Source organism: Melanotaenia boesemani, chromosome 8, assembly GCF_017639745.1.
Source record: "Melanotaenia boesemani isolate fMelBoe1 chromosome 8, fMelBoe1.pri, whole genome shotgun sequence".
Lineage (NCBI taxonomy): Eukaryota > Metazoa > Chordata > Actinopteri > Atheriniformes > Melanotaeniidae > Melanotaenia > Melanotaenia boesemani.
The window spans coordinates 10,002,760-10,074,081 of record NC_055689.1 but is presented as its reverse complement, the minus strand read 5'-3'; the positions used below and the strand labels follow the sequence as shown (position 1 = coordinate 10,074,081).

Below are 71,322 nucleotides of genomic sequence, written 5' to 3'. Positions count from 1 at the left end.
GTACATGATCAAGTTCCTCTTTCAAATGATGGATGGCCTGAATGAGAAAAAAAATATGACTTTCAAATAGCTTAAAGATAATCAGGCAGATAACACTAGACAATACATATTGTGCAAACTAAACAAGAGGTGTTTTATTCCAATGACTTTTTTGTGGCTCCATGGATGCCATGATGAAACAAAACCCTTCTTATGAATTTTTTTGTCAGGATTTATGGGCACGCTCATCAACCATTAAAGGAAACAGTAACACACTTTCAAACAGACTGATATTACTTTTGGTTCCCCTGCTGTGAACATGATTTTACTCTCAGGTCTTCACTTCAGCTTAATAAGTTTGATGCATCTTTGTAATTACTGCCCTTGGAGAAGTATCTCAGGCGTTGACTGACAGCTAGCAGGTCGACTCAGCCTGTATCAGCCTCTGAAAGAGCTGCTTGTGAGGAGGCAGAGGCTTATTTCAGCATGTGTTGAGGCAACCATTACAGCAATCGTGTTTAAGATCTTATTTGATTGCATAATAGTGTGAAACTGTAAGATGTCCCATACTTAACAGCGAGGAGAGGAAATCCTTTATGATAAGAGGTTTATGAGAAGCATGTGTCTAATTATGAAACAGAAGAGAAATAAAATACCACTGACAACTGGTGTAAGAGCGGTGAACATTAGTGGTGTTGATTGGTTGCAGCTTCATCATCATCAAGGGTTAAAATAAAATAAAAAAATCTCATCTCTAAGAAATCAAACAACTCTGAAGAACTTTGTAGTGAATCAGAAACCTCCATAAAAAGGATGAACACAAGAAACCCAATACGAAAAGAAACTGTCCCACAAGATTTCTCTTGCAGAAACCAAAATCCCAGACTTTTAACATTTTATCCTGTCATCCATCAAAGCTCTCATGAGCCACTGAGATTTCCACTGATATTAACCAGACCACGGTGAAGCATGTGCCAAAGCACATGGTTTGAGTGAAGGATTCATTGAATACAAGGCCTTGGTTTGTGTATTGCTATCAGCTTCCTCATGGTTAGAAGCAAGTGACACAATTTCTACACTATGCTGCACCAGCAACAAACACACACACACATGCTGTGTGTTTTCACCAGCATTGTCTATTTGCAGTCCACCAAGGAATGCAAGAGAGCTGAAACAATCTTCAGTCTTCCCACACAGCTTTTGTTGAGTTATTTGATTTTGATTATCCACAGTGTGCTGAAAACACCTTCACAAACATATATATGTGCACACTTTGGATCATTCTTTTGTCTAAACACAGTAGCATTAGCTTACAGTGTGCCAGCTAAGATTCATGTCTGGGGAGTTCCTGTAACTTCGTTGTTCATTTGAGTGTTTACAAGTAATTTCTCAAAGTCTGAACCACGACATAAAAATGCATTCTGGTTCCAGTATGAAGTGAGCAGGTTATGGGATGTTTGGTCACAATCATCAAGCACCTTAATGCTGCAGACCAATAAACTGACAGATCTTCTATTTTTATAGAAAGCTGATTTTATAAATCAAGTGCATTTTATTACAAGCTGCTATCATCTTCATTTCTATGGAAGCTTTCAGAGTGTATTTACTGCACATTTTTCACACACTTCTGCATTTTGACTTAGCTTTCATGAAATAAATAAAGACCTTGAGTGATGTGTTTTGTTGTTGTTAATCCACGTTTGGGTTTGATTAGTATTGAGACCTGATAAAGACAAACTTATTCATTATTTATTATTATGTCCTGATATGAGAAACCCTAGAATAGAAATGTGTACACCACATAGACAGATGACAAATGAGAAGGAAACAGCAGCTGTTTTAAAAAGGCTGAGCGATGGTTCAAATCCTGCTTAAACTATTTCTTTATGTTTCATGTGGAGGCATTCAGGGATCTAAGTTAAACTAATAAGTCTGCAGAGGCTCTATATTACTTTTCTATAATGAAGAAATATATAGATAGTTCCCCTGCAGCAAGAGTGCTTAAATAGCACTGTTCCCTATTAAAAGTCCATTGCTGGAAGTCATATCAACATCTGTAGCATGATGATTGCTTTACAGCTAACATATCTGCCATGAATGGTCACACCTCACATAATCTGAAAGCCAGTGATTACATTCTCATTATTGCTCTATATTTCTAAATGACTATCATCTTAAATCAATATGCAATGTCTAAATGATCTAAAGCTGCCAGATAAATACAGAAAATGTTTGATATTTTCCTTTTAAACTGTAGTGTGCTGAATGGGACACTACCCACCCCCAGACAGGGATAATTGACCGCTCCTGTAATACGGTTGACTCACACAAACTATGCGCCTTTTTACTGAATCGACCCCGGCATGATGTGAGCAGTGGTTTTAAATAATTATTGTACCCTAGGGCAATGTTTTACCTCCATTTAATTTGGCATTTGCATGAACAACATCACCCGCAATAACATGGACTTCTCATGGACAAGCTCATACACTAGATGATGAAAGTCTCTTTGGAATTTAACATCTCAAAGAGTAAATATCTGGGATGTGGTTGGGAAATAAACATCTAATTCCCTTCATTGCCCTTTGGAATCTCTGTGCTGAACGGATGTGGAGTGGAACAGGTGGAGGTCTTTAAGTACTTGGATGTAGAGACTGACAGTTCTTTTCTCAACACTTTGACACTGTCTACAAATTGCATAACGTCTGTTTCTGCTGAGGAAACACAGGGTCTTTAATGTTAGAAAGGACATTTTAACAGTTATTGACAAATCACTCATTGAATCAATTCTCATGCTTAAGAGCCTATACCACCCTGGTTCAGTTTTACATGTAAGAACCAAGCAAAGTGTTCCCTGGTCATTAATCAAACAAGTAAAATAACTGGCAAGAACCAAGCTCAGTTATCTGTACATCAGACACAAGCCACAGAAAGCTAAACACATCATAGCAGACCCTACCCATCTCCTGCATAGGGTTTTCCAGTTACTATCGCCACCTTTACAAAATATCCCCTATAAGGAAAAATATTTACAGTATTCACATTGTTGCCAGAACCCTAAACAGGCAATAACAATTTTTTTTATTCTTCCTTTTTAATCCTTTATAATTCCGACTCTGTAAGGGTAGAGAAACAGCAAATAAAAATACCACAAAACTGTAGTAAATACATGTATTTTCTTTAAAACAGCCATATCAAATCAAATTAAATCAGTTTTTTATATTTTTGACGCGCGTGCTGCATGATAATAATGCTGTTTTTGAGCACGCTCATTTATTGATTACTGATGATCTTTCATTGCTTACTTATTGGCTTTTTAAAGGTAAATCTTTAGTGGGAGGAGGAGGAGGAGGAGGAGGTGTAGTATGAAAGGGAGGAGGTGGAGGAGGAGGAGGAAGAGGACGCTGTCCTCGGAGCTCTCCAAGAGCGCGAGACGCACAGAGTCAGCAAAGGACCCATTCAAACCTGTCTCGGATTCTCACAGCATTTGAAACCCGCTCTCACAGATTTTTTCTACAAGTTTTTTTGTTTTTTAAAGTATTATTATTTGACTAATCCAGAGGATATGTTGGCCCAATTTTTAAGGTTTATTTTCCTCCTTTACTCCTGCATATTACTGGAACCCGTGAGTATTCAACAACACTTGAGTTTTCTCATGACTTGAACTCGGGCTCGTTGTTAACAAAGCGTCACAGCTGATCTCCTAATTAGGCCACTTTTTAGGATGACCACGTAGATTTTTTTCTCCAGTTGTAGGTCTAAGTTGTATAAAAAAATGAAGTGCTAGGCTGCACATGCGGGCGCTCCCCTAAAAGCGCAACAATGTGGCCTCATGGGCATCTGGATTCATGTTTTGGTCAACGGGGTGTGAATGGGGGGACATGCATCTAATTTCTAAAGGTTTTTCCCATCATTTATGTTTTTAATTAGGAAAAATCATATTTAATCTTTAGACCTTCCACCCCAATCGTCCCCGTCCTCAGGTACCAGTAGCAGCTTGTTTTTTTACATGAATATTTGTGAGTTTTTTATGGTCCTATAATTTCTTTACGTGAGTATGGTTAAAATTAATTGCCATAGAGAACGTGTTGGTCTCCCACCTGGACACCATGGCAACCACCTTCTTTGTCTGTTTTTGTACTTCCACCTTACTCATTCACTTAACTGTCTCTTGTAAGCATGAATCATGCTGGAATCCAGTTGGAGGTTACTGTATGTGTGCACATCAGTGCACACTCATCTGTTTTGAAAACTGAGTAAAGGAGCCAAATATTCTTTAAAATGAAATCGTAATCATGACGATCCTCCTGGAAGTTTCTTCTTGCTTTTGCTAACTTGCAAAGCTGAAGGCAGCTCTGATCCATCACACTGTCAGCATGCGGTATTGCCCAATCATCACTATGGGGGCAGTAACACAAGAGTGGTGAGATAAATTATAACCTGTACAAGGGAGTCACCTTGTGTGTGCGGAGAAGCTGGAGTCGTATGGGCTCATTTTGTGGCTAACAATAGCTAAGTACCACAAGTCTGATTAATGCCCACAGAGAGGAGACTCATCCAGCTAAGTGAGAGTAATAAATCTTACAATCCTGCCAAGAGACTGTATAAATTCCATTGGTAAAACATGAGTGTGTTTACATTTGTGCTATATTTCTGGTTATGATTGGATTTTTGGATGTGTTGCACATGTGAACATCTTGTCCTGGATAATGTCCTATACAGGGTACAAGATCTCTTAATAAGTTGAATCAATTAATGCATTTGTTTCAAAACATGCACTAGGAAAATCTAAAAAGTACTAGATCCAGGATAAAATTCCATTCTTGTTTCTGCATTGCATATCGGTACATAAACGTAAAGTCAGTGCATGAGCAGCAACAACAGATGTGTATTTGACCTTTTACGGAATTCTGTAAAGTCTTGAGACACTCCTCATTTCTTTATACACCACCAGGAATATATGAAAATAATAGCAGGGATTTATTGAGCCATAAATATTATCACAGAATTAAGGAAAAAACAGAGCTTGTGCAATTCTATGAGCTGGAAAGTCAATATTTGGTAGTTTTATTCTTCAACACAGTCTGAACTCCCTTAGACAAGTAGCCTCCAGGAATAGTTCTCCTGGCATCACGAAGAACTTTCCAAAACTCTTCTTTGGATGTTGGCTGCCTTTTTATCTGTTCTCTGTCAAGATGATTCCACACTGCTTCAGTAATGTTGAGCTCCGTAGTCTGCAGAGAATGCATCTCTCCATAAAACCTCTTTCCACTGATTTTCAGTCCAATCCTTGTGTCATTTAGCATACTTTCGTTTTTTTTCTCCCCATTTTTTTTTCTTAAGAATGGCATCTTGACAGCCACCCATCCACGAAGACCATTTCTGATGAGGCTGGCTCAGATAAAGGACCAGATGCATCTCTCAGGTCCTGTTTCAGGTCTTTGCTGGATTTTTTCCTTATTCTTAAGGAAATCACATTAAAGTGCTATTTATGTGCTGTAGAAGGTTATTTTTTTTAAGCCTGTCATTTATTTTTTGTTTTTCTCTAATTAAGTTTCCTCAGATTTTTAGGGGCCCACTGCACACTATGCCTAGATAGTTTCATTTCAAGAACTGACTTTGAGACATGTTGCTTGTAAAAAGGTGCATAAAGAAAATTTCAAAGCATTAAATGGCTTAACAAAGAAGAAACGCACCTCTTTGAAAATGCTCAGGTTTGAGTACTGGACTGAAAACGACTGAAAAAGCAGGCAGTATACAAGAAAATGTTGAATGACCTTCAGAAAGTCTGGAAAATTATTGCTCAAAAATCCCTTAAATGATACATGAAAGTACCAGCAACTCAGAGGCAAAATATGAAGAAATGAGGGGGTGGCTCAAGATTTTACACGGCACTGTTTGTATAAACAAAGCATCATTTAACTCAGTTCAGTTCAGCAGACACAGTTTTACAACAGAAGAAAGTTTTTTTTCTAGCAGAAAAAAAACAAAGAACTCTTGTACCATATCTGCACTGGACGTTAACTTTGTCTTTTTTAGGCCATGTTTCTCTTCAAACAACTTTTTCATACAAATCCTGCTAAAATAAAGGCACTAACAACTCAACCTTTTTGTTTGAGTTGACACTGGGGTTATTTTTCTCTTTTAAAGTTTTTTTCAAGTAAAAAGAGTGCAACGTTTTTATAGAAAGAACATTTGTTGACTTCAAAGATTGTATTTCCCAGTTAAAGTTTAGCAAATATACCAAACTTTCCATGAACTACCTAAACTTTTCCAGCACAAAAACCACGCATCTGTAACTTTTACTCCAAAAAAGTAGATGGTTGTGAAGAAAACCCCATTTTCTTTCCGCAGGTGTTTTCAACACAGAGTCAGATGTGTGACCTGATTCTGGAAATAGACAAGGAGAAAAACATGTGTGAGGCTCAGATTGAAAACAAAACAACAGGTATGTATGTTTTGGGATTGCGTTTGTTTATTTATAACTAACTCATTTTAATGATTGCACTTATTCACTGTATATTTGCAAACCCCAGAAGTCCAGAAGTGCTTCTAACTGACAAAAAAGCTGTTCAAATCTTCCTTTTTGGAAATTTGCGTGGCTGAACTCCTAATTTTACACCTAATGTCAACCCAGAGTCAAATACTTAGCTTTAATGTGAGCTACAGCTATGTTTTTTTATTGAATTGTTAAAGAAGCTCTCAATGCAACTGAGGCCATCCTTGGTCTGCAAAAACCTCCAAAACTAATAAATCCCTCAGAAAGAGAGAAAGAGTTCATTTGCATACAGTGCATTTGTTTAAAAGAAAATACAGCAGCGAGTGTGTAATAATGAAAGTCACTTCACTGATTTGTTGTTTTAGGCAGGTTTTGAATTAGTTGTTCCCAAGTGGGATGCTGTATACCCTCAGCATGCAACATTTGATTATATTCTACTCAGTCATGATTGTGCTCCATGATCCTCTGTTGTCTGTGTGTGACTGAATCTACTGTTGATTCAAACTGGGGATGTTCTGAGGTGATCATTTCCACACAGCGCATAACTCATTAAACACCCATTAGCTTTTTAATTTAGTCATCATTTGCAAATGTATAGATTCCACTTGTTTTGAATGTTTTCCAATTCCTTGGGGTGCAGCTGCAAACAACAGCTTGCAAGGTGAGTTTTCATCGTGATAAATCGTCGAGCAGGTGCTGATTTAAAAGTGCTGTGACCTGATTCTGCGTCCCCAGTGCACACACACTGTGGAAAGTCACACTGATCTGTTGAATTCAAATTACAGTGTGTAACGAAGGACGAGGGACTGTTTTAATAGTCATGGTAGCAGCATGTTACCTCAGGTTATCTGCTGTTATGAACACAGGGCTGTAATGATGACTGACGTGAGCTTATGCGTTTAGGCTGCCATGGGAACTCCAGCTTTACTTTAATCAGGCTACTGTTTTTCTCTGGAGCGGATTGATGTCTCACCAGTGTGAAGCATTTTCCAAGCAAAAGTTTTTCTTAACCTTATTTTGATCTCTATGATTTCATAGTGTTTCCTTCCTTTTCTCCTTTCATCTTTGTTAGGTTGCAGTGGGACGTGGGACAAGATCACCTGCTGGCCCAGTGCTGACATCGGAGAGGTGGTCACCATCCCCTGCCCCAAATATCTTTTCTATTTCTCTGGGGACGTACCTCCACGTAAGTGTCATGATTAGAAAATAGGTTGTGTGTCTGCATACTGCAACTTTTTTTATTTCTGATAAATGATAAATGAGAGTTAGCGATCAAACATTTATACAGTTTCATTTATATAGTTTAATGGTGGAAAAGTTGAGTTGTAGGGTGGGGCCTCAGCATCAATGAACCACCCTCCCTGTCCCTGTATACATGCATCAGAAGGAAATTGAGTTATTGGTTGAAGTATGTCACAAATCCTGCAACACCATAGACTGTGGCGCTTTCCCTCTGAGAGATCATCACATGTTTATTTATAGAACAATTTACAGCATAAACTTTAAGTCTGCCTTTAAGCTACTTGAATGGGGATTCAAGTAACTTAAAGATTCAGTTATAAAATTAGGATTTTTTATAGAGTAAAGCTACAGTCAGGAATGCATTACACGTCTGCATGTTGATGTAGAGTTTTAATAGGCTTCTAGTCACAGTTTATGATGCATTAAGCTGTCTGACAGAAGAAACTACCAGCTGTGTAAATGAGAGCAGCCTTATTTGTAATTAGGCTATAAATATACACTTATATTTTACTGTTGGAAAAAGATGCACAAGTATGAGCTTGTGTGGCACACCTCAGTCCAGAGAGAGCTTTTTGCAAAATGACAACAAAACTAATATTCTATTCTATTCTTTGATATATATATATATATATATATATATATATATATATAATGAGAGAGAGAGGGAGCACAGCTGACGGCGGTAATTTGTGCAGGCTTTAATTACCTTGCGGCTTCTCCTTTGTTCATTTCGCTGTTTGTATTTGATTTATACGGCTTAACACTGCCCCCGCAATTTCTAATGGTACTGCTACTTTTTACTCCATTTAGTTATGCGTCTCCAAGCTCTCTGCAAACGGACTGAAATATGAAATGAATGCAGAGGAAGAGCTGAAGGCTCCATCCATGTAGGTATGCATATGCATATTTAATGTTGAGCATAAATGATCCCTTACTGTAACTTCCTGTAAAGTCCTAGAAGGATAATGTGAAGTGGTGATTTGGTTTTATACTGCAGCCTTGGAAATGGAAAGATGTCACTAAATTCCACATATGCCACCATCATTAACTGTTCTCTGGACACGAGCTCATCTGAGATGGACAGAGAAACTGCAGAGATGTGTTTTACTGACAGAGAAATTTATTTTTAGCTGCTTTCAATTTGATCAGTTGTTCAAGTTGCTCAATGAAGAAACTAAAATAATTGAAGTAGAAGTTAAACTGTAGTTTTTTGTACCATTTTTAAAAACTTATCAACATTTCTGGAAACAGGGTTCGTACACTCATCATGTGACCAAAGATGCTGCCTTAGGTGTGCTGGATTCAAACAACTGCTAATGCTTCCTTATATAAACTACATAATGTTATTTATAAGTGATTGTTATGTGTGGTGCTCCTCTACTAACCACCAAAAAGAAAGAAAAAAACAAACAAACAAGACAAAGGTGTAATTAATCTATTTATATTTATGTCTTCAACCAAAAAAATATTTTTAAGAGTAATAAATAAATAAATATTACTGCAGTTATTATGTTGCACATTTTTGTGTCAATCATGTACAACCATATCCCTGAGTCAGAGATTAACATGAAAATTAATGAGTATGTCTATTCACCATGCCAGGACTTAGTTACAATTCCCAATATTCCCCTCATCTTGAATCCTTGCCAATATCAACACAATCCACATCTTAGAGAATAAACAGGAATCATGAAGCACACTGTCACACAGACTCAGACTCATTACTAATGACTCATTTTTCCTGATACTTCTTCTTATTCATAGCAAAGGATATAATATAAAAATCAGAATACACGGCTCTGCTGAACGCTAAATAAACAACATCCAATTATAGCGCCGTCCACCCTCAAAGCAACAAGCTGTTTATTCGTCCGTCTTTAATCTGCGAAGGCCTCTCAGGGAAGCAAAGCTAATTATGCAGAAGGGAAAACAGTACTGAAAATGTACTAGATGATGTTTGCACTGTAGTTCCTTAGATAATTCCCCTCAGAGTTTCCTGCATTTCTCAATTTGTCGTTAATTACCACACCGAGTCGCTTCACTGTAATTACACTGTAAACGTTGAAGGAGCTGTGGATTTGTATTCAACGGGCAGAGAAGCCTTAATTTCAAATGAGAGCCATGAGAAATGTTACAGAAGTTGAAGTAGACTTAAATTTGTTCAAAACTTTGCAGCTTTAAAGTTTTTTCAAAGCTGCACCCAAGAATTCAAATGAATAAAGTTATTAATGTGTAATTATGTACATGTGGTAGTTAAAGCACAGTAGTCTGCAGGTACAGAATGAGTGACATGTGTCCCTACTTCCTCATTAACTTTACTACTGGAGAATTTTTAATGTGTTACTTATGTAGGTATTTTTACATACGTAACGTTTTATGTAAGTATATATGCTTAAAAATGGCTGCTCTGAAGTGGCCTTACAAATGCATTTGCTGTCTTATGGTTTAAATCATTCTATTTTTGGCAGGGTTCTTTGTTTGAAATTCCAGGGTTGACTGCTTCTAATATTTTATTTCATTCAGAAGTTTTTGTCCTGTGTTACTAAATAAAACCTCTTCTTTGCTTCTACTTTAACTCAAACTTTATTTATAAAGCACTTTTCATGCTGGGGCAATACAAAGTGCTTTACATGAAAAAATCAATTCATGCATATTAAAAATAAAACGAGCCTTTACACACACCAAAAGAGACTATACAACAACAACAACAAAAAAGCAAACAAACAAACAAAAAAAACACTCAAAGTCTTTCACAAAGCTTCACGCACACACATGCACACACATACACCAAAAGCAGCCCCCCTCCCCCGTTCTCCACAAACATGACTCCCCGATCTCTGTCTCCACACGAAATGCAGTATAAAACACTAAAAGTGATAAACATCTGGCTTCTACATTCATTTCTTTGGTTTCACATTTGGTGATGCCTTGTCTCTCCTTTGCTGCTGAATTTTTATTTTTTATTCTTATTTTTATTTATTTTTCTTATCCTTTCACTTTTTTTAATGCACATTAAGCACCTTCAAGGACTGGCATTATTTAATTTTGTTGTACCAGTACATTGACAATAAAGACATTGAATTGAATTGAATAACTTGCGGTGGAAGCATTGCTTTTATGTCCAAATTATTAATTGAGGTCATGTATGTTAGTTTATGGCTAATGTGGAAGTGGAAATAGGAGAGGTCCATCCAAATGCATGAATGCATGTGCTGCTTTCATACATACAGTAGATACAGATGTGCATCTATACTAAGCCTAATGCAACAGGTCCCTGGTCTTCCACACCATTGCTGTACTTAAATCAAGGTTAATATTTCAAACATCATCTGGATTGTATTGTTTATATAATCAACCTGTGTTTTTCAAACATGTTGAAGTGCTGCCTGTTGCTGAAATCCAGTCAGTTTTTTCCTTGTCATGAGAGACAGTTTAACCAAGGATTTATTATGAGCATATGAAGGCTCACTGCAGAGAGGAAAGGCTCTGTGGGAAGCTGCACTGTGACCCAGATGGGAAATAGTGTGACCTGAGAGCGGATAGCACTCCAGGGAAAATATGGGGAAGAGAGATGGAGGCAGACGAGGTATATTTCCCTGAAATGTCAAAGATTCAGAAGATCAGCAGGTCCCCATATGCTGAGTGGGATGAAGACCTAACCCTCGACAGAAAGAGAAGTTGTTCTAAGTGACCTTTGTGACTCTGATGCATACCAAATCAATTATGTTGTAAATCAACTAATCAGTGAAGGTCTCTGCTGGTTAAACCTGCTCTGCTCTCAGGTGTTGTAAGGAGAACTTAATTAAGGAATGATGAACGGTCTGGGGCTCTGTGCATTTTAAATTACAACTGGAGCAAAGTGGGGACCTTGTATTGTGCTGTTTTACACTTTATTGATTTAATTAAAAAGGAGCTTCAGAACAATGAGAGGTCAGCATTATATTTATTTGTTGATAAGATTCCCTTTTTTTTTTTTTAGTTAATATATAAAACAAAATATGTAAAAAGTCAGTTTTGTCTGGAGCAGTTGCGAAACACGAGTTATTGACACATCCTGAGCCATTCGTTTTAAAAGGCTCACGCACTAAAAACAAGCATTACGAAACATGGCGCCACTGAGATCAGGAGCCAAGCTGTAAATTTAGTTGAGATAGTTTGACATTCTCATGAACTCTTTACCTAGAAGGTCAAACAGAAACACTCATTTATTTATCTGTGTTAATAACATAGACTCACCCCTCCTACCAGTCTGATGGTGACAGAGTGCCTGGTTGTCAGTGATTCCTTCTACAGGCCATAACACTGTTAAAGCTAATATAACATTCATAGCATTTTTCTCCCACAATTAGACATGATAAAGTATTTGAATAGACTGTACCTTCTGAAAATGGAAACTGGAAATAAAAATGATTATGGACTGATAAACTAATTTCAGCTCTCCTCTTTATCATGCATGACTCTGAAAATCCTTGCAGTCATGTTTTGGGAAATGATGAAAGCATTCTTCTGGCAATCCCTCAAACAAGCCAAATCCAGTGGTGGCATGGGCTGAAACAGCAGGGGCTTATCTTTGTCTTTGTGTCTTGTCATGTTGTTTGAGGAAGCTAAGCCTCAGTCTTCTCTGCAGTACGCCGCTCAGGTATTTTGTGAGCTGACCAAATTTTAATGCCAAATAGATTCTAAGACTTTGGATTGTTGGCCATTTCCCAACTCCATCTTGATTCAATAGTGTCTGTGAAATGATACGAATGGGAAATTTGAGGAAAGTCCACTATTTAGATTTCCACGGCAGCCTTTAACCCACAGACTAATCTGTCATTAGCACTCGCAGCTTTTGTTCTTTAGTGTCCCAAAAAGAGATAAGTAAATGTGACAAAGAAACATTATACAATAGGAGATTAAACAAAATCACATACCTATCAGTCCGTCATACTACTGCAGGATTACATTACTCCTTATAAACAGATAAATATACTATACAGCAAAAATCCTTGAATAGAATCAGACAAGAGACCATTTATACTGGAAACTCAATTTTATTTCAGCTGGTTAGGTGATGTACATTCACTGTACAAACAGAGTAAAAGGATGAATAATCCGATTTAGATTTCATGTTGTTTAGCCATAGAAGTATTAAATCATATCTCTGTAGCTGAATGAGAAGCAATTTCAAGTAAAGGAAAAAAATCCATTCCCTCTTTTATTCCCTTTTTCTTTAGTTTTTCTCTGGTCCATCAGAGCTGAGCTCTGAAATTTTCTATGCTGCATTCAGAGGTTTACTGTAATCTGCCGAGCTCTCCTCCATTGTATTTTAGGTTTAATCTCTTACACGGTCTTCTTTTACTTTGCTAATCTAATGTCTACTTTACAGGTTCTACTAACGTGTAGTAGAGACAGAAGTGGCTGCCTCATTGCTGGTTTGCTGGATTTTAAAGCCTTATTACTTATTACACATCCCTTTTTTAATGCCACGAAAACTTAAATCTGTAGTTTGTGTATTTGTTTGAACCAGCTCAGTTGTATTTGGAAAATTTTGGACAAATATAGAATTTAATGGCAGCAACACACAAAAGAAAATTTGAATGGGAAGCAAAACCAAACATGAGTATCAGTATCACCGTTCTGTAAGAGTCTACAATGAGCAGATTACTTGATGACTGGTAAGGGTGTCAGGATTGGGTATAAAAGGGGCATCCACTAAATGCTTTGTGTTTCTAAGAGTTATGCTATTGAGGCACCATTTTTTTCTGAGAAGTCTGCTTAATTCATCAGGACATTCCTAGACCACATTCTGCATGACTGCATTAACAGAGTTTTTGTGCTGATTTTCTTTCTTCAGTTTAGATCTGTTTCCAATTGAAAATGTATCACAAATAGATGAAATAGATGAAACAGGTGACAACAATGACAAAAACCTTCTCTTTTCTTGTCAAATAATACATTCAGTTGCCACACCTAAGCACCAAAAGAAATGAGCTGTCCATAGTAATATTTACCTGTCCAAATGGTTTATTGACTCCAGCTACTTGTTTTTGGCATGGTGAACTCTACAGACAGCTAAGCTAATCTTTCCTAGTAGGCTTAAGGACTGTGGTCTGTGCAACTGGACTCATTGATTTGCTGCTTTTGTTTGTTATTTGTGCGCCACAGTCAGAGCAGTTGTCTCAGGCACTTCTCCGTAACTGTATGGGTAAGTCGTCAGCTTTCTGGTTACTTGACAGAGTCATCGGGCTTTCTGTTTAAAACACCCACCACAATCACAGGACTAGGGCTGAGTTTATTAAACTAGTTTTCTGGCTAGGCAGTTAGCTAGAAGAAATTGTGTTCCTGCTATGTGCATGGTCATAACCGTAATAGGACATAATCGTAGCCTATTGTATCTGTGTAGATTTTGTAGTTGTGGTGTTTAGTGGCTTCCTCACATGTAAGACATTTATTCAGGTCCAGTAAAATTGACATTAGTGTAAACATACCTACTGTGGATATTTCCCAAGAGAAGAAGTCCAAGAGAGGATATCTTGAGAGAAAAAGATTGCAGAGCATTTCAAGATTGATTGTAGAAAACAAGCAAATCCCTAGGAGTGAGTGTGAGCGTGAATGGCTGTCCAGGGTGTACCCTGCCTCTCACCTGCTAATTCCTGGCATTGGCTTCATATCCCCTGTGACCCTGAAATGGAATAAATTGTATAAAAATGGATGGTGTTTTAAAAAAGTAAATATTTCACTGTGTGAACTCTTTTCTTACAAACATGAGCCAAGTTGGTAATGCTGCTAACTGGCTGAAATCTGGACACAGGTTCTTCTTGTAAAACTGCAACAGTTATGTGATTTCACATAGTTTTATTTACCTGGCTTAGACTTCATATCAGTCCAAGCCAGGTCTCAATAAAATCAAGTGACTTATGAACATCTTTCCTGGTTTTAAATGTCAAATATTCACAGAAATTACAGTCATTTATGGACAATGGCGCTCTCCATTTTCCTCTTCTGTTGCTGATGATTGTTTTCCTCCTTGAAGTTTGGTTCTGGTTAGCACAGCTACTTTATCTACTGAATCACAACCGCTAGCAACATAACATATGCACCATCCTCTGGGGACACAACTCTCCGTAGTTATTTTCTTTTGAACCACTGAATGGAAACATGTCTTCACATTTCTTTGATTTGTGCCTCATGATTCTTGCTTCTTTTTGTGGCCTTTTAAAAAGCAACAGAAGTAACAGAAACCTAATTTCAGATTGACTCTGCAAGCCAATGAAAACTCAACTATGTGAACAAGTGTTAACTTCCTTATTCTGCTCAGTCAGCTGAAGGCAGATCTGTTAACTATATCTGGTAACTCTTGCAATGAAACTGTTTTGGGAATGTTGGATACTTTCAGAAACCTACTGATGCACTTCCTATTAAGTGTAGGAAGTGCATCAGTCCAATTTTTTTTCTGGCACAAACTGACAGCTTTCAACCCAATAAGGATTCTATTGTGACAGTGAACTCCTAATTTTTGCAAGAATCTTGTTGCCTCACAAGGTAAAGAATCAATAGCAGAGATGAATCTATGAAAACAGAAAGATTTGGGAGGAGAACAGTAGAAATGTATAAACTAATTAATTTGGAGTACTCTGGTGTAGTGCTACCTGCTGAGCTTTACTGTGTGGTAAACTATTCTGCAGAAACAGAGCTGGGTTGTACTTCCGTGTTTTTGCCCATCATAAGGCTTAAAGCTCTGCTCTGCTTAGCTCAAGTCTTCTTGCTTTTGCTTTACTGGACTAAGTTGGGATCCAGTGTGCAGAACTTTTTGGAGCTCCTCAGATCTCTGCTTCATACCCTTGAGCATCTGAAAGCTCTACTGATCTCTTTTCGACTACATTACACTTAAGTCTGGCAAGTTCTCAGCTACTGAATGATTCAGAGCTCTGCTCCGCTTGTATATGTTAGATAAGAGAGACCTTTCTTCCCTTAGCCATCAGTCTAATGCACTTGGACCTTTTACCTCTGGCCCATTGGGCTGGCCTGAGCAAAAACATCTCTGCTTGAATATAGGCCTCCTGGTGTGCATGAGTGTGTGTGTGCAGGCTGAGAGTAATTAGGAGACTGATGGAGGCAAGTGCACATGGGAAATGTTTTAGCATCTCTGGGCAAGTTGGACAACTGATGCCCTTCAGTCAGTCCTTTCTTGTGCTTTTAGTGTTTGGAAGTATTCCAGAGGGAAACACAGATGTATGAGTCTCACAGGAATACTTCAGTGACACAATTAAGTATGAGTAAATGTAGGGGTATTTAATTTACTGTGCTATTGCATGAAACACTCTGAAGTCTTGTTTTTGCCCCTCTGCTCTGTAGGAAATCTGTCAAAGACCTGCACTGCAGATGGCTGGACCCCGATCAGTATGGACTCCTACATAATGGACTGTGATTATAATCCCAACAACACTGTGGATGAAAATTCTGTTAGTATAGCAAACTACTGCTGTTGTGGCTTCCAATTAAATGTCAAACTCAGTCCAAATGATCTGTCTCCAATTAGACTAATGGAATATGTTGTTCTAGGGGGAATTCTTCGGCGCCATCAAAGTGGGTTACACTGTCGGTCACAGCGTGTCACTCATTTCTCTGACAGTCGCCATCGTCATACTGTGTCTCTTCCGGTAAGTAGATTCATCAAAATGCTGTTTTAATGTCACCGCATAAAGTCTTTTCCATCATTTAGAACAATAAAGCCCCTTCGCTCTCTTGTTTTACACTGTAAGACCTGCATTTTATAGAGGTTTTACAGCGTTTTAAAGACAGTAATTCAAGCAGATTTTGTGGGGGAAGTCGTCAAATTTACACATTATCTGCATCAACTCCTCGAGCTGTAAAGTAAAACCAATTAGATGGCCTGCTGTTGTTCACACCATGTTCTTTCCTGGCCATATGTCTTGGGGTTACAGAGAAAGACTTAAGTGATACCGATCTTTAGAAATCGCTATGTGCTGTTTCTAGTAAGAAGCCCGCTTTGCTCATTTTGCTTTTGGACTGTTTATGTATTATGAGCTAAACAACAAGGCATGTGTTTACTCCTTTGGGTTATGAAATGCCATTGGCTTGCATTTTGGAGCAGAAACACAGGATGTGAACATCCTTTGCTGTTTACTTTCGGCTTTATATGCAGTGTTCAGGCAGCTGGTTGATGCTGGGTGTCATTTCACCCGACCCGCTGCGATGACTTGCCTGATAGGTTTCCACTATTCAATCCAAGTCCTCAGCTCAGCGGGAAAGCATTTGTTTAAAAAGTTCCCAGAGGAGAGAACTTGCATCAGTGACATTTTATCTGCAAGTCTCTCAGATTTGTTGCTGTTTCCTTCTCTGCAGAACGTCAAAAAAATTGAACCAATATAAAGTGTGAAGTACATCCACAAAGCCCTTCTTAGCAATTGCAGGGTTTATGTGCTGTGACATTTAGATAACAGTCCAGTAGGAACACTTTAGAAAGCAACAGACATGTATCACAAACTACCCATAATTACTGCTCTCTCTGTAATTTGGCCCTTGCAAGCTGATGCATTAAAATTTCCGGTGAATATTACTGACCACTTTTAGTACTTTGCTAAATTATTTTCACAATGAGTCATGAATACAGATCTTGTCTTCTTTTTTTATATATAATAAAAAAAACCCTTCCGTTTTTTAACCAACCATGTCTCCTCCAGGAAGCTGCACTGCACAAGAAACTACATCCACATGCATCTGTTTGTGTCTCTCATACTGAAAGCTGTGACTGTCTTCATCAAGGATGTTGTTCTGTATGATGTCGGTGAGACAGACAATTGTCAGTCATCAGTGAGTAAAGTCCACTCTTATTGCTTTGTGCTACTAAAAGCTGTATTGGACTTGCCAATAGTCATGTGAAAAAGAAATGACACCCCCTTTCTATGCTAAAGTTATACATGTTATGATAAAATAAAAATAATCTGGTCTTTAATAGATGTTAATAGTAAGTAAATTCAACCTTTGATCATCCACAACATGTGACATATTACACCATGCCATTATTTGTTTTGCAAAAACTAAATAAAAAGTCAGAAGTAGTCCATGAACATCTAATTAAACCCTGCGATTCAATAGTTTGTGGAACCATCTTCACCAGCAGTGACTCAATATAATGATGTTATCTGTCTTGTACATCATCGTTGGGGAAATTTGCCTCACACTTCTCTAAAGTGTTGCTTCAGTCATTGCGGTTTGTGGGAATTCATTTATACACACAAACTGTTATATGTTGCTTTAAGGAATCTAAATAAACTCTTTAAAGAAGCGTGGGGCAAATTTCATTGAGGTTTGTGGGCATTCATTTATGCCCACAAACCTCAATGCACTGAAGCAACACTTTAAGGTTTGTGTGCATAAATGAATGCCCACAAACCTCAATGAAATTTGCCCCACGCTTCTTTAAAGTGTTGATTCAGTTCATTGAGGTTTGTGGGCATTCATTTATGCACAGCTCTGTGAAGCTCTTGCAACAGCATTTCAATCAGGTTGAGGTTTGGACTTTGACTGGATCATTGCAACATCTTTATTATTTCCTTTTTCAGCCATTTTGTTGTTGGTTTGATGTTGTGTTTGGGATTGTTGCATGAATCAATTCCAGCCAAGCTTTTGCTGCCAGACAAATGGCTTCACATTTGACTCCAGAATACTTTGGTATACAGAGAGTTCATAATGACTGCAAGGTATCCAGGTCCCGTGGCTGCAAAACAAGTCCCTCTACCACTTTGCTTGACAATTTGTGGAAAGAGCCTGTGCTCATATGCTGTGTTTGGTTTTCTCCAATGTGGGAAAAAAGTTGTGAAATGTGGTTTCTTAGCTTTTGGAGGCTACAAGGCAACAATGGTTCCAGAAATGTACATACTGAATGTCAATGTCCCATCAGTATGAATTGGAAGCACTGGAGTTTATGTTTTAAAAGTTATGTAGTACTAATACTTTGCTAGCATGCTAACTGAGGCCTGCAGAGTCTAAGATGTAGCTCTTGGGGTTTTTTTGTACGGTCTGAGCTTTTGGTGAAACTTGTTGGGACATCCACTCCTGGGCAGATTGGCAGGTGTCTTGTATATTTTCCGCTTGTGAATAGTCTCCTTTACTGTAGAATGATCAGACTCCATATAATTTGGAAATGGTCTGATAGCTTTTCCCAAATTGATGGACAGTAACAACGGTTTTTAAAAGATCATTATTTTTGGTTTTCCTTCTTGGTATTTAGATGCTTCAGGCCAGCAAAATACCCCAAACTCTGCTTTTATGGAGGTGAGTGTACTTACTAATGACCAATTAATCAATTGCATTTCATTAGTAGAAGCTGGATGCCATTTGTTTTTAATTCTTATCCTTAATATATTTGGAAGAAGTAAGAGTATACTTAGTTTTTCACAAACTGCTTCTACATTTTGGTTCAGTTTTTGCTAAATAAATAATCTAAATTAAAGACCTACAGCACCAGATGATATTTTATTATGTCCTTGTAAAATCTTAAAAGTGAAAGAGGGTGTACTTTCTTTTTTTTTCTTTTTCTTTTGTGTGTCTGTATTTATTGAATCTGCACTTTGTTGATTTTCCTCCTAAAGGTCTGACATATGATTTTACCTTTTCAACGGCTTCTTTCTGTCTTTAGCTGAGGGGATTACTCACCCAAACTTTACTGACTTAAAATGCATTGTCTCAGAGTTTACTTAATGTCCTGGGTGTAGCAGTGTTTGCCAAGGCCCTTCCACTCCTGAGACGATGTTTTCCCATTCACCTGTCGAGCAGGATGTTGTGAGAGTTCCTGTTTGCTCAACATTAAACCTGAACTGCAGATGGCTTTGTCAATAAATCACATTCAGAGCTCCAATATCTAGTTTGAATCGCTTTATCTTGGCAACAACAGCACCATAAGTGCTGAGTTAACATAGAGTTTGATAAGCTCCTGGATGTGTTGCAGCTTCATACAATACATCTGTTTTCATCTTGTTTGAGGGATCAAGCCACCAACGTCAACGCTGTTCTCTCAGATCTCTGAGTTTATAGCTTTATTACAGAGAATTTGATCAGCACACTGTAAATCAGCAGCTTTACTATCTCTAAGTGCTGACCATTAATGGCTAAGTTTAGATATTTCCTCTTTGGGGTACACAGATTGTTCTGCTCCAAACACAGCTGCTAAATCTCCTAAAGGTTTCTAAATTCCACAATTTAAAAAAACTGTTTTATTTTAAAAAGCTTGTAAAGTTATTTTTTTTAGTAAAAGTTTTATCCTTTGTTATTGCTTCAGTTTAGTTGGTATGAGAGGCCCCACTTAACTTGTGAAAACACTTCTATAGGGCAGTAACGTTGATAAAATAAACTTTAAAACATTAAGTTTTTTTGCTTTTTTACTTTTTTTTTATTAAACATTGAGAAATTACATGGATATGTACATAAATTTTCTCCTGTTTGCATTTTACAGTTTCCTCCAATTTGATAAATGTACACAAACAATATACATATAAACATACACCTACAAGTACATGCACATGTATTTATACACATATATACACAAAATACAATGTATATACGATGCATATACACACAACAACAACTAAAAAGTTAGGACAATATCTAAAAAACAAAAAAAATACTGTACTTAATAGAATTTAAATTGTAGTTGTTTCAAATCTGTTTTAAAAACGTAATTTAATGTATGTGTAATGTGTCAAAAAGGGGAAAAAAAGACATCTGATGTAACATCTTACAACTACAGTAAATGAATCAACCACTAAGGGTTTATAGGGATGAAGACACGAGCATCCCAGACTGGCTGAGTCTTTCAGGAGTAAAGTTGTGGAAATGGAGGCCTTTTCTTTCTTTTTTTTTTCCAGCAAAACAAAGTCAACCTCTCACTTATGACAGCATGATTTTGTGGAAAGAGAACTTGTGCTTTGTGAAACAAGGAATGCTTTAGAGAAATCTGAACAGAATGCTGATTTCCTCATGTGGAAATGATAACACTGCCAATGAACGTTTAGTTAAGAAAGTACTTCATTTTAATTCTTCTCCTTAATTTTTACAGAAGTAGTCAGAGTCTACTTATTTTCTCACAAACTACTTCTGCAAACTACCTGCAATTTAAATTAAAGACTTGCATTACCAAATTATATGTCCTGTCCTGTAAATTACTACTCAGCTGTAATGATCAAAACTCGGAATATCCCAAGCTCTGCAGCTTTGATTACAACCACCATATTTTAACCTGTACCTCGTATTGCCCACAATTTTAAGAAACTTAAGAATACACAAGTATTTAATACACTCACCTGACGCTTTATTAGGTCCACATTGTAAATACCTGGTTGGACACCCTTCTGCCTTCAGAACAGAATTCTTGGTTTCATAGATCAAAGTGTTGGAAACATTCCTCAGAGGTTTTGCTCCATGTTGACATGACAGCATCACACAGTTGCTTCAGGTTTGTCGGCTGCATCCATAATGAGAATCTCCCGTTCCTCCACATCCCCAAACTGCTCTATTGGATTGAGATCAGGTGACTGTGGAGGTCATTGGAGGACTCATTGTTATGTCCAAGAAACCAGTTGGAGATGATCTGAGCTTTATGACATGGTGCATTATCGTGCTGAAAGCAGCCATCAGAAGATGCTACACTGTGGTCATAAAGGGATGGACATGGTCAGCGACAATTCTCAGGTAGGCTGTGGGGTTAAAATTATGTTCTGTTTGCACTAAGGGGCCCAAAGTGTGCCAAGAAAATATCCCCACACTATTACAACCTACCAACAGCCTCAACTGTTACTACAAGGCAGGATGGCTTCGTGCTTTCATGTTGTGTGAATTGTAGCCTCAGTTTTCTTTTCTTAGCTGACAGAAGTGACACCCGGTGTGGTCTTCTGCTGCTGTAGTCCATCTGCTTCAAGTTTGAACGTGTTGTGTGTTCAGAGATGCTATTCTGCATACCATGGTTGTAACCAGTGGTTATTTGAACTACTGTTGCCTTTCAATCATCCCAGTAGATCAGCAGCTTCTGAAATACTCAGACCTACAACCATACTGTAATTCCCTTTCTTCCTCATTCTGATGCTTGGTTTGGACTTGTTGCCTTGACCATGTCTACATAAATAAATACATTGAGTTACTGCCTTATGATTGGCTGGTTAAATATTTATGGTAACAAGCAATTGAATAGGTGGACCTAATAAAGTGGCCGGTGAGTGTTTATGACAACAACCATATAACATATATGGTACATCAGCAAAAAGAAACCATATATTAAATTCAGATGTCTCTATCAGACCTCAGACCTACTGAGGTACACTGTGATATAACAGTTGACATAAATCCCAAATATAATTGCAGTACTTTAAATATAAATGTCAGGTTAACACTGATTTTACAAGCAGCACAGCCATAAAGGGACACTAGTAGATTCCCCTGTAATTACCTGATGTAATTACCTGCAATTACCTGGTGCTTATATTCATTAAGTGTCTCTGTCAAGTCAAACAGATTATTTTTTTATGTGAGTCATTAATTTTACAGATATACTGAAATGTTTATGAGACTAAATTTGCTTTGTATTTAATTGTAATGGAATAATTCCTTGGTGAAGCAACACTTGCATATTTTTTAGGTGGGCTGCAAGGCAGTGGTGGTCTTCTTCCAGTATGGGGTCATGGCGAGTTACTTCTGGCTGCTGGTGGAGGGTCTCTATCTTCACGCCTTGTTAGCCGTCTCCTTCTTCTCTGAGAGGAAGTACTTCTGGTGGTACATCCTGATTGGTTGGGGTAAGTGCTCATGCCAAACACAAATGGCCACAGACAGCTCAGAGAATCTCAATCTTAAGAATTTCTCACCTGTCCACTCTTCTGAAGGGGTGGCTTTGAAATCATCAATTGTAATCATCAGACAACCAGGAGCATTTTCTTCAATGAATTCTATATGTGCTGCAGGGTATGCCATAAAAATAATTTACATGTAAGGCTTTACACATGCAGCAGAAGCTTTGGGAAAATGCTTTTCCATCTGAATGTGATCGGAGGCAGCAGCTTCTCTGCTTTTTTCTGCTCATGAGGAATTCTTCCATGTTTTAAGTGTCTATCGCAAGCATGTAGATTGATGCTTTCTTCTTAGCAGCAACTTTTCATTAAAATACATAAATTGATATAGAAGAGCTGGAAGAGCTCTTGACTGCTTTCAACTTATTTCTTTTACCATTTTGCATTTTTTCTCCCTTTGGTCCTACAAATTTCTTTGATGTACATGTTCAACAATCATTCTCGAATGTATTTCTTCTATTAAGTCAACAAATAATTAAAACTGGCCTGAAATGAAGGGCCTGCCAGCAGGAAAATGGGGGGGAGAAAAGTCCAAAGATGAACTAATATTGCCACAGAGGACAAGTCATGTTTCAAATTCTAAGCATACCCAAAATTAAATACGGATTTGCCCATTAAGTCATTCAAAAGATTAGCAGTGTACACACACGGAAAGCTTAACCACTTATTTGGTCATTCTGAGCCTCTCCATGTTTGGTTTTAACACACTGGATATTACTTATCGTTTTTCATAGACACAACATTTAGTCAGTTCTGTTTTTTTCTTGCTTGCAGGGGCGCCAACCATCTTTATCTCTGCTTGGGTGATAACAAAGGCTTATTTAAACCACCCAGGGTGAGTTTTAACATTATTTTAACCTCTTAGAAATACACCCTTTCCTACAAAACCTAGTGATCATCACAGCAGGTTTGTTCAACACCAACACAAGTAAAACAGACCACCAAGTCTCTCACTTATTTACTTGATGGCCGATGTCTGACTGATGTCTCTTTTTGAAATTGAGGAGATATTTCTCTCACACAGTTCTTAACTTAAAAAAATAAGGTAAAGGCAAACTCAACTAGGTTGTGTAGACCTACATTAAACGGGTAAATCAAAGTTTAACAAGCTTAGGCTAGCAGATTTGTAGTTTGGGTTTTTACAATGTGTGATTCAAGTGAATAAACTTTATACTTTATAAACTTTATTTATGAATAAACTTCATGTAAATTTACTTTTGTGCCTTTATTTCATATTTCATAAAATGACATACCAATATTCAGTATGTAGTCTCTATATAACTTTGTGATAAGACTGCATTGATGAAGTATCAAACAAAATCAAGTTTGTTTTAAAACACATTTAAAACAATCACAGTTAACCAAAGTGCTGTACATGTACATGACACACAATAACAATAAAGATTTAAAGCACTCAAAAAATAATATCTAGTATCTAAAGCACTTTTCAGTGCAGATGTTCATTTATTGAACATACCAATTTTCCCTAACCCTGTGATGATTTCCATTGAAGCAGAGGAAAAGAGCTTAGGAAAAGATGACTAAAAGTCATTTGTTTGACAATTAAACCATACCCAGGGTCTGCTTGAATAGCCTTTGTTTTTGCTTAGGAAGGTTACTAAGTGGTACTAAGTGAAAATGACCCAGAAGTATATACATAGCAGCAATGCTAAAAGGTGCAAAATACAAAGGAAAGCAGCTTCAACCTTGGATTGGAATATATATATATATATATATATATGCTGCATATAAGGAGCTGTAATGCTTCTTATATTGTCTCCTAAAGTATAAGAAGTACTGTACCATTCTTTTCAAAAGAAAGGAGATAATTTATTCCCATAAGCCATTACAGTTTCAACGCCAATGAAATGTTTTACTAATTTATTAGGTTGTACTAACTGTGATTTGTGAGGATAAATATGATATAATAAGGAATACTGTAAATATACTATGCAAGAAATCATTTTTTTTATTCCAAATAACAGAAAAAAATAATATTTCATTAAAAACTGCATTTCCATTGGTAACTTTGCTAAAATAGCTGTTAGGTTTTTATTCTCTCAGAATAAAACATGGAATAGAACATGGCAGCTGCCATATTTGTGCCACTATTTTTATTATGGTATCTCAGAATGGACAAAAAGCACTATTAGTGAGAACCCTATTAGCTTTTGATGATAGATGTTAGAGCACCATTTAGGATAATTAACGCCTTAAAAGGTTTAAAGAAGAATAAAGTACACATTTACACAGTTTTGAAGTGGTTACCTGTAGTGCAGTTATTGCTGCACCTTGGGCCACTGGATCCACTCACCAATGAAAACGTGTTCGTGTTTGGAAGAATTTTGGCCACTGATGGCCACCATCCATTCACAATTGTCCATCTTTTCCACTAGATGTCAGTAATTCTCACACACCATGCCTTTAAAATCAGATAATTAGTCTTTATACCAGCTTCTAAGTTAAAGATCAAGTGAGGGAAAGGAACACGTTTGTTTTTGCTTTTATTCAAGATCATTTCAGAGATAGCATTAGCAATGAGCTAGCTTTAGCACCAGATTTTTTTTTTTGTTTGTTTTTTTGGGTTATCATTTTGTGGTCACTCTCCTCTGTCAGATGCTGGGAAACAATTGACGACAATCCTTGGTGGATCATCAAAACACCTATTTTAGTTGCCATACTTGTGAGTCACTGCACCTTTTCATGTGCAACATTTCAGAGACAGCTCAGCATAACGCACCATTAACCAATGTGTTACTCTCATTGCAGGTGAACTTTTTCCTCTTCATTTGTATAATCCGAATATTGCGACAGAAAATGAATTGCCCTGACATCGGAAGGAAGGAGTCCAATCAGTACTCGTAGGTTTTCAGTGCCAAATGTCAACAACTCTATCATAGCAAAGGTTACAGTCATGTCTTATCAGCTGAGACTGACTGAATTATTATTCTGCTGTCAAAGTTTTGTGTTGAGCAATAGCTCTTGCTTAAAAACTAATACAGCTTTGACATACTTTTTTTGTGGCTTTAGAAAGAAATGAGCACCAACCTTATTCTAATCTTTGATTTTCTGCTACTTTTAGGAGACTGGCTAAATCTACGCTGTTGTTGATACCTCTATTTGGCATAAACTACATAATATTTGCCTTTATCCCTGACCACCTCCACCCACACATCAGGATGGTGTTCGATCTTGTACTTGGGTCATTTCAGGTAACATATCCTTTTACTTCATAGGCTGTGTTAGGCCTGCACACACATAAAGATTATCGGGCTGTTTTTGTCCCAGTTTTCCCCCTTCCCGACCTAGGATGGCAAAAGCCTATAATCTTATAAGATTTTCCTATAAAATCATCATTTTATTTGAGGTGTATTGAGAGTGAATTCATCCCGATAATTGGCTCTGAAACGGGTCATGGCTGACAATTGGAAGTATTAAACATGTTTAATATTTACCACCAAAAGTCTTGACATGTGTGAGGAAAGCTGATGACTCCTGAACTGTGACTCTGTGGATTGTGACGTGGAACAGAATGTAGCCAATCAGAGAGCGAGCTGACTGGGGAACAAGGAAGGATATAAAGTCCGTGTTCACAATTAATAATAGTCCCAAGACCACCATCATTCCCTCGTCTTGTATATCCTATTCCATGCCGGGTGTTGTGTTTTCCGGTTGTTTTTATGTTTCTTCTTCTTCGTTTTTGTTAGATCACATTTGGTCACGTGAGATTTCCGGCTCAGAGGACTAGATTCTAGATCGGTTGCAGAACAGCATCATTATGTGTGTGTTAAAAATTGTTAAATGCCTGATTTTTTATCTTTATATATAAGGTCTCGAACAAATTAAAAATCTCATCAAAAACATCCTTATGTGTGTACCAGGCCTTAGGGACCCTGCTGGTCATACTTTCCAGAGTCAGTGAAAATGTGACTTCTTATGTATGAATGGGTGTCTGATGATCCTTCTACAAAACTGGAATGTTGCATTTTAATAGTTAATTTAGCATATTTGAAAAGTGAGTTATTTGATTGACCAAGTGTTAAACTAGAAGCTGAGAGCAAAGTGCAACATTGAAAATCTAACAGTGGAAAGTATTCATAATTTATAATCATTTCTGGCCCAGAATAATATTTCATGGGAGCAAATCCCAGACAGCTACGCAGGGAGCTTCCCGTATCAACCCTGATGTTGGTCATAATCTTACTGTCATTATTCATACAAAAAAATGTTGAGTGTTTTCCCAGCTGTGCTATCTAGCACAACTTCTTCTTTTATCTGCTTCTCTCTTTAACAGGGTTTTGTTGTTGCAATCTTGTACTGCTTCCTGAATGGAGAGGTGAGTAAATTCAAATAGAATTAGCTCTTTAAGATGTTTACTGTTCTTTTATGTATCTAGATCTCATTTTGCCTCACCCTCCTGCACGTCATAGCCTTTTACTCGCTCCTCAACTGTTTGTCCACATCTCCGCTTCTCCTGCAGGTGCAGTCAGAGATTAAGCGTAAGTGGCGCAGATGGATGCTGCAGCGTTTCCTGGGCGCTGACACTAAGTACCAGCAGCCCTCCATTGGCAGCAATGGCAACAATTTCAGCACCCAGATTACCATGTCTACCAAATGCAGCCCCACAACACGACGAGCATCTGCATGTCAGGAGCACCTCTCTGCCATTTAAAATCTGTGGGAAGGTGACTCACCCATGTTTTACCAGGATATGTGGCCAGTAAGCGCTGCGGCAATACAGCAAGTAGAGGGAGTTCTGAGGGTCGGCATGACATTTTAATACAGAAGCCCATTTTATTTCTTGTAATTTTATGGGTTAGCCATCAAAAATGACAGCTGCTCAGTGTTTTTCATGCTAGAGTGGAAAGTCATCTGAAACCAAGTAAATTGGTGAAATCACTGCAAAAAGAAATTACACTGCCATTTTTACAGATTGCATTAAGGTACATTTAGTCAGGAGAACATCATTGGAGTTTGATTGCACAGCCAGGTTCACACTGACTCATAGCCAAGCAGACTAGAGTGTACAGCAGTGAAGCACTTTGGTGAAATCCCACATCAAGTCTACTTGAATTTACCATTGGCAAATTATAGAAAATCAGGTTTCAGGACAACATTAGCAACAGTACAGTAGCATGCTTCTGCAATCACAAAGATCTGTGCTAGGAGGAGGAAATGGGACTCTTGGCTGGTATTAATCTGATTATTCTAAGAGATACAAGGATAAAGCCAGAGACAAGGAGTATCCAATAAGAGAAAAGATGTTTTTATTACGAGCATGTGTTACACAAGAGAGTCCAACCACTTAACCTAATGGCCAGGGTTGCATAGGGGACAAATGGTAACAACATTAATGACACTGCCAGGCTGTTTTAAAAAGTAGTCACTTGGGAAGGGTCTATAGCATGGTCCAAGTACTGGATGTTCCTATCCTGTTTTTGACAGCTTTATATGGGGAATACACTTTGTTAAATTACTGCCAGATAACATTCCAGCTCAGTAAACACAAGCTCTAGTAAAGTTTAGCTCAGATTACAGGGGTTTCTGTTTTGTCTGAGGACACAGTGTCATATCAGATAATCCTGATGCATCACATTAGTCTGTCATGCAAAGAACTGTAAATAGATATGTGGTAACGATTCCTAACTTTTGTTAACTGGACTGCATATGGTAAATGGACTTGTACTTATATAGCGCTTTCCAGTCAGTTTGACCACTCAAAGCACTTTGGACTACTTATCACATTCACACCCCGATAGGCACATCGGGAGGCAACGTGGGGTTAAGTGTCTTGCCCAAAGACACTTCAGCATGTAGTCAGTGGAATCCTGGAATCGATCCACCTACCTTCCGGTCAAAAGACGACTGCTCTTCTTCCTGAGCTACAGCCGCCATAAAAAGTTACTATTATTGTATTTATTGTTAATATTCTATTGTTGTGCCACCAGCAGATGTTTTCACAAGATGGATTATCATATTTTTACAGGTGTTCATGGTTGCCAGATGATATATTACAATAGTTAATTTCAATTTTTTTTTTCTTCTTCCACTGTCAGGTTACATTTAGGATTTAATGTAAAATGTCTAAACAACTGTGGGATAGATTTCAATCAAATCATCATTTCACTTTCCCTTCAGGATGAATTAAAGAGATATTTTCTATTTTTCTTTAAAGTGGATTGTGTGAAGTACTTATGGGTAGTTAGCATCTCTGACCAGTTTCTACATGAACGATGGGCAGCATGAGGTTACACGCTACAAGATATTTCACGAGATTTTTTATCAGACTTAACTCTGAACATATCTGATTGCTTTTCATCAAGCAGTTGTCAGGGAGACAAGTCTCACTTGTCCTTATTGCTCTCAATTGTGTTTACGTGCACAGGTGAACCAGGTTTCTGACATTTATTGGATCACTGTCCTCATTTCAGTATGCATACTGAAGGGAAATCTAGTTATTGACTAAAATATGTCATTTTGTGACTCTATGGTCTATGTTAGATGTTCAAGGCATTCTGCTGCATCTAACTATCTTCAGGGGTGATCATTGTACATGTAAATATAGCTACTTTTAGTTACTTGAATGGAGAGGTGCTGTTATAAAAACAGGATTTATTAGAGCAAAGTGGACAATTGGGAAATGCCTTAAACGACTACACGTTAGCATGAAGTCTGAATGGTCTGATGTGTTCAGCTGCCTGAATAAAGAAAGAAAATATATGAATGAGCAGCTTTTTTCATGCAGTTTTATGCTTCACCATGTTACTAAAAGATAAACGCTATCGCTTGTGATTCTGTTTTGTTTATACTGGGTTCTTCTTCTATGCACTGAATGTGAACTTTATGTGCATGTGCAGAGTGGTTTAGTCTCTTTGATTCTGGTTGAGTGCATAGACACAGAAATACAGAAGCTGAGGGCGGCCATGTCTGCAATCATCTATTTTTTTTATATCATTATGTCAAGATTGCTAGATAATTATTCCATTATCTCATAAAGCTAATTTTCACATAAGTCTTTTGTTCATGTTAAGAATTCATCTTATTTTCTTATACATAACTACCTGCTCTACCTGATGATCACAAGATAATATGATCAATGTGAGCTTGGAAATGAGCGGTTAGCAACCAATATAAGTTGATGCATGCATGTGTTATTTTGTAATTCCTCTTTGGCCACATTTATGGGGCGGCATGGCTCAGTGGGTAGAGTGGTCGTCCTGTAGCTCGAGAGTTGCTGGTTCGATCCCTGGCCGTTGAGCTCATGTCGAGGTGTCCCTGATCAAGACTCCGAACCCCTAATTGCTCCTGATGGGTCGTGGTTGAGCACCTTGCATGGCAGCTTCCGCCATCAGTGTGTGAATGGGTGAGTGTGACGTATATGTAAAGCGCTTTGGGTAAAAGCGCTTTGTAAGTACAGACCATTTACATGAGAGTTTTAATTCCCCTTTAATTCAGAATAAAAATTAAATTCACTTTAAAATGGCCTTATAAATACCTAATTCTGAAGGAAAATGGCCATTCCAAATTAAACTTAAATCCAAAGTAAGTGGCTGGTTTATTCTGATTTTAAATCCAAACTGAATAATTCCTCGATCATGTAAACGTTCATTCAGCTTTAAATTAATTCTGGTCTTTCTGTGCATGCTCATTCCCTTGTTGTGGCGGTATGGTACTATATCTCCCTTCTGCTCCTCAGCTGACCAAAGTGATGCTGCTGTTGAGCTGCTGCTTCAAAACTATAATCAAAGTGAAAATGGTTCTTATTATCTGGTCTTCCATGTTGTAGGTGAAATGAAAAGAAGCAGAAACTGGAATTTGTTTTTTCCGGTAAATGTAAATATGTCACGTCCACCCCTTCTGTCCATCAGAACGCTTCCCAACCTGCGTGCGATTAACAGGCGATTAAATGTGTTTTCCACGTAAACGTAAATTCAAAATTACTCTTTCCATGTAAACGCCAAGGAGAATACTTTAATTCTGAATTATTTAATTCTGAATAATTAATTCTAAATTTAAAAATGTCATGTAACCATGGCCATTGTTTTGTTACTGTTTCTTAAAAAATAATTAAACCTAAACAGTTTAAATTTTTTTGAAGTAACATCATAAAATATTCAGTTATTTCAAGAAAACAATCCTTACAATGTTAAAAAATAAGTAAATAAATAAGCATGGCCGTGTTTGGCTTACATACATAAGTGAGTTGATCCTCAACCGTATTATGTGTGTGTTTTAGTCCGGCTTTGAGAGCTTCAGTTAGATATCAGGCAGATTAACATGATCATTTATGTTTTAAATGGTTGATTTTGTTCTTACACACTTTCTTTTAGTGACATACAAACACAAAAGCAGGTGAGTCAATGTGTTTTATGCTCACCTTGTTTTAAAGAACTGGCCATTTTTTTCCTCAGTTTTCTCTAGCTAATCCTGTTCCACTTTACATCATGCATGTTGTATTCCTCTCACTCACTGTGTCTCTTGTCCTCTGATTGGCTGCAGCTCCTTACAACTCCTTCAAAATATCTAGCAATTCTCACAAATCACATCTTCGAAATGTTCACACATAGCACTTTGCAACAATTTTCTTCAGATTATCGCCATTTGCTTTCAACTTTTAACATTTGTCTTCTTTGTGAAATTCAGGCTTTAAATCTTAAGGTGTAATCTTGTCTTTACTTGCCGTAGACAGGAGTGACTCTCAAACAGGAAGATCAGAAAGGGTTCCTGACTGGGAAGTCAAGTCACAGAGTTACTCAGAATATGGCCATGTAAAACCTGTGCTGTAGATTTTCCACTGCTTTACTTTGGATTAGACAGTTATTTACTTTGTCACAACTCTTTCACAACACAAACCATGTCCCCCAGAATGTGTTTGCCTAACTTTCCAATATGTAAGTCTCACAAAATAAAAATCCACAATATTCAGATTTGCTTAAACTGTTATGGCAAAAAAAAAAAAATAAAATAAAATAAAACCTCTATTAGTAGCCCCATTATTAACCAAGGTTAGCTTGGCTTGCTCATGATAGATCCTTCTTGGCCCTTCAAATTAAAAGTACTTTGATGACTATCTACTGCAGGTAAGACACCTAGGTAATATAAGATAACAATAGGGTAAGATTCACTACCCATTTGAACTTCCCACAACCTCAAAAATAGAAATGTCTGTCAGAAAATAACATAATTGATTATGTATCCTTTCCACTATTGCCATCAATGTCAAGGTTTCAATTCTGCAAGTACTTTTGACAAAATGTCTGCAAAGATAATGTACTTTTTGTCTGGTGCATATTATGAGAAGTTAAACTTACATCTGCACAGTGCCATCATGTTAGCATTGTTGTTTGAAGCATGTTAGCATACAGATGTTAACTCAAAGTGCAGCTTGCTGCTAGCTTGATTGTGGACTCAACTTGTTTGGTGTTAATATAATTCATCGAGCTGAATGACATGATTGCTGGTGTTCTGTTCATTCAAGCATGTATCTGAAGCCATACCCCAAAAAGTATAGACTACGGCACTGTCGCAGTAGGAGCCATGTGGGGTTTCCATGTTTACTTTAGTTCTTCTTCTGTACTTGTAGTACCACTGTGTGTAGAACTAAAAATAAAGTAAAAATTACTGAAGGTACCTCAAAGTAAATGTCACACGCAGCTATTGTTGTATATAAAGTTAATCTGTAAATATGGATAAAGAATGTGTTTATATTGTTTGATGGTGATACGTTTAGTGCTCAGGTGTCAACTAGAAATCAGTGTTTACATTTAAAACAAACGTTCCTCACTTGTGATATCTGCATAATGTCAACGTAAATTTGAAAAAATGTCTCTCATTTGTGGCCATGTACTTTTAAAAGAAATGTATTGTTCAATATGTGGAGTAACATATAAATATGCTATTGAACAAATGAAGATGAATACAACCATTTGCACTGTTGACATGTCTTCAGTATCGTTACTGCTTAGTCAATAAGAATTGTCACTGAAAGCAGCAAAATCATCATTATCTTTATTATTTGAATACAGCAATACATGTAGAAAAGCACTTTTCCGAAATAGTATATGAAAGAAATACAAATACACATTTTAGCCTTTCCGATATTAGCCCCCCTAACTATTATCCTGAATAAGTATGTACCCTAGTCCAATTATGGGCCACTATTCTTATTTAATTCAGAGCTAATCCTACATCATTAACCTCATAACGCCACCTTTTCAGTTATAACTTGGTGAGACGGAGAGTGTTGAGATGCACAGGGAGGATGGTGGATCCTTCGGCATAGGAAATCTCACGCAAAATCCCATTCCAGCACTTGTCTGACTCATCATACCTGTGGAAAAGATACATGTGTTAGATTTGTTTGCCCTTGTACTGTCTTGGGATCACATACGGCAATAACACGATCTGGTACTTCTCATGTAGGTTTATGTGTGATGCTTTATCCATCACATAGAACAGGGAACGAATGGAAAAGCTGCACTTTTTAGAGTAAAGGAAGATGTTTTTCCTGTACACACTTGTACATACAACCTGTCATTGCAGGGAAAGCATCCACAACAACAGAATTTAGCCTGGTTTACAAGTATTATCATAATACAGCATAAGTCAAATTTAAAAAATTAAAAAAAACACAATACATAGTGTATTGCCTCTTAACGTCTCAACATCATTCTTTGTTAATTAAATTGTCATAAACAGGTCAGAAGGTTTGTGATCATCAAAAAAGAAAGAATTAGGAAAACAGCTGAGCTTTATTTAAAGGGTGAAATGTCATGTAGGAACCCAGAAATTATTTATTTTTAGCTCTACCTCTCTTTGATCTATAGACAGTGTTTACTACCCATTAACTGATTAATTGTTTTATTTGACCTTTAATTGTGACAATGATTTTGTGAGAAAATCATCTTGTCTGTGAATGAAATCAAATTTCTCTAAGTCCATCACAGTCCTCTTCAGACATGAATGAATATACAACTTCAGTTCCAAAGAACGTTGGGGTTGGAAGTAAAATGTAAAAATAAAAATTAAAAATAAAAAAATAAGTAATGTGTAATGATTTGGAAATCTCATAAACCCATATTTTATACCTAATGAGGTTGGAACAGGGAAATCAAAAGGCTGAAAAGTAACTGTCACAAATCACAAACAACTGGATGAACATTTGACAACTTATAAAGTTAATGAGCAACAGATCAGTAACATGACTGAGTATAAATGGGGAATTTCAAAGGCAGAGCCTGTTAGACGTAACGATAGGCAAAGGTTCACCAAAAGATTTGGAAATTCAGGAGAAATCTCTGTGGGCAGAGGGACAAGGCTGAAAGTCAAAACTAGATGCTTGTGATCTTCTAGCCCTCAGGCATCACTACTTTAAAAGCACACATGATTTTCTATTGGAATTCACTGCATGGGCTCAGGAACATTCCCAGAAATCATTGTCTGTAAATGCAGTTCACCAATGCAAGTTAAAGCTCTATAATGCAGTGAAGAGGCCATATGTGAACACCATCCAGAAACATAGCTGTCTTCTCTGGACCAAAGCTTATTAAAGATTGTCTGAGGTTAAGTGACAAAATATGGTCAGATTATTTTTGGAAACTATGGATGCCAGGTCCTACGTACTAAAGAGGAGAAGGACTGTGCAGCTTGTTGTGGGTGAACAGTTATGGAACCTACATCTGTGATGGTATTGGGTTCCATTAGTGCCTATGGAGTGGGCAGCTTACACATTTGTGAAGTCTGTCAATGCTAAAAAATACATGAAGGTTTTAGAGCAACATCTGCTCCCATCCAGGCAACGTCTATTTCAGGAAAGGCCTTGCAGGTTTCAGCAAGACAATGCTAAACCATATGCATCCATCACAACAGCATGGCTTTGCATGGAAAGAGTCCTGGTATTGACCTGGCCTGCCTGCAGTCCAGATCTTTCATCAATAGAAAACAGTTGGCACATCATGACACAGCCAAGAATGAAAGAATATTCCTCTCCTAAAACTGCAGCAATTGGTCTCCTTATTTTCCAAATGTTCACAGACAATTGTTAAAAGCAGAGTGGATGTTACACAATGGTCAACATCACCCTGTTCCAACTTGTTTTAGATGTGTTGTTGCCATCAAATTAACAAGGAGTTAAATATATATCATGAAATGGTAAAAAAAATCCCAGTTTTAACATCTGGTCTGTTATGGTCTATTAGGAATTAAATATGGGTTTAGTGTCCCAACTTTTTGGAACCGGGCTTGTATTTAAACCTATCTGATCTAAATGAACTTAGATTCATTAAAGTTATTATTATTAGTTCTTTTTTTTACTGAAAAGAAGTTCAGATTTGAAAAGTCTAGAAGTCAATTCCCAGAAGGTTAAATGTTCTTCAATTCATGAAATTTTCTATTATTAGTAGAAAAAATTAACGAGGGTCTTTTGAAGTCATACTCTGAGCTTAAAGGTCCTGCACCGAAAAGACCAAACTTACATTAGAAGATAAAATCTTTGAGTGGAAGGGATTTTTTCTCTTTTTTTGTTCTATTTCACTTTTGTTGCAGACAGAAAAAAAATATCTGAACCACAACCACTGAATTTTCTTACTCATTACATCAAACAAGAACTGGGAAATGTTGTAGTCAGCTCTCACCTCCAAATGTCTGTCATCTCTGTTGGCACAGGCTCCTCACTGGTTTCACTGGGCATCATGGCAAAGCCCCCCACAGCGTACAGGAAACCACCCGTTGAGATCAAATTGAGGGAACTACGCTCTTGAGGGAACTCTGTGAACTCAGACCACCTGGAGCATAATAGGCACAAAGCCACACACACAGACATTGGAAGCAATGATGTTAAATTAGCTGCTATATTAAAATATGACACCTACATCAGCACAATAAGTGGTATTTTATGATTTAATGAGGTGCTATTCACTATGCTCCATGAATCATTGCACTACTGTGGACAGACGGTTCAGGGTGCCATAAAAAGATTCATCTCACTTGTTAGTGGAAACATCATAGACTTCCACCGAGCTGGTGAGGCCTGAGTCTGTGACTCCTGTTGCCACGTAGATCTGATCATTGTGGATGGTGATACCGAACAGAGAGCGGGCTGTCTTCAGAGGAGCCAGGTCCTTCCACTCGAACTTAGTCGGGTTGTATACACACACTCTTCTCATGCACTTCCTGCATAAAAACATTTATTATTTCATGTTAAAGGGATTAAGCACTGATTTTTATGTATTAGGCTTAGTTTATTGATCAAGGAAAGTAAAACTCAACATGTGAATATTTGGAGAAGACTTTATGTTTTCTTAAGAGAAAGCACATGTACACGCTTGATGTCTCCGGTTTGCAAGATGAGCACTGATGAGGTTTGGAGAACAAAAATATTCTCAGCGTCAATAGTTTTGCAGTAATATAACCAAAAGCTCACAGTTCACACAAGCTGAAACAGAATATAAAGGGAATGTGGCTAAACAAATGACAGAAATATTACACCTGATAATCTATACGGTGAGCAAGCTTCCTGTTTTAGTTCACAGACCTATCAAAGTCTGAATTTTATGAAGTGACACAGAGAAGAGTATCTGATGCTCACCAGGCTGAAAAAAGGAGTCTAAAACAACTTCTAAAGAGTTTGGACTACACCAGTCTAGAGTCAGACAAACAGAGGTCATGCCAAGAACATGACATGAAATACCAGAGGGGTCATAAACAAACGCAGACTGACTTTTAAGCTACGTATGTTCGACTTTCATATTGTCTAATGCACATTCCTGTGAGTCCATTAAGAAAACACTGAGCAGCAATAACCTGTCTGTATCTGCTCATCTGGGTTTTAAGATCATGAAGACAAACTAGAGCACAGCTGGAAAATGTAAAAAGCCTGACACAAAAAGAAAAATTCATGGTTTAAACTAGAAGTATTTTATTTAGAGAAAAAAGAAAACAAAAAAGCAAAACAAAACAAAACAAACAAACAAACAAAAAATAAAAACAAAAAACATGGTGTTCCAGCCAAAGAATTATCCCTGGAACATGGTAGTGGTAGTATCATGGTTAGGGTCTGCCTAAAAAGTGGTAAATAAGCTAAATAAACTAATTAATTAATTAATTAATTAGAAGGCAGGGCTCCTGTTTATAAACATGGAGGCTATTACCTAAAGCACATGATTTATTAGACTAGAAAATGGTCAAAGAAGTTGAAGCCCTGACAGAAATGATGCTCCTGTGAGAAAACTCACTACTCCACTGGAGTTTTTTTCTAAATGGAGAAATTAGGTCAAATTCTTTTAAACTTTGGAGCAGGACTAATCATTCATTACTAATGGTATAATTAGTTTTAATAAACAACAACTGAGTGAAATGCTGTATATAATACTCTAACTCTCATTGTTTAATGGGGTTCTCTTTTTACAACTCATGCATTGTGATATTTTAGATAATATTTTCAAAAATGAAGTTAGTCTTAAGGGGTTCACAAGATCTCAAACACTACTTAAAATGACAGTCAGTAAAAAATGTTGCATTATGGGATATTGGTTTTGACCTTTCTTTTTTGATTTTCTCAGATTTATTAATCTGTGGTACTGAGCCAATACCTGATGATACTTCATGTAACACAACAGGGCAAACAAACCATGGCAGCTTCTGATATTATTGTATCACTCAAATATAGTTATAGGTGCTAAAAGTGGAGCAACAGTTATTTTTTTATTATTTATGTATGATGAAGTTTCTTTCCTTGTCACTTACTTGCTTTCAGATTTTCCTCCAATAACATAGACAAGGCCTTTGTGTGATACGGTTCCATGACCATACACTTCATAAGGCAGCGGGTCAGACTCTCCCCATTTGAATGACCTGTGTGCAAATAAAAACAAAAAAAGTTTCTCCAGATTATCTGATTTTTTATTGTTAACTGGCAAAATCTCCAACATAACACAGATAAAAATAGTCAAGAAAATACAACGAATGTCAAGAAAATGGACCAACATCACAAAAAATGTGGTAAAAGGGTGAAGCTTATTTGTCAATAACAAGAAAATTAATACCAAAAAGTACTTTACAAATTTTACAGGAATCCAGTAGTTAAAGTCTAAATCTTTCCCAGGCTTTAGATTTTTTCATTTTGATAATGAATACTGTAGATCATCAGCACTTATGGAGCATATTAAACTTACTGTCTGTCATAGATCATGACTGAGTCCAGGGTGTGCTCTCCATCCTTTAGTTCTCTTCCACCGACAACATAGATGGAGTTATCAACATCAGCCAGACCAAATAGACAGCGAGGGTTGGGCTGCGAGGGCATTCCTAACCATTCTGAGCTTCCTGGGTCAAACTATATAAATGAGAACAAGGATGCATGAGAAATTAGATATACAAGAAATCCACAAAGCTAGAAATCTGGAAAAAGCATGTTTTCTCCTAGAAAAAGAAGCAATCACTTCTCGACTGTGACAGATATAGATGACACACCTGCAGGAAGTAAGACTTAAATGGTTCATCTTTGTCCTCCTCGTTGTAGAGAAGTCCTCCAACAACAAATATCTGGTTCTGACTCGTCACCAGACTGCAGTGGTTCTTAGGAATCTCTGTTGATTCTGACACTACAAAGCATTCGTTTCCTACCGGGTCATAGGCCACAGTTCCCGTGTTATTAATCATAAGTATCAGGTCCATCTCAAACATGCCAAAGCGAGGGTTGTTGTTGAGTATCCCTGGCAGGTATCCCTCCTCCTCATCTTCATCATCCTCACTCCCCTCTCCCCCCTTTGCTCCATCGCTGGTAAGCCTCTTTGGCTTGGGAAGACGCCCCTTGTGAGCATCCTTGACAAGCTCCAGCTCCTTCATGATCTCCTGGTTGAACCGGATGTACTGGTGATGCTCCACTTTTTCTTTGAAGTAATCCATTGTTATAAGTCTGAATCGGACACAGTGCAGCAGCTCAGGTAGATCCTTTAGCCTCTTTGTTTCATCATGCTTGATCCAATCCATCAGGGACTCAAACACCACCTCCTCCCGCTCTACATTAAGGGCATCTGAGGTGATGATGATGCCCAGCTCGCTAGGGGAGAGCTGCAGGAAGTCCTGGTCCCTGACAACAATCTGATAACGTTCACAGATGAATTCTCTTGCATTCAGAGCAAGCCTGGGACAATCTAGAAGAAGCCCAAGTCTAAAGATAGCTAGGCAGTTGCCCAGCACCAGCTTCTCTTGGAGGTAGGTCACACATACAGAGAAGATGGAAGGGATCTGGTACATGTTAGCAACCATGAAGATATCCTGGACATTCTGTTCTGTCAGATTAATGTCAGATGTATATAAGTAACGTAGGATCATTCCCATAACACCAGGGTCCACATCTTTGAGGACTATCTCCCGTTTTTTGCTTTCTTCCAAGTCAGACAGGAACATAGCCTTGAAGAAGGGGCTGCTGGCAGCCAAAACCAAGCGGTGGCAAGGGAACTCTTTATCCTGGATTTTGAGAACGCAGTCCACAAACTTGTCATTCTCTAAGAGGTCACAGAGTCCATCCTGAAGCAAGGTCTGTTGGTACATCCGAGGCTGCTCCACTGGGTCTATAGTCATGGCAGCCATTTTATCCCTGTTGGGTTTCGTGGGATCCTTGCTTACTATCCACAAAACTCTCAGCAATCACAGGGCTGCTCAGATCGCTGTGGATAGTCCTCTGTGGTAGGCTGACTGGTGACTGCAGCTGTCTATGACTGTCATTCAGTGTGTAAGTCAGAGTTATTTATAGAAGTGATCCTCACAAAGTTGAGACAGAGGTCCTGTCCACTGGCACAACCCACTCATACAAACAGCTGAATGATGGGGGCTGTTAAATCCAGAAGAAAAAGTCAGCAGTCAGCTAGGCTTGATCATTGAGATATTTTACCACCACACACACACACACACCTCACACACACATATGTTAGATTTTTTTAAATAAATATTTTAAGATGAAGAAATTACCATTACATGATTCTACTTAATCTATTGTACAAAACTGTGTTATAATATATATAATTTAATATCTAAATCACTTTCTTTAGAAACTGTCTATATGTAGACAGAAGGGACAAATGTTTATGGTTTGTGTAAGCTGTAGATTTTTCTCTAATAGGGGAATCTGGTTTCATAGCAAATTGTGTCACTTCCTTTTGTAACCTGGTGAGGTTTGGGAACACTGGTTCATCTATTTTTTTTTTTTTCTCAAAACAGTATAAGCTGTGTTAGCGTTCATTAATTGGGATGATAAAGACAATTGTTTTGATTTGATTTGATTTTTTTTTGTGGTTGTGTGTGTGTGTGTGTGTGTGTGTGTGTGTGTGTGTGTGTGTGTGTGTGTGTGTGTGTGTGTGTGTGTGTGTGTGTGTGTGTTTGTCTGTCTACTTTAATGCTTGACAAAGATTGCCTACAGTAATTCCTTACCCAGATATTGAAAAAGTATATTGTTGCATATATTTATGAGATATACTGATGAGATGTCTGGGGAACATGGTCAGGGTATCAAAGGTCTGTATGAATGAACATGTATGAATCACCGGTTTTAATCATTTGCCACAGACACTGCTAGTGATGAACAACACTGACATCTGCTGGCTGAAAGTCACAGATCGACAAATGTGATGTAAAATCCAACCACGGGCAAAACCTGGGTGCTGGATAGAAATCAAGGTTAGATTTAATTCATTTCCAGTCATCCAAACACTATTTTTAACAGTTCCATGTTTAATTTTACTAAACTGAATTATGTAATTAATTTAAACAAATGTCCATGCTCCTTAGGATGAAGTGTGTGACTGGGGTAAGAGAATTATCAGGTGAGGGGGAATGCATCCTATGTGATGAATATTTTTATTAAGACAAACAAAAGTTTGTCTAGAGCAATTTAATGTTTATCACAAAAGAGAAATGTCACTATGAGACAACAAAGACAACATTTCATTATTTGTCAAAGTAAAGAGAAGACAGTAAAAATAAAGACATGTCTATTTAAATTTTGGCTTACTTATTAGGACTATTTTTCTAAATGTAAAAAATTTAGAAACAATAGTTATAAATACTTGTGTGAGTTTATATCCTATGAGGAGGGAATAGGTTGCTGTTATTCTGTGGAGTTTAGGTTATAATAACAGAGTGGAAAAGGGAAGAAAATGATAAAGAAAAAAAAACTTCTGAGCCATTTTTATTGATTTTGTCATTACCAAGGAAACATTAACAGCTGGTATCAGCTTTGGTCCAACCAGGCCCTCTTGTGGTGATAGACAACAATGTCTAACTGTGAAAAAAAATCCACTTGAATTCACATTAATCTATTTGAACAAAAATAGAATTTTAAATTATTTTAAAGGAGACACGTGTCTTCATAAACATAACATCTGCTTTAATATTAATCTCCTACAACAACAAAACACACTCACAGCAGAGGTTTCACCCCTGAATGAAACAAAACTTTATTTCAAGTCAAAAGAAAACCTTTGATGACAAAAGGCATTACAATCTTCACAAAGTGTTCCTCTCTTCCTGCTGTACTGAGCAAATGCAGCAGGTTTTTGGTGACAGCAGAATGAGACTGACCCATATTCCCTGCTGAGTCCAATGCCTTTGATAGCAAAGTGTGTGTGTCTGAAGCATGTGAGAGGAAAGATAGTCTGACATGCCACAGTAATCCTGTGGATGGTGTGCAATGGAGTAAGGCAATCACTCTCCAGACAGTTCTTACTGCTTCAACTACATTCAGCTCTTCATCATCTTGAAACATCTAAAATACAGTGTTTTTGCTTTGTGACAGTAGAACAAAGATTACAATCACCGGGAAGCTTTTTTTTTTTTTTTTTCAAGTTTAACCCATTTCATTGTGATTGAGTGGTCGGAATAGCTTCTAAAGCATCTAAGGTAAAATAAAGATATATTTGTATTAAAATATATGATAATGATGGTGATAAAAGGTAAGAATGTTCAAATCTGAAAGAAATTAAGATATGAGCATGGACACATCGTAAAAAAGTAGTTTACAATATTAAATGTCCTTCTACACTCTTATGATTTTTTTAAGGCTTATAACATGCTAATGATTGCTTATTTGTTGAGATAAATACAAATGTAAAATGCAGCATTGGTGTTTGTGCCAAAGAATGAGGTGATTATCTACAGCAAGTGCACTTGAGGATACTTTCAGTTAAATAAGAAATTGCCTTGCTTCTGAGAAGCAAAAGCAAAAATGTCGGCTTGTGAACAACACAAGTGCCAACTGGTTGTTAAAGTCTGGTTCTGTTACAGCTGGTGAAGCTGGTGATGGAACCGTGTGAGGGTCTTTTAATCATGAAGTCTGAAAAACTTTAGCTTTTTTTCTGATTATTCTGCCTTTTCTTTGCCACCATCCATGGGCTTCTCTGGTTCCGGATCATCCAGCAGGGCCTGTTGTCGCTCCCTTTCCTTCACCAGCTGCACACCACAGTAGGTCACGAGCAGCACAGACAGGGTGGACAGAGGAAATCCTAAAGAATGAGGACAGAAGAAGAAAAGAGGGAAGGGAAAGAAGGGGGAGATGAATCAGATCTAAGAACAGGAAAGCATGACTTAAAAAGAGCAAAGCTCTTTGTGCTTTGACTGGATATTTGCTACAGATAATCCCTTAAACAACTATTGTATTCTTGCTTAGTAAAGGTCAAAGAGGCTGTCAAAGTTATGTGATCTCTGGAGGATGGAGCTCTTGGGGATTCTTTTCTTTTATTGTTCCCCCTTTCACTGAAGGTAATTCTTAGTTTTACTATGATAAACCCTTGTTGTTGCCCACCTTTGAAAATCAGTCTTCTGCCCACCATTTTGGCAAACTCCAAACTGTTCAGGGAGAGAACATTGTAGAGGACGATGCACCAGAAGTTGGCAGCGTTGAACACACCTCTGATCCTTCGAGACATGGCTTCACCCATAGTTCTCTACACACAATAGAAGAAACATGTTCCCTCTTCAGCAGTTTTTCACATTTTACAAATTAAACAAGAGTTTTATTCTTTTTTTTTTTACCTCTATGATAGAAAATGGTGGAAGGGAGAAGAACTTGGCCACCCACAGCTCAAAGTTGAGGCCAAAGCAGTTGAAAAATGACCAGATGTAAACCAGCTCACATGGGCCCAGCCACAAGGTGGTAATAGAGAAAGTGCAGACGGTTGCAAGAAGTTCTTTAAAGATTTTATCATGATCCCCACCAATATAATCATAAACATACCTGCAAAATATCAACACAGATTAACATTAAAGGATTAAAAGCATACTGTACTGTATAAACCAGGTTCTGCCACTTAAACTCAAGGAATCTGAACTCAAACACTCACTTGCACAGCCAGTCATTGATGCCTCTGTCAAAGTGCCTGCAAAATACAGATTATTCTTTGTGTAGATTCTCTATGTCCAACTCATTGAGCAAAAAAACTACACAGGAACTTATTAAGATTTCAAACAACTATAATGCAAGTCCCACGTACGTTTCAGCAAAGACATAAAGCATGGTGATACACTTGGGAGGCTGAGGAGGGTCCAAGTGGTCCAGTGTAGACACAGTGTTGATGACACCAAACATTACAGCTGCTTTCACCCAGTCATACACCAGGTTGGAATAAGCCAGCCCAGCTGCAAAACACAAAAATAAAGTCCATGCTTGAAGTCAGGGTGAAGCAAATTTCTTAAGTTTGCAAGGAAACATGATACACGATAATACACAATAATTGCTAAAAATACAAAAAACAGGTTAGTAGACTCAGTTAGGTTGTTCTGAATTGTGGAGTTGAAAAGTTGGTCTAAACTAAAAGTTCTTTGACACGGTGGAACCTAGACAGAGTGGGAGGTGAGCAAAATCAACCCTTACTCCAGGGATCCTCAATTCTGGTCCTGCAGGGCTGGTGTCCTGCAGGTTTTAGAAGTTTCCCTGCTGCAACACACCTGATTCAGACTCAAGACTTGTGCAGAGCTTGATGTCAAGCTTTGCACAAGTCTGCTAATTACGTGAATTACTGCTAATTATTATCGCTATTGTTTCATTAGAAGATGACTTAATGCCCAGTGGTTGTTATCAAGAATGAATGTAACTATGATATAATGGCTGAAAATTGTTGTAATTTACTGAGGTGGTATTAGATAATTACATGCTTCTGAACTTTTTGGTTTTATTTCTGTTTTTGTTTTTACATTTTGCCATTATGTTAAAATAAACTTTCTCAATCAGTCAATTTGAGTCAGGTGTGTGGCAGGTGGGAAACATCTAAAACTTTAAGAAGAGAATTGAGGATCCCTGCCTTACTCTGTCATCTAGCTACATACCTGACAGCTAGCTAGCTAACTGCTCTTCATCACAGAATTGTCTCTCTACTGGATGCCTAAATATAAGGAGGGAAAGAAGATATTGACTGATAAATGTAGCACCACTGGCAACACCTTCGCTCAGAGAATCATATATATGTTTGATGAGTTAATACACATATTTTGTGAAGATTTTATGAAGAACCAGCACCATGTTGCCAAGACTAACTTTGAAAACTGAGCTTATACAAGTAACTGGTTAGTGGATACCTCAATGTGTTGATGTTGTGCACAACCTGGATGTTAGAGAGTTGTGAATTACTAATTTGGGATCAATGTATACACTGATACACCGCTGTAACCGTCTAATTAAGTCTTTCTTTTCACTGCTGGCACACTCAAACTGTGCCTGATATGTTAGCTGATACCTTCCCACAGAGTGTAAGGTTCAATTTAACCCAAAACAAACTCCACTCTGTTTGTACATTCAATCTGAGCTGATCTGCAATCAGGATCTTCAGTGGGCCGAGAGCACAGAGCACTCCTTGTCTTATGACTTTGAAACATAATTTTATGTAATTAATGACGGTTTAAATCATTCGTGTTTGGCTGGGTGGTTAATAACACATCTGTCTGTGATGTGACAAACTAAAAATGCTTAAGTTAAACTTTCACTTTTAACATAGTTGCTACTTTTAGGACAATGTGATGCAGTAATTACACCACTACTGGAGTTTTATAAAAATCCCATAGCAGCAATTATTTAACCCCCCCCCCCCCCCACACACACACACACACACACACACATTATTTCATTTTATAAATATCTATAAATATTTATAATCTCAGGAGATATTTACCAAAAATATACAACAGTTGTCAAACAAGACATGCTAATTGTACATAAAAACAAACTAATAATTTATCAATATGAGATGCACAAGATTATTTTTTAGTGACTCACCCAGGCACCAGTCGGAAAGCTTGGTAACCAGCTTCATGTCACTGGGTATTGTCAGGATGTAAAGATAGTGGAAGAAGACATCGACCACCAGAATAACTCCGAGGTGCAACAAGGCCTTAGTGGTGATGTTCCACATTTCCCTTTCCTTGCGGGTTAGCTGAGTGTTGTTTGCCTGTAAAATACAGCAGGTCAGTCATGTGAATAAGTAAACTGTAGTACAGTAAAAGCAACATGAGAAGCAGAGCACCAGTGATTGATATATTTTTCACCAGTTTAAGCACAATTGTTTTCTCTACTGTCAAGGATCAGATAATTGTTCACTTTTTTAATGTTTTTGACAAATGAATTATACTTATTAAAAAAGGTAAGAAACTATGAAAAAATAATCATCATGCAACACTATTTTATATTATCAGCTGAAATAAAATTGTGGTACTATTATATGTATATTACCAACATAAAATCAGTTTTCTATTCTTTTGATGTGACATCCCTAATTCATCTGTGAATTTAATTTACTTCTGAGACTTCACCTGGACATGATAGCGGTCGAAAGTCATCACAGGCCCAAAGAAGAAGAAAGGGAGATAGAAGTTGTATCTCAGCAGGTCAGAGAAGGTGTAGTTTCCTTCCTTCCTCTCACAGTTCTCTAAACCAAAACTCATACAGCGCATGATGCTGAAGCCAAGGCCTCCATAGAACAGGATGTCTTGAAGGTTGAAAGAACCAGTCACCATGGCCTCCTACAGGTAACACCAATAATTTGACTGAGAACGTTTCATAGTATCATATGGTATGTATATTGATATACACATACATTTAATCTTGTGTATAGAAATTGTATACTGATCCTCATCCCAGTCTTTGCAGCATTCAGCTCATTTCTAAATCAGGCAACAGATTATTCAGTATTTGTGAAGCCTGAAAGCAAGCCACCCACTCACCTGCCAGGCATTATACGGCTCCAGCTTGATGGAAGCCAGCGTGCTCAGTCCTGCAGCAAAACACATCCACTTCTTCTTGACCAGAGCAACGCTGTAGAGTATGATGCAGTGAGACAGAACCATAGCCATGTAGGTCCAGCCCATTGTGACCAGAACGGCCAAGCCACCATACAGGCCAAAGATCAAGGATCTGTGCTGTGGGTAAGAATGGGGCCAGTGTCAGTGGACATCCTAAAAGCAATTTTTCTTTACTCAAACTTGAACATGACATATATTTATATATAAAGGGTAGTGTAAGGGAAAAAAAAGACTGTTGGATCTATAGTTATAAAAACACATTAGGGTGGATTAACATAAAAAGTTGAAAAAAAAATATTTTGTCCTGTAATCTGAATGAAACACATGACAAATGTTATAAAATTCACAAGTTTATTAATGTTACCTTACATCCATTTATACCAATCTTCATTGTAAGCATGAAACAAGACAGAAAACATGTTTAAAACATAAAGAATTGTTTTAAATATGTCAAAAGATTAACAAAAAATAATAACATAACAGGTTCACTCAACAGACCCATTCTCAGTCTCAGAGTGCAGCTCATGCCCGTGCATCAAATCAATATATGTTAGCCTTCGGAACAAAACCAAGGCCTGTATTGATCACATCACCACATATAGCTTTGCATGGAACACCACATACCCAAAGAAATCTGGTGGATGGCCTTGATTGCAGCTAAGCTCGTGTTTATTCGCAAGAGCAACACACATACTCATCTATACATGTACAATACACACATACAGCAGAGCATCTACAAACAAAAGAAACGTGCAGTTACATCTGCATGAAGTCAAAATGAAGTGCCATCTCATGAACATTCACAGAAAATCTTTGTCTGAAACACACACACGCACCTTTGGAGCTACCAGGGTAAAAATCTTGGCAAAGATCACATGACCGGTGAGAGCAAAAAGGATATGATTGCGGAATGAAGAGAACCACATCGCCCACTCGAAGTCTGCAACATCCTGGAGAAGAGACAGACTCATTAGCATTTCTGCATCAGCAGATAAACACATGCAGGCACTAAATGTCCTGAACTCACCATTTTCCTGCCAAAGTAATGCCATCCTGGTTTCACACTTTCCTTGAAGGCCTTTCTGTTTATATTATCTTAAAAAAGGAGAAGAAATGGAGGATAATCATCAAATAAAATGTAGGAATTTGTGCATGAGCAAGTGTGTTTAATCAATAACACAAACTGATTTCAAATCATGGCTGAACACTGCAAAGCCTCAATGGAGGGAGGAGTGCCAAGTCCCAGCTTTAGACAGTATGTTTATTTATTTATGTATATTTTTTTAATGTTTAAAATAAACTCACTAATCTAATGCAAGGAAAAGATCCTGCAAATAGTCCCATTTTCAAAATAGATTTGCCATTTATTGTTTTATTCATAATGTGAATTTAGGATGAGAGAGCTCATTTTGTCTATGTCTTTTTTAAATCAAATATTACATAATAATATTTTTGGAGGCTCAAATCTACTACTGTAGGTATCATAATCATTTCAGAAGAGATTAGTTTACTATGTGGCCAAAATAAAACACTACAACAAAAATTACAGAAGTAATCAGTGTGATAATGAAAATCATAATGCAACAAATGATTGTTGCAGCTCACACAGCTTTGCTCTAAAGGCTGTGGAAAAGGACATCTAAACAGGAGGGTCAGTCAGGAAAAGCCTCTTATTTCTGGGAGCGTAGCCAGGCTTCTATTAGCAGTATGCAGTGCTAATGTAGAAAGCAGACCTGTGCTACAACAAATGCCCACACACAGGCTATTTCATGAGATGGAGAGCAAGCACTTAAGAAAACAGAACAAAAAGACTGAAAGCAGGACTCTGCCTGGTGAATGTGACAACACAGACCGTGGCAGACAGTACCAACCACCACATTACACTCAGTCCATTCAGACTGGTATCTGCGGGGCTAGTAATAGTCTGAATATGTACACAGTAATACACAGTAGTTTACAGTGTTTTAGAATAGTGTGTTTGTGATCACGTGGTTTGGTCTGCTTCAGTGTGACATATTTCAATCAGGAAAATAATGAGGAAATGAGTGAATTATCTTTAGATTGTCTTCATATTAATGAGAACATGAAGAAATCCCTTTGGAGAAAATGGCCTCTTTTTATCTGTAAAATGAACTTTATTCTGCACTGTTTTAGATTAAACTGAGCCCGGTTATAGAAGAAGTCCCAGTTTTTGCAGGTGTATTTTATAATGAATTTGTAAGGTTAGAAGTAGATTTATTAGATTGAAAGTGATGAGTTGTGGAGGGGTTTCATATGAATTTGCTGATTAAGGATAAGTATCCATTAAATTTGACTTATTTAGATAAGAATAGACATTAGAGATCTTTGATGTTGTAGTATGAGTAATGTGCAAAAGTCCTGCTTTTGTTTTATCATAAGACAGAAGATGAGACCAAAAATTATAAAATTCTAATGAGCTTTAAAGTAAATATTTGGTACGATCACCTTTATTCTTCAACACAGTCTGAACCCTTTTAGACAAGCTTTCTTTGTCAGTATTTTAAAGCGGTCTTCGGGAATAATTCTCCAGGGTTATCGGAAGACTTTTCAAAGCTCTTCTTTGGATGTTGGCTGCCTTTTGTTCTTTTATCTTCTTCTTTGGTTCAGTTACTTCAATTTTTAAGGACACATTGTGGAGGTACACCAGGTTTTTGGTTAACACCTCTTAGGAATCACCTTGCTGGTGCAACAAACTATATTTTTGCTTTCAAATTGTGTTTGACAGGAAAACAACAACAACAATAATAATAATAATAATAATAATAATAATTATTATTATTATTATTATGTTCCTTTGAAAATAAGCCAAAAAGTGCCCAATATCCAAAGAAAAACTTTGACAGAGCTTCTGAAACAAGCTACAACTACACAGGCGTGAATGAAGAAAACTTGGCTAGAGACTGTGTGTGCTCTGAAAATCTCTTGAAAGTGTTGTGCACTCACCACTTGAAGCTTCAAATATCCAACTGCCTGCCCATATCAATGCCCCAGCAAGTACGGCAGAGTAGAGATACAGCTCATATCTGGGGAGAGCAGACTTGATCCCCATGGTGAATCTGTATGCTGCAGGCCCAACAGATTGCAATACAATTAGCCACATAATATTAGCTCTAACTGGTTAACACTGTACATGTGATTACAAATAGACTCATTCAAATTACGAAATATTAGTCTATAATAAAGTTAAAGTGTTTCCTGAAGCAGTGCCTTTTAAGGTTTGTTTTTTACATCTAGTCTTCTGTGAAGGGATTGGGTGATTGTACGCAGTTTGATAGTCTAGAAATATGTGATCAAAACTACAAAATCCCAGCCAGCATGTCCATGTGGGGCTCATAAGGGTTCATTTTAGGCTGCAGATAAGGGTCCCAAATGGGTTTGTCTGCAGTTTTCACAGTGGACTCACCTGTTCGCCCATGTGGGTTTTAAGTTGGTTCTGACAGGGTTTCAGCTGATGCCCAACTTGGTGAGGGCCCATGTAGCCTTTGCTATGTTTATGCTCATGCCCACTTAACTACACCCCTTATGGAGCTCAAACAGCCAGTCCACATGGGCTACACACATGGGGCCCATGTAACTGAAACCACATGGGACCTGCAAAATCTGCCCAGTTCAGGCCCATGCCCACTCAGTACCCACATAGACCAGATTTAACCCTTATGGGCCCCACATGGACATGCTGGCTGGGATGTGACCAACAAATCATCATTCCCATTCAGCAATAAATCATTTTACATTATGTCCAAATGCGGAAAAACGCTACTTGTGCTTTAATTAAAGATGAATGTAATATTTCATTATTAACAAAACATGAACTTATGTTCTACATGTCCGATGAAGATCAAAGTTTTTTATGGTGTAACTCTTCACTTATAATCCTTTAGGATCGAGAGGCCATTGACTTAAATAGGACTGCAGAGCTCTGGCTCCTCGGAATCAGCACTGTCAGCTGCGCAACTCTACCTCTCCTTCCTATTATAGCTCTCGCAGTTGGTCTGCTGTACGGCGGGGCAGCTGCAGTGCTATGTGATCTGTGAGGCGCTGGGGACTCACTTCACGGAATAATTAGCACTGACTGAAATGACCAAGAATGGTGCATCAGAGTAGGAAAACGGAGGACAGTTTCTTTTCCGCTCTAGAAATTGCGCACTTGCGCACGGTTAAAGGTGCGTGTCAAGTTCATGTAACGCACTCAGATGAAGTTAAAGGAGTTGGACTAAAAACTCTGGCGTGCCAAGATGTAACCATGGCTGTGCAGGACCCCAGCAAGGCGCCCTGCATACAAATGTAGGGTTTACTCTTTCGCTGCTCCCTGCACACTGAATTGTTAACACACATGCTTTTTTTTTTTTTTCATTGATTCTTAGGGTTTGTCTTCTCTGATATTCAGCCCTTTAAATTAATAAAAACACATTTGTTTTTACTAACCTGTATCCGCTTAAGGGCCACACTCTTTACAGCACAACTCGTCAACAAAGAAAAAAAAACGAGGTTTAATTCATCCGTCTTGTGTGGGCTCGCCGCTGCCTGCGATCACCAACCTCGGCCAGTCAGGATGTTGCGGACTCAACGAAAGGAGGAGGAGGAGGAGGAGAAGGAGGTGGTGTGGTGGGGGGGATATATTTATCCTACACTACAGTACCGCAGTGAGGGGTGGTCCACACCGAGCTCATCATGTAGAAGAGTTAAAACTGTATGCGGATGGGAGCAGAGGCATCAATCAATAGCTGCATCTACACTGTACATGATGACATTAGCTTATTTATTTATTTATTTATTTATTCATGTCTGATCATTAAAATTGTTTAGACTTTGGATAAACACATATGCTCAAATGAAAAAAATAGTTAACACTTGAAAGATTTTTCTGTCGAAACTTGCGTTTTGTGTAATAGTATTTTGTCTGTATTTCCATCTCTTTGTAAGAAATTTTATCTTCCCCCTCATTGTTTATTTATGTCCTGTGTAAAGTCTTTTTGGGAAACTGTGTGGGTCTTTGTCAGGTTTCTTTTTCTTCTAGTTTTTAATCTTATATTTGTTATTTTTTGTGCATCATTGTTAATTTTTTAGCTTTTGTGATTATTTTATATCATTTTGTGAGCGTGTTTTTCTTTCCTTTTGTTTTTAAATCAGTTGTGGCTCTTTTGTTATTTCAGTCATTGTGTGTGTGCGTGTGTGTGTGTCTTAATGTTCATGGTTTATTGTTTTGTTCCTTTTGTGCTTTATTAGACACTTATTTGATATTGTTTTACCTTCCTTTCTTTTTTGTTTATCTAATTTGTGTTTCCTTATGAGTGTTTGGTGCCTCTTTTGAGAATATAGGGTGTCATGTGTATCTTAAATAAAATCAGAAGGTCACTACTCCTTGGGCCCCTAAGCCCTAGAATGTTGGTTCTAAATATGGCCCACATCGACAATTTCCTTGTGGTCCACATTTAGCCATGAATGATGACGTTGCCTCAGGTTGAGTGTTAGTACCTGAACAACAGTCACATATCATCAGACATGGCCCACCTCATCTCTGGGTCATAGTCGCAACATCTGTCAGTAATGGATCATATTGTAAGGGCCCAACGTGGCCCAGATAAAGCCCAAATGTGCCTCCTGTATGCCCATTCCATAATACATCTGTAAAAATACTCTAAGGCTGCATACCTTTGCTACAGATGTTTAATCAATCTGAAAACAAAAGATATCTTTATGTGTAAGGCTATGCCTCACTTCTAATAACATTTCCATCCAAATACACATATGTTTTTATTATCCTCTTAAATGATCTGGTAGAAATTTCTCCACATTCATAAATGCAACTGATACAGCTGATGAGAATCCAAACACAGGATATTACAAATGCCGGTGGTTTGCCACAAGGTGATCATATGACAGAAACGTATGCGGGCTATTGTTTCCTTTTTATGAAGGCTATGTTTTATCCTTGTTTTAATTTAGAACCAATACTGTGACTAAACTGTACTGTCTTTAAACAACTGATATGCAACATTTAATATTTTCTCTTATATTTGTTTATATTTTACCTGCACTGTGGCGTTTAATCATGCCATTATTATATATCTTTAAAAAAATTGTATCCTTAGATGGAAGTTTTCTGCCATTTCAACTCTCATATATTTTCCCAAAAGGTGTTTTAAACTTCTTGTGACTGAAAAGCTGTCCCTACCATAAAACTACTTGATCTCATTTGTGGTTATACTTGACAGAATATTGGACATTTGAACAGTTTAACAGTCCCTTTTACCAACTATAACTTGAACAGGTCATTCAATGCACTTTTCCACTTGCCAAAAGGTAATTATGGCTCTAACATTGTGACTAAAACAGGATATTTTACCTTGAAAATACCTGGTTTCATGGGATTTTTATTATTTTTTTTTATTTTATTTTGAAAATAAAAAGTAATCCAAAGTTTCCTACTTGCAAAAACAAAACAAAAGAAGGTTCTGCGTTTAAAATAAAAAGTTATTTTTGCTATAAAATAAATATATTTTTTTCAAGTTTATTTATTCAAAAAGTTTATAACTAAAAAGGTTATTTCTATCAAAATCCTGCACACATACTTGCACTCAGAAAGAAATTCGTTGAGTCAGATTTTTACCTTTTCAATGTGATTCTAGCACAAAAGCTTTAGACTGTTATTTCTGCCTTGAAATGACTTGGTTTCGTTGAAGAGTTATACTCGACAGATAGTTGCCTACACAGTCCCTTAAACCCACTCAAACACCTTTGACATTCCTTCACATTTTAACTACGGCTCCTATGAGCGCGCACAGACAGCTGTTATGCCTGCGGTGGATAATGCGCGCGTTCAAGAGAAGGAAACATTTGTGGTTGACCACTTTTTGCCATTACACCTGGTATCCTTGAAGCATTTTCTTGATTTAGACATGAGGTGGCGCTCCGGGATTTTCAAAACTCTTCAAACTAGTCAACTCATGGCCAGGTTTATAGATGATCATAAACTATTTGCTCAGTCTGTTGAGCGGGCTGTTGTTTACCCGGGTCGTATACAACCCCCTGGCTTGTGGTCTGGCCTGTGAAGTTACATAAAGTTTAGTGTGTTTGAGTAAACGTGTAAAAGTAATAATCAAGAGCTAACATGTTGCGTGTGACCGTCAGTAATGACAGAGTAAAGTAAACTTGAAAAAGCAGCGTCCAGCCAGCTGTATGGGCTGAGCAATGTAGTGCTGCGAGTTTGTGCTGCCTGCCTGAAAGAATCCATCACAGAAGCAAACCGCCCCCTCCCACCCAGAGCGCCCCCGCTTCAGATGCAACTCAAAATACATAAAGCCTCCATGTTGCACAGGGACTGTAGGGCCAACAGATGTGAACTGTTTCATAAAAGTGTATGCATAGTTTGACGTTGGGGAACTTGCCGCATGTTTTTGGACAACAGCAACCATCCGACGAGCTTCCAAGTGTTTTCACCGTTGTTTCATACACGGCCTCATATTTTGGATGATCGGAGCCTGGGAGCCAACTCGCTAACCCAGCTGCTTGCTAACTTAAGTTAGTTAGCAATTCAACACCTTTTTGAAATTTTATTATTTTTAATGTCTTTTAAAATACGCGGTGTTGCCCACAAAGACTTGTTTGTATCGATGATTTCTTTCGGAAAGCCATAGATGACAGCCATTCGCTGGCCTCCATTCACCACCGTGCTAGCTGGGTGGCTACCACCGCTGCCACACCACTTCGCTTCGGACGGTTTCCTGGCTTTGTGGGCAAGCTGGTCGCCCTCATCTTAAACTGCTAGCTTACTGTAGCTAGCAATCGAAGCGAGCTCCGCTAGTACCAGTAACATTGTGGAAAGCAAATCAGGAATAACCACCCGTCTCAATGGACCACATGTCCATTATCACCCAAGTTTCCAACCCTAAGGAGGAGGAAATAATATCCTTTAACCAGGAAAAAGGTAAGAAAGTCAACTAACGAAACAGAACTAATGCTAGCAGGCTAACTACTTTTCTTAATTGTCGTTAGCTTTTATTTGCGCTTGCTAGCTGTTGCAGTAGATGGAGGTTGCTGGTGATATTCTCGTCAAAACAAGTTAAAAACATTCTGAATGCAACAAGTTTATCAGACGAGCCTTGTCCCGGGTAAGTTAGCGAAACAGTTTGTCGTTTGTTGGCTATGTGATGTACACGAAAAACCCTCAGATGTGCTATTATAGTGTAATTTATGGGGAGGGAATAGAAACCTAAAGTTTCTAGTCGTGCCTTTGAAGTCCACGTCAAAGTAAGGCCAATAACGCAAAGTATTTGCTTGTAAATATTTGAATTACACACATTTCTCCTTGTCTCTAGCCTACATAACAGGGCCAGCTGATCTGACAGATGATATGATAAGAAAAGTTACAATGTTTAGTGGTCTAGCCTGAGAGGTAGCTACAAATATGTGTATGTTCAGAAAACCACGTGCTGCCAGTATTATTTAAATGTTAAAGTGATCTAAAAACATCATCCTGTTTGAGACCCCACGACTCTGATGCTAAGTGAGATATACAGGCTTAGGTTTACACTGATGCCAGTTTCTGTTTTCTGAACCGTGAGACTAATCTAATCGTGAGACCGTCTAATCGCCAGTTAGATTGTTTTGACTGTCCATTGTATTAACTCAGTAAAATCTTAAACCATTTAGCTCTGTGCTCTTATTTTCATCACCGGTTTAAGAAAAAAATATTTGTGAGGGTTTTAACTCATTTTTTATATTTACTTCCATTGATTGTCATTCCTGGATCGCTGTGACACTTTTCATGTCTCATGCGCCCATCTTGCTTGTTAAACCATTTGTAATGTGAGAACTTGAGTTTTTCAAACACAACAATGTCTTCTCCTCTGAGGGTGGGAATATATCCCTCAGTAACTACTATAGAATCTGTGTGACTTGAACATGTGTGGTCATCCTTGAGATTGTCATAACAGCATAATGTGAGACTTTGGGAGGACTAACACTGCAGCTGGGAAATAGCCTGGAAAATATTCCTATTTGTTTGTCCAATATGTGGATATCTTTTGTAGTGATAACAGTGTCAATAATAACTATGTTATTATTGTTTTTGAACTACTGCTCAATAAGCATATTATTATATAGCATAGTCACCTTGTCAGATATCAGAAGTTACTGTCAGCAACTCTAAAGACAGTTTATTATTTTAATACTGAGGGAAAATCACTACGTCTCAAATAATTGGTGTGTTTGCTGATTATTTTAATAAAATGATCACAACTACAGTTTATTCTTTGCCCCAATGAAATTACTAAAAAAAAAAGCTATGACTTCCTAAAAAAACTGTTTTTATTTCTTTGGTAACAAAGTTAAAACAATATCTGTAAGTGTAGTTTGTCCTTATTTATAATCGGTACTACATATTAAAAGATATATATATGCGTAGGCCTGTCGCGATAAGCAATAAGTCAATTAATTGAACGATAAGAAAATAAGAGCACGATAAGTTTGCCGGCCGCGATAATTTTTTTTCGTCCCCCCTTTACCATAGACTGTGTATGACAATAGGTTTCACTATGGAGTATTTCGACTAAACGCTCTGGTTTCTTGCGGAGTGATCTCTCTAGTGTCACACTTGACTGCAGCATGTTGCAGCACGAGCCGGTAAGCCGCATTTGTTTTGCACGGCTGCCAACACGCAATGGCCGTGAGACTTGCGTATTTAAGTGGCTTCTCACGCTCTCGCGCTAAACCTCCGATTCTCATGCTGAAATATGTAAATAATAGATGCAAGCACCTCCTCTTTTATTGTTTCGCTGCTTCCCACATGTAAGCAGAACACACACATTCTAGCTTACGACGTCAGTACAAAGCCCCCACTTCCTGGTCTACCGTAATAACCCCTGTAATCCGCAGGCACATTACGCAAATAGAATCAGCCTATATACTACCGTATATGACAAAATACACATTAAGAGCAATGCCGGCTAATCGAGAGGTTTGGGAGGATTCCCAGTGGGCCGCATAACTTTTGGGCCGGTGTCCCGGCGTATGTGAAAAAGGCGCTTTTATTTATTTAGTTTATTGACCTTTGAAAATGTGTACTTGCATTATTACGGCATATGTCACTATATTAGTTGAGAATGGTCTCAAAATGACACATTAGCGCTCTGCGCAATATTATCGTTTATCGCAATAATTTCTGAGAAAATTTATCGTACAGCTAAATTTGTTATCGTGACAGGCCTATATATGCTTTGTTGTGTTGCAGGACGTACTAAGGTAAAGATGCATTAAGAAATTTTTACATAACTAAGCATAAAAAAATAATCGCTGAAAAGAAAAACTTGCTAGTGAAGTCATGGGATTTTCTCCACTCAGGGGGTATTAGGTTAGGTCTTGATTTGTTTACCAACAGGAGTGTTTGTGCTGCGGTGTGCACACTCACACAGTGGGAATTCACAGCTGTTTGTTAAGCTGCTGTTTGAAAATAGCACCTACCTGAGTAAGAGCCTGCATAAAGCAGGGCACAGCTGAGTTACAGGACAAAGTAGAGCAAATGATGATGGTGTTTGTTTCCTACTCCTTTTAGTTCTCCTGAGAATGAGTCATACAGCATTCTTCCCGTGGGGCAAGGTCAAATATTACCATCATTATAGGAACACTATAGGAATTGCAATGCCTTGTCCTGTCTCCCATTTGTTCTTGACATTTTGTAAACAAGACTATTTGACCACAAATAAATCTGATATAAAAAATTGAATTAAAAGTGTCTGAAAACAGGGTAATTTATGTAGGTTTTTTTTTTTTTTTTGTAAGAGATATACTTCAAGATTAAATTTCCCATCCACAGTTTCTATTCAGCTTTATTTCTTGGCCGTAATACAGAATCAACCAGTGACTGTCCATTATCTTATTGCACATCTCTAAACATGTAGCCCATCCCACCAGCTGTCCTAGAGGAACTTAAAAGGTAGTCTTCCATTGCTTGACAAGGCACCAAACAGTCTGGACAAAAATTGACCACCTTTGCTCTTCGTGTTCCTTTGCGGGGCCGTCTTGTGGCATGTGCCTGCCTTTCTCCCTGCTTTGGCTGGCCGGCTATATTTAGACTTGCCCTGTTGGGCAGGGCACCACTGACCTTCAGGCCAAGTAAAACTACTTGTAAATATGACAATACTACATTTCTTTGTTTTAACTGGCATGCAAGGCATTTGTTCAAAAAAGGTCACTGCTTTTATCTTTATCTTTGTTTATTTTAATTATTTTCTTTTTACCTTTTTAATGGGATTTTATTTCCTGGTGGAGGTTTAACTATTAAAAGTCAGGACTGTGAAATAGTTTGACTAGTACATTGATTAATGCTTAACATGGACGGCTGCATATTAATTAATTTACCAGTATGATTCAAAAATTTCATCTTTGGGTGCAGAATCCAAGATTCTTAATTTTTTAAAGTAAATTCAGATGTGGTGACATTCAGTGACTTAGCAGAGGGCATGTCAGATTTCCACTCGTTCATCTAGTCTGTTATCAAAGTTTTCTTTTACCACCTGAATATGTTTAGTTTATTTAAAACCCTCACTAATTTCATTTGAGAAAATGTCTCATTATTTTATCTCAAACTACAACTATATATTGTGTTTCTAAATGTATTCAATTTATAGTATGTTTGTAAAGGATTTATTTTAATTATTATTTATTATTATAACTGTTGAACAATACCTTCTGAATTTCACATCATGAAGAAATGTATCAGTTGTCTATGAACAGTAATCGAACCAACTATCTGTAGACCCATAGCAGGTCCCAATCTTTTTGGTTGACTGTGTGGGTCAAACCCTTTGTTTATATTTTAAATTACATATTTAAATTATTAAGTTATTACAGCTCTACACAGTTGTTTCAGTTGATATCCACTTTTGGGAAGAGTGCAGCAGCTATTTGATGTTGCTGTCAAAACGTATGTAGGAGCAGTTCCCAAACTTGTGAATACGTTTTTACGTCATAAAAGCAAATCCTCGTTTTACTGCTTCTGCCAATACCAGCTTTCTGAACAGTCTGTAAAAATATTGTAATTCTCTGTGATTTTTAAAGTCTTAACAACATAACTGTCCCTTTAAAAAATGCTTCAAAATGCCCCAAAAGTACAGTCACACAGTATCAGAGAGATATTTTAGTATTGGATGTTTATGTGCACATCTTATTTCTCGTGTGTTTCAGTTGTCAGCTTGTGACATATGTTTACATTTTATAAAATGCCTTCATATATGATTCATCTAAACCACTAGTTCTTTTAGTTTAGATCTGATTGGTTGGTGACAGAGTAGTTTTCTTTTCTATTTGTTCAGCCACGACTTGGATGCTATACTCATCCAAGAAGCTAACCACTGAAAGTTAAGAAGTTTGCTCTTGTTCCACTGTTGTAGTTCACTTGTGTTGAGCAGATATGTGTGTGTGTGTGTGTATACAGACAGCCAACTCTGCATCCTGCTGTGATAAATGATTTATAGGTTAATATTTTTTTCTTATACATGACTCCACCTTTCAAATGTAATAAGGCAGACAATGAACTAATCAAAACAAGCTGTTCTCTGGGCTTCACAAATTGCTTTATTTTTCAGCTGTAGCCAACTCTGATATGAGTGTGAAAGAATCATCAGCATTGTGTAACACCCTCTGTTTCTTATGCTAAACTGGGATATACTGCAAATTTTTCAGTTAGATTTTATCTGTACATGTAAGCTGTGTCCAGTTACCAGTTAAATTTTCTAAAATGTTTCTGTTTTTCTGGGTCTCTCAACCACACCCAAGACCCAGCTCTGCTTCTGATTGGTTAATAATGTCTTTAATTGAGAGAAAAGCTGCGTTCATCTCACACCATTGGTAGACAAACTCAAGGTGACAATAGTCCACATCAACACACATTAACTTATCAAATAGTCTTTTTTTTCTTACGAGAGAATTGCAACCCGCTGGCTACCGTCAGTGTTTGATGCTCTTGAGCTTCTGTCTTATTTTAAGATGCAGTCGTTGATACTGCAGCTGATTGTAGTGGTGAGTCACTGGAAGCTTCAGTATCCCAGTTTTACAGCGCAGAGCAGAGTTTTAACAGAATAAGTTGGTAATGGTGTTACTTTTTAAGTCTAATGTCATTAAAGTTATCCCACAATTCCTGTAAGAAATCATTAAGTACTTTATAACTGGTGATTTTGCAAACATCTTTGAATCGCTTTATTGCTTTGGTATTTGAGGGCTGTTGCAGCATTATCTAAAAGTTTGTCTTTTTAAGTGGTTGGAATTGGCCATTTATAATTTGGAAACAATGCACAGAATGGGAATTGTTGTTCGGCCATTTTAAAGTTTCTACAGAACATTTTAATGTTGCTTCCCTGTTGATGAACATATATTGTGTTTAACTTGGCGTGGAGTGAAGAAACTTGTACCACTGATGAGATATGGCCTAAATACCCAGTGTGTGTTCACTGGAAAGGCTGTAATTAACGTTACTGGACTAGTGATAGGAAATGACAGAGCGGGGAGAGCAGAAAGGGTTTTATTATGTAGCTCTTCATGTTGTTGTGTTGTCAGTGTCTGTTACCTCTGCTGCATGTATAAGTATTATTATTACAAGATACTGGAACAAGCTAATGTTGTTTACATTTTTTTAAAGGATTTTTGGACACTTTATTTGAAAGTAGCTTGACAGTAGAATGGTCAGAATGAGGACGGGGATGGCATATAGATCGACACTCAAACTTGGGCTGGCTACTTCAAGAAGCATCAGCCTTAGTAAATGAGGGTGATGACTCAATCAGTTGGATTATATCCTGTCCCTTATCATTTAAAAGGAAAGAAAGATGTAGAGAAACTGCTTCTGTTACCCTTAGATACAGCAGAAATAATTCCGATGTTAATATATTTTGTCCTGGTGGTGCTAACTTGTTTTCTTCAGATGGTGTTTTCTAATGACAAAAGTATTGTGGCTATTTTTTAAGGGTCAGGAGTGCAAAATGTCACAGTATTAGGATGCCCAGAGACATGACATAATGCTGTTTACTCCTCAGCAGTCTTCAGTTCCAAAAGCATTCTGGTGGGGTTAGCAAAGCGGGGGGGCTAATGGGTGGAGAGGAATGCAGCCTTGTATAGGCTCTTTGGGGTCTGAAGGCCTTCCTCTTCTTCCTCCTCCTCCCTCTATTCCTCTCTTGTGCATGTCCAGGCTGCTTCAGTCACTCACCTGCCAGCTGAAACATGGGGGGGAAACTTTAGCAAGTTTTTAAAGCGGAAGCTCCCGGCCAATCGTGCGATAGGAGCTAAGCAGTGGGAAAAAAAGGAGGCGGAGAGGTTGTGCAGCTTCTAACTTGTCACTATTAATAAAAGCTCAGTGTCTGATTTAGGCTGTGCTTCGTAGTCGTGGAATGCGAGGCGATTTGCAATCAGAGCAGAGCATGCTCTGAACTGTCATGGTGCGTGAGTGATGAAGTCACCCGGCCAGCAAAGTTATTTTCTGATCAGTGGTTCTGCCAGGGATAGTCAACAAAACAAATACTAATGCCATTTAATCACACTGTCAGGGCTAAAGTTACTCAATGAAACTTGTATCACTGTGGACACTTTGGTGGACTTTTAAGGGCTTTTTAGTGGTTATTTACACAGTGTATATACCTTGATATGTAATTAACCACACAGGAATGATTAATACAAACCTTGGCTTGTTTCATTCTCATGGTGAACTTTTTACCCTTAAACTGCTAGATTTCCTGGTGCCCCTGAGCACTATCGCTTATATTGTCAACAGTTTCACAGGAACGGTAGTGTGTAACTCTGGCAGGGATAAGCAACTCCGGTCCTTGAGGGCCACAGTTGTGCAGGTTTTAGATGTTACCTTGCTCTAACACACCTGATTTAAAATAAATGGCTCTCCACGACATCTTGTTGTCAAGTTCTACCCGAGGAAATTGAGCCATTAATCTGATTCAGGTGTGCTTTGACAGGAAACCTGCAAAACCTGCAGGACTGCGGCCATGGAGCACCAGCTTTGCCCATCCCTGCTCTATGGGGTAAATTGTGATCAATAGCTTACCCTTTAGGTGTATCCCGTTCAGGAAGTTTACAATCCAGCCACAAAATTTAGTGTTTATGCGGAGATTATATGGTAAACCAAAAATGAGTTAGCCATAACACAAGTTATCACATTTTCATTAAAAAGAAAGATAACTTCTCTGTTGCTAAGATACCTCTATTTTACCACAGAAATTATGATGAAGCCACTTCCTGTCTGACTTTTGACCAATTAGATTGCTTAAATTGACAGTAATGTTCTATCAGGAGCAGCCACAGATCAACAAGTGACAAGAAATTATGTCTGGGGGGCAAAAAAAACCAAAAATAATTGTCCTTTATGGCTGGAATAAAGCGAATAAGAAACTTGTGAGTTTTAAGGGTTAAAGGATTCTTCTCTGCTCATGTTCCTGTGACAGCATCCCAGTCAAACAGCAGCCTGAAGAAACAGAGAAGCCGGGGCATATTCAGCACATTCTTCTGCTGCTTTCGCAACTACAATGTGGAGCCACCAGCCACCAACACCAACACCAGTTCCCTGCCCCCACCTGTGGAAGAGAATGGATCCCCTCCCAAGGTGACATGCTGTCCTCTTATTGTTCTCGTGAAATTTTAGCCTGCAAGTGTATTTCATCTGTTGAAAACTGTATGTTTGTGTGGATAGTTTGTTATAGTTTTTCTCTTGTGAACACTTTGCTCTTTTGTGTGTATGTTTGTGTGGTCTTCTAACACTCACCCTGTTTTTGTGTGTGTCAATCTCTCTTGTGTTGTAGTGTGACCAGGTCGAGGTCATCCCTGTCCCTAGTGTATGTATTGCGTTCATTTCTTTTACTTTGCATGCAGGTTGAGTGGGCTGGTGCTGGCACATCCTCTCTGAGTGAGTTATAGAGCTCCTCAGAGAGCTTTTACTGTGGTTCATTTTCAGCTGATCGCTGCACTCGCTATTTGGAAGGGGTGTGTGCATCTACAGTTTTAAATGGCTCAATGCCTCACCTGCATGAGTGACACTTTGGGGTTTGTATGCTTTTGGAGATACAGTGACGTTTTCTAACTTTTAAGGTGAAAACTGTTTTCACAAGTTGCATCAGGAGCCTCCATGCAAGGAGTGCATTGTTTTATTGGTTAAGTGATGTGTGAGAATTAAACTTCACACCAGCCACTCTTCTTTAGGTTTGTATCCTCAGCTAAAGGGAACCTAATTGATCCTTTCACTCACTGATCTGGTTTCCTGTGGCCTTGCCAGCAGTTGGTCAAATTACCCATCAGTGACTGCATGTAGCTCAATCTACTCTTTACAGCTGTTCCAGCTCATGGGCATATTTTCCATTTTGTTTCATCGTGTCACGTTCAAAGTTACTGGTGTTTTAAAACTTACAAACTAACTCTTGCACGGCTTTCTAACTGTTGAAGATTTGTTAAATTTAATTTTATTTCCACATAATTGATCAGAATTTATAGCTGCATACATAAGTAATTTGGAAAATTATTTTCTTCAGTTTTGTCTTTATACACCACAATAAGTTTAAAATTAGGATGTAAATGAAGGGTAGATTTCAACTCTAATTCATGGGGGTTTAAAACAAATATTGGAATAAATCTTTAACAATTACAGACAATCTTTCCTCAGTACATCAAAGCTTAAGAGTAATTGAACAAAATGTAGGAAATATCAGAAGTATTTTGTTTACGTTGATACAAATCTGGATAACCAGTGACTGCCTGGAGTTTGGAAACAATGGGGGCATCACCAAATGCAGAGTTTTGTCCGAGATTTCCTTTTTTTTATATCTTAAAGCAGTTGTTGTGTGTGGGGTAGTTTTTTTTTTTCTTCTTTTTGCTTGAAGTTTTGCCTCCAGTTGGAGAAAAGTAACCTTGTTTGGGTTGAGGTCAGGTGTCTGGCTTGCCGAGTTAAGACCATTTCATTTGGTTGCACACAACTCTCAGATTGCTTGTGTTCTGTTTTATGGAGTCTTTGTCTTTAGTAGAACACCGTCTTATTAGTTTTGCAAAAATTAAAGCTGTAAATATGTCAGACGTCATCCTATGACATTCTATGACATCATAGGGACCCAGCTCCTCCCATGGCCAGTCCCTCACCCTAACACTGCCTCATGTAATATGATTTGGATCAGGATTCTAACATGGTAGCCACATTTTCCTCCTTCCATCATTCTGGTACACACTTGATTTAATATGTACAGCAAATTTTTTTCCTGTCTTTTTTTATAGCAAATACATTATATTATTCATACTTATTATTTATAAACTTATTGCATATTTATGAAGGTGTCTCTTAATACTCCACTTTGACACTAACATACCAATTGAAAAATGTGTTTTAATGCACGTTTAGAAATATCTTATTGGTAAAGAAGAGTAGAAAGGAAATTTTCATAATTCCTTAAGTTTGCCCTCCGAAAGCTCTTTTTTTTCCACTTAAGGTGTTACTTCCTTAATTGGATAAAGGATTTATGTGCATTCTGGGACATGAAAATGCCAAATAATTCTTTTTTGTTGCTGTAAAGCTGGAATAAATGTGTATTATACCACAGAAACATTACTCATTCAAACACTTACAAAAAGTAATGTCTGTTTTGGGGATTTATTTTTTATTAAAAATGAATTTAGTTTGAATATTATCTGGGTCATTTCTTTGCTTTGAGATGAGGCAGGTGTGTCTGCTGTCACACCAGCTCAGTAAACTATCCTACCTGTGCAAACAGACTTAAATTTGTTTTTACCACACGTCACAGGTTAGACGTGAAAACACAAACATGCCCTGTAGACAGTTACATATTTCTGTGTCTTTGCTGTGGGCTTATTGACCTAAAACACAAAACTAAACACACAAAGCTACTTGGACTTGCTAACAGGTATTTACTGCTGTCTTTTTCTGCTGGTGCAGACCCCCCCAAAAAAAAACACAGTGTGTGGTGCTTCATCTATACACCTCAAAAAACCAGTCCATTGAGATTAACTAAGAGTACAGGTTTGTGTTTACCTTCTAACATCTGCCGTGGTACAGATGTTTGATTTGTCAATAGGGGGCTTGATTTGTTCTGCAGATTCTGGCATGGAGGAAAGATCCATTAGCAAACAGCGTAGATGACTGCAGGTCAGATTTCTTGCTAAATAGCATGTTTAGTTAATAAGATGCTAATCCTCTGACATTTATAACATTCATCAGATGAAATTGTAAAATTGTGACACAATAATCCATTAGTCATACCAGCAGTTTTCCATCATTTTATGTTTTTAGTAAGAAATCCAATGTGGTTTAAATCAAATCATCTTGGTTTTAGATGGACTCAATATTTTTAAACCCCTTGAGTTAAAGCTGAAACTTTACTGGTTCCCTCCAAAGCTGTTGTGCTGGTTTTAGAGAGAAAGATTTTTTTAAAAGTTCTTAAACTGTCTAAATTACTAAGGACCTGACAGCAAACCGTTCTCGCGGTTTTCATTCTGATGCTTTGGCCTGATTTAACACATCATTCTACACTTGGTCTGATCATTGCTTCCAATGAAAATGCACCTTAACAAGTTTTTTTTTTTGTCTTTTTTTTTTAACACATTTTTACACATTATCTAATCCAAAACCCTGCTTTCTCTTTTTTTCTCTCACTGCTTCAGCATGTCTGACATCATGTCCCTTGTCTTTCTCACAGCCACCAGCCAAATACCTCCTACCAGAGATGAAAATTTCTGACTATGGTAAAAAGTGTGTGGTGATTGACTTGGATGAAACACTCGTGCACAGCTCATTTAAGGTAAGGAAAGGCTAAAACTAAAGTTGGTGTTCTGACAGTTTATCACCTGTAAACACAAAACTGTGAGCTGGCCATGCAGATAGGAACTGGTGAACATTCACTCCTCATTTTAACTGAAAGCAAATTCATTCATCAGCATCTTTGTAAACAATATTGTACATCTGCCTTGAAGTGAAATTAATGCGGCTCGTAATTTGCTGGAACTCAAAACTGCTTTGAATCCATCGACTCACTTATTAAACAAAGTAATGAGAATGTGATTGAGGATATGCTGTAATCAGTACAGAAAGTAGTACAGTAAAACACAATGCATTCTTTAGCTTTAATGAATGTTTGAAATGTTATCTCAAGTGTGTCAGTAATGTTTAGTTACACTTCTGATTTTCCTGTGCGCTAGTGCTGGGTGGTATGACCAAAATTACATATCACAGATTTTTTTTAATTTAATTTTTTTTTTATTATTCACTGTTGTTGACAGTATTATGGTTTGATGGAAGTTGTTTTCTTTGCGTGACTGGGTGTTAAGTTCATTTTTCACAGATTTTAGAAGAATTACTAGAGTAGATTAGTCAAAAAAATTATCTATTGTCATGAGAGTTGTACATGTACAAAAAATAGAAAAAAAAAAAAGAAATAATTAAATGTCCACAGCGTCTGAATGTGTCTATCTCCACAGTTCTTTTGTTGTCAAGTTTTGTACACGTCTCTTAATGGCCCATTGATTTGCGTCAAGGAAACATCTAAAACCTGCAGGGCCCTGGCCCAAGAGGTCTGGCATTGGTGATCCCTGACCTGAACCATGTCTTTAGCTATATGGATCGTGATGGCATTGATTGTCTTTATTCTCTCTTGCTTTTTTTCCCTCATTGTGAGTACCTCTAATGATCACGTCTGACTCGAGTGTCCTCCAGTTCAATTTCACCTGAGGATGAGGAGGCTGCCGATCGTAGTTTCATTCATTTCTTGGCACATGACAGCAGGTGTGCAGCTAAGGTGGTGCAGTAAATTGCTGATGTTGACACCTCTGGCGACGTGTGTTTCTCTATCCATTTTCACTGCTCAACAAAGCAGTTGTTTGTGGTGACTGCACCGTGCAGGTGCTCTGCTGCAGCAGTGGAAAAAGTCCTTTCTTGAACAGTTTCTCAGTGACACGTTCCAGATGTTATTTGGGCTACTTAAACTCATGTTTACAATGTATGAGAAATTAATATTTATAAGAAAAGATGAAAACTGGTGCTCAGTATGAACCGTTATACCTCCCAGCACTACTGCGTGTTAACTTGATTCTGGTTCCTGGTTATGATCCTCTCTCTCTCTCTCTCTCATATATATATATATAACTTGGTGTACTTTTTTGTACTGCTTGTAGGACCTCTGCTTGTCAGTCATTGATTGAAAGACACCAATAAGTTTGTGTTGTCTCCTTTTACAGCCCATTAGCAATGCTGATTTCATTGTACCAGTGGAGATCGATGGTACCGTTCATCAGGTAGAAGACTTTTTTTTTTCTCTCAATGACATGGACCTGTTTTAGTAGAGGGCGAAGTTTCCAATTGTCCCTCTCTGTGAACATCCTGAAGTGACTGGCTGTTATCCAATTCAAGTAATCCAGGATAGGCTGTGCATATCCTGGTTGGCCTATTCATGATTACTTGCACTGGGTGGCAGCCACTGGGCGAAGACCAGGGAGACACCTGAAGTACAAGTGACAATGTTGTGGTTTTTGTTGTTTCGTTAAAAAATGTTTAAAAAAAAAAAGAAAAATACTGTCATACTGTTAGAAATTACAGTGTGGAAGTTCCATTGTCTGGGTTATAAGATGTGTCTTTGCTGTGTTTATCTGGTATTGCCTTTTTTTTGTTTCTAAGATCTGTGATGTGTCTTTTAGGTGTATGTGCTGAAAAGACCCCATGTGGACGAGTTTCTCCAAAAGATGGGAGAGTTATTTGAATGTGTGCTCTTCACAGCCAGTCTTGCAAAGGTATGTAAAGTTTTTATCACACTGTCTGTTCTAAATTGTTAATGGTTTCTAACCAGTGACACGTGGTGCATTTTCACCTACTTTTCCTTTTTTTTAAACATTTCCTTTAATTTGCTCCATCTGTCTCTTTTATGACTTTGCCAATAATATGTGGGTAAGTTTAATGAATGAGAGAAATAACCTTGTTATGTGGTTAAATGCTTTTGCAGTAGATTTTCCTCATGCTTGGAATCAGCTGTGCTTTTTTGTGCCATAGAGTAGAATCTCCTGAGACATCTTCCTTGTTAGGTTATGATTGACCACACGCTTTGCTTCTTTCTGGAGTAATGGCATAGAACTTAAATCTTTCTATTTGAAACCTTAACCTGAAACATGTTCTTCACAACACTGTCTGCATACAGTCTAACATCTTTCTGTGTTTTTGTTTGACTTCAACAGTATGCAGACCCTGTAGCCGACCTGCTGGACCAGTGGGGTGTTTTTCGAGCACGGCTCTTCCGAGAATCCTGCGTCTTTCACAGAGGAAACTACGTTAAAGACCTCAGCCGGCTGGGGCGAGAGCTCAACAACGTTATTATCGTTGACAATTCACCTGCCTCGTACATTTTCCATCCAGAAAATGCTGTAAGATCCTAAACCATCAACAGTTTTTCTTAAATAATTAAACATGTGTTTTCTGTCATCACTGCATTACTGATAAATTTGTTAACTTTCAGGGGAAGGAAACAACTTTTTCACAAAGTTTATTTATGTGTAATGCTTAAGATGGGAAAAATGAACAGAAAAGTCACAGCGATAAACATTTTCTCTTTTTATTTATTTATTTATTTGCATTAAAGGAAAAACACAACTCCCTAAATTAAACTGTTGTCTAAAGGATGGCCTTTGTAACTAAATTTAGTCCATTTTTTTCTTTGAAAAATGAGTTGAAGCATTTTTTCTTGCTAATATGAAGAGGTCCTCCAAAAGTGTACATAACAAAGTTAAAGTGAGCAAAATGAATGAGTGAGAAATAATAGCGCATAAAACATATTGATTGACCCCTCTTTCATATTAGTATCCATTCATATTTAATCCATACCCCTTACATTCAGTCCTTTTTAATGACTTGGTTTTCTTTACAACAGCTACTAACTGGGTGGTTTCTTGACCTCTCCAGGTCCCTGTTCAGTCCTGGTTCGACGACATGAATGACACAGAGCTCCTGGACTTGCTGCCTTTCTTTGAGGGACTCAGCAAAGAAGAAGAGGTTTACGGCGTCCTGCAAAATCTCAGAAGCAGGTAGCAGGACACGCCACTGCGCTGTCTGTCCTCTCTGCCGGTATCTGTCCCTTTCTACAGCCACATCTCCTAAGTCAGGCAGAACATCCCACAGTGGGACGCCTAGGAGTCTCACCACGGAAACCTTCACGTATCCATGTTTCCGCCCTCTTCTCCTGGTGACTGGCTGCCTTCTGAGTGCCATCAGAAAAACACAGACTCACTATTATCCCAGGACCACTGTGTCTGACAGAAACCACACCAGAAAGTGTACAGAGCGTCCTTAGTTGATAGTATTGGGGACAAAATACTAAGAGGAAGGAACTCTGGTCTTTATTTTCAAATTGGCAACGGTTTACTATTTGGTCAACATTTAATTTAGAAACCAAAAGAAAAAGAAGTTAAAAAAAAAAAAAACACTTTCCGTCTGAAACTTGTTTTGTGGTACCACACAAAAGCCTGGAATCGATTTTTGTCCTCATATTGTTGCTATGCAGGCAGTTTCTGGTAGTAGAAAGGACTGTGACTCTTTTCTTACTGAATGAAGTGCCTTGTGTGAATGTTGTTTATATGGGGAATTATTTTGTACATGGTTAATTTCCAGAATACTTCAGTCTTTTCACCCGCAATATGCTTTAAAGTGGACACAAATATCTTTGTATAAAGGTTTTACTTCACCTTTTTGATGATGAAACGCTGGGCAATTGTCTCATAGTATTCTTCTTTTCCCAGTATGCTTGTGCCATTATATAGGTGTGACTTTTTCTTTTTGCTTTCATTATGTGTAGAAATAGGTTATTTGTTTTAGGAAAAAAAGATTTTGCTTGCAGTTGTGAACGTCATGCCCCACCTGCAACAGTAGTTTTTGGTTGTTTGATCATTTGATCTGAACGCTCAGATAAAACTGTGCCATTTATTTTTCTGTCTCTCACATTACTTCCCTCATCTCATTTTATTATTTGCCAAATAAGGACGTTTTGTTTTTAACAAGCTTCATGTCTTTACCAGGTTTTGAGTTAATAATGTTAAACCATTAGTTTGTATAGCATTATAGTTTTTATGTCAAACTCATTTGTATGTTTTTGCTGTTTTGTGGCCCTAGCTTCTCGTGTTATGTTCATTTGATGGTTAGGTTTTCGCCTTTCTACATTTTTTTTTTTTTTTTTTTTTTTTTTTTTTGCCACACGTGGTGCAGCTTCACCCTTAAAGGATGATCTTTCTCTAAAGTGGCGCACATTTGCAAAGGTGTCCTTTTTAGTTGTTTCAAATGGTCTGGGATCCTAAAATTGGCCGAGTGCCATTTTTTTTGTTTTTTAAATAATATCTGCGTATTTTGGGTAATAGTGTTAAGCGTGTAAGGAAAGTGGAGAATGTTAAAATCACACCATTCTCCTTAGCTAAATGTGGTCACGGCCTGGCCTTATCCAGCTCTGGTAGAAAACCAGTAAAGACCATATTTGATGATTATCTTCCCAGACTTTATTTTTTTTAACTCTTCTTCACCTCAGTGCCTACATTTATGAGGAGCCCAGCAAAACTGAATGCTGCAACATTGGCTATCATGGCAATAACGCATCCCCACCCCCCTCCCCTTTGTTTTCCACCCCAAGTTTTCCCCAGCTGATTGGCTCGTGGTGTCTAAGAGCACCCGACAAAGCTAGCTAGAAGAGGTTTACCAGGAAGACTAGTTGAAGCATCACAGGTGAGATTGACTTCATCTATTTGAATTATAAAGTGCTGGAACAACTTGAATGTTGCTTGGATGATTTCCATAAGCAAAACGAGTCAGCTATGTTGCCATAGTTACCAGCTTTTGTTGCGGTAAGAAGGTGAAAAGGATTGCTTCAAGCCTACACGTGGGTCCTCAGTCCTGGCCCATCCAGACAGCTTAATAATGTTTAGGGTCCAGCTGAAATGAAACATTACTGAGGCACTGAAAAAGGACTGAAGAACCTCATCATGGCTTTGATGCCTTACTGCCTGTGGAGACACAAAGCAATGTTTCCTTTTCAGTGCCAAGGTTGCCATTGTCTCTGTTCTTTTCTTATGGAGGGTGAAAACGGCTTAGCCATATATGCAGACCATATGTGGGTAAGGTGGGTTAACACTGCAAGCCTGAAAGCATTTTTGCTTTATTGGTCGGTTAAAGGGTCTATGTTTATTAGAAACCTGAACTACTTCATAATTTCCCTTTTATGTTTTTCTAGTTTAAAGGCTGTTGTTTCTTCGGGCATGTTGGAAATCTGAACATCTGTGTTGGTAGTGAGTGTTCAGCTCATGATGATGGCTTCAGTCCGATGTCTTTTTTTATACAAAGCATTTAGTCGACTCCTCTTCACCTCACTGATGACCTTTCTCTGAAAATGTTTGTATCATTGTGATATTTTTCTACCTTCATCATGTCAGTATTTGGTTTCAAAATGGCCTATAACTCATTTTATTTACACTTTTTGTTCCTTTTCTTTCTTTCAGCTCTTTTATCTCCTTCTCTCTTGCCTGTTGGTGAGATATCTCGGTCAGGTCTTGTCTTTCCAATCGAGGGATGAGTGCGTGTGTGTGTGATTGTGTGTGTGATTGTTTATGTTTCATTGTTTATCACGTCACTCATAATCACATTGATCTTTTTGTATTACGTAACACCAAAGTTCTAAGACACTTAAGTTCAAGTCACTGTGCTCTTCTTTTGAGGGGGGTGGGTTTTTTTTTATTTTTATTTTTTTACTTTTTTTTTTTTTTTTTAAGTAACATCTCGGTTTTTGTTGATTTTGCGTGTTGGCAGTGTTGTCATCCTGAACATCAGTTTTTCTTTTCTTTCCTTAATAAAGGCTTCATTGAAACAATCTTTTTGTTTTGTATTATTTTCCCTAACATCCAAACAATACATTACTTCTGGCCAAAGATCATCACTTTAGGTGGGTGTGATTGAGGTTTCTATTCTCTTTGTACTTGATATGGTCTGTTGTGTCCAAAAGTCACGGGGGACCATCTTCTGTTAATATCACACAGCTGGATTTAGTTTGCCCTTGATTCTTCCAGATATGTCACAAATAAAGCACATTTTTATGGAGGATTGTTGCTTGTCTTTTGTCAGCAGATGAGTGATTAAATGGGCTGGAAGTTGTGTTTTTCTCCTACAGCTTTTATGCGCTTGTTCAAAGAAAGATTTTCAGAGATTTTGTAAATAAAAATGCACCAAATAGAACCCCCTTTTGCCTTCAGAATTGCCTTATTTCTTAGTGACGATTTAGCGAGGAAACAATTTTTGCTCCATATTGACATGACAGCATCACAGTTGCAGATTTGTCAGCTGCACATCCATGATGAGAATCCCCCGTTCCACCAGATCACAAAGCTGCTCTACTGGAACTCATTGTCATGTCCAAGAAACTAGGTGGAGCTTTGTGACATGGTGCTTTATCCTGCTGGAAGTAG

General features: G+C 37.8%; 4 protein-coding genes across 7 annotated transcripts; 2 read left to right on the top strand and 2 right to left on the bottom strand.

Moving 5' to 3' along the window:
* The first annotated feature begins 3,471 nt into the window (after positions 1-3,471).
* On the top strand, positions 3,472-28,298 carry LOC121645319 (vasoactive intestinal polypeptide receptor-like). Its single transcript, XM_041993779.1, has 13 exons — positions 3,472-3,604; positions 6,334-6,427; positions 7,551-7,664; positions 16,061-16,167; positions 16,268-16,365; positions 17,410-17,539; positions 22,356-22,509; positions 23,335-23,395; positions 25,177-25,243; positions 25,330-25,421; positions 25,643-25,772; positions 26,855-26,896; positions 27,041-28,298. Exons 1-13 carry the CDS (start codon positions 3,545-3,547, stop codon positions 27,230-27,232), a joined length of 1,341 nt encoding a protein of 446 aa, XP_041849713.1. The 5' UTR covers positions 3,472-3,544; the 3' UTR covers positions 27,233-28,298.
* A 4,289-nt stretch (positions 28,299-32,587) lies between these two features.
* LOC121644658 (kelch-like protein 40a) lies at positions 32,588-39,240 on the bottom strand. Its single transcript, XM_041992748.1, has 6 exons — positions 38,029-39,240; positions 37,731-37,891; positions 37,303-37,410; positions 35,545-35,730; positions 35,193-35,342; positions 32,588-32,890 (listed from the first exon to the last, which is right to left on the bottom strand). Exons 1-6 carry the CDS (start codon positions 39,148-39,150, stop codon positions 32,779-32,781), a joined length of 1,839 nt encoding a protein of 612 aa, XP_041848682.1. The 5' UTR covers positions 39,151-39,240; the 3' UTR covers positions 32,588-32,778.
* A 1,747-nt stretch (positions 39,241-40,987) lies between these two features.
* hhatla (hedgehog acyltransferase like, a) lies at positions 40,988-50,423 on the bottom strand. 3 transcript variants are annotated; one of them, XM_041991366.1, is made up of 13 exons: positions 50,287-50,423; positions 48,805-48,924; positions 46,868-46,935; positions 46,677-46,790; positions 46,205-46,225; positions 45,763-45,957; positions 45,352-45,561; positions 44,819-44,990; positions 43,044-43,188; positions 42,894-42,929; positions 42,586-42,787; positions 42,356-42,497; positions 40,988-42,056 (listed from the first exon to the last, which is right to left on the bottom strand). In XM_041991366.1, exons 2-13 carry the CDS (start codon positions 48,908-48,910, stop codon positions 41,914-41,916), a joined length of 1,554 nt encoding a protein of 517 aa, XP_041847300.1. In that variant the 5' UTR covers positions 48,911-48,924; positions 50,287-50,423; the 3' UTR covers positions 40,988-41,913. The 3 variants fall into 3 exon arrangements, with proteins under 3 accessions (XP_041847300.1, XP_041847301.1, XP_041847302.1); XM_041991367.1 differs by lacking the exon at positions 46,205-46,225; XM_041991368.1 differs by lacking the exons at positions 46,677-46,790; positions 46,868-46,935; positions 48,805-48,924; positions 50,287-50,423 and having other exon boundaries at positions 46,210-46,225.
* Positions 50,424-53,036: 2,613 nt separating this feature from the next.
* Positions 53,037-70,955, top strand: LOC121644537 (CTD small phosphatase-like protein). Of its 2 annotated transcripts, XM_041992557.1 has the most exons (8): positions 53,037-53,788; positions 61,302-61,459; positions 61,656-61,688; positions 64,548-64,649; positions 66,082-66,138; positions 66,538-66,630; positions 67,069-67,254; positions 67,790-70,955. In XM_041992557.1, the coding sequence occupies exons 1-8, from the start codon at positions 53,713-53,715 to the stop codon at positions 67,913-67,915; spliced, it is 831 nt and encodes a 276-aa protein (XP_041848491.1). In that variant the 5' UTR covers positions 53,037-53,712; the 3' UTR covers positions 67,916-70,955. The 2 variants fall into 2 exon arrangements, with proteins under 2 accessions (XP_041848491.1, XP_041848492.1); XM_041992558.1 differs by lacking the exon at positions 61,656-61,688 and having other exon boundaries at positions 53,044-53,788.
* Positions 70,956-71,322: the final 367 nt, after the last annotated feature.

Excerpts from the sequence above, each read along its gene's own strand:
- LOC121644658 (XM_041992748.1), bottom strand. The coding sequence starts at position 39,150 with ATGGCTGCCATGACTATAGACCCAGTGGAGCAGCCTCGGATGTACCAA. Across the intron at positions 37,892-38,028 it reads TTAAGTCTTACTTCCTGCAG|TTTGACCCAGGAAGCTCAGA; the intron begins GTGTGTCATCTA and ends TCATTTATATAG. Across the intron at positions 35,343-35,544 it reads TATGATGTTTCCACTAACAA|GTGGTCTGAGTTCACAGAGT; the intron begins GTGAGATGAATC and ends ATTATGCTCCAG.
- LOC121644537 (XM_041992557.1), top strand. The coding sequence starts at position 53,713 with ATGGACCACATGTCCATTATCACCCAAGTTTCCAACCCTAAGGAGGAG. Across the intron at positions 66,139-66,537 it reads TCGATGGTACCGTTCATCAG|GTGTATGTGCTGAAAAGACC; the intron begins GTAGAAGACTTT and ends TGTGTCTTTTAG. Across the intron at positions 66,631-67,068 it reads TCACAGCCAGTCTTGCAAAG|TATGCAGACCCTGTAGCCGA; the intron begins GTATGTAAAGTT and ends TGACTTCAACAG.
- hhatla (XM_041991366.1), bottom strand. The coding sequence starts at position 48,910 with ATGGGGATCAAGTCTGCTCTCCCCAGATATGAGCTGTATCTCTACTCT. Across the intron at positions 46,791-46,867 it reads ATTACTTTGGCAGGAAAATG|GATGTTGCAGACTTCGAGTG; the intron begins GTGAGTTCAGGA and ends TCTCTTCTCCAG. Across the intron at positions 42,788-42,893 it reads ATCAATGACTGGCTGTGCAA|GTATGTTTATGATTATATTG; the intron begins GTGAGTGTTTGA and ends GATATTTTGCAG.
- LOC121645319 (XM_041993779.1), top strand. The coding sequence starts at position 3,545 with ATGTTGGCCCAATTTTTAAGGTTTATTTTCCTCCTTTACTCCTGCATA. Across the intron at positions 6,428-7,550 it reads GATTGAAAACAAAACAACAG|GTTGCAGTGGGACGTGGGAC; the intron begins GTATGTATGTTT and ends CATCTTTGTTAG. Across the intron at positions 25,244-25,329 it reads CTATTTTAGTTGCCATACTT|GTGAACTTTTTCCTCTTCAT; the intron begins GTGAGTCACTGC and ends CTCTCATTGCAG.